This window comes from Atractosteus spatula, chromosome 14, assembly GCF_055471065.1.
Source record: "Atractosteus spatula isolate fAtrSpa1 chromosome 14, fAtrSpa1.hap1, whole genome shotgun sequence".
In the NCBI taxonomy this organism is placed as follows: Eukaryota; Metazoa; Chordata; class Actinopteri; order Semionotiformes; family Lepisosteidae; genus Atractosteus; species Atractosteus spatula.
In genome coordinates, this window is record NC_142719.1 from 31,869,216 (window position 1) to 31,941,304 (window position 72,089).

General features: G+C 40.7%; 3 protein-coding genes and 2 long non-coding RNA genes across 5 annotated transcripts; 2 read left to right on the forward strand and 3 right to left on the reverse strand.

Annotated features, from left to right (window-relative positions):
- Positions 1 to 2,511: 2,511 nt before the first annotated feature.
- Positions 2,512 to 5,168, reverse strand: LOC148821120 (protein Wnt-8-like). The gene is made up of 5 exons (XM_088933426.1): positions 5,133 to 5,168; positions 4,473 to 4,611; positions 4,166 to 4,291; positions 3,578 to 3,720; positions 2,512 to 3,081 (listed from the first exon to the last, which is right to left on the reverse strand). Exons 1-5 carry the CDS (start codon positions 5,145 to 5,147, stop codon positions 2,512 to 2,514), a joined length of 993 nt encoding a protein of 330 aa, XP_088789552.1. The 5' UTR covers positions 5,148 to 5,168.
- A 1,870-nt stretch (positions 5,169 to 7,038) lies between these two features.
- On the reverse strand, positions 7,039 to 9,645 carry LOC148821121 (protein Wnt-8a-like). Its single transcript, XM_088932549.1, has 6 exons — positions 9,575 to 9,645; positions 9,446 to 9,479; positions 9,109 to 9,247; positions 8,450 to 8,575; positions 7,936 to 8,078; positions 7,039 to 7,605 (listed from the first exon to the last, which is right to left on the reverse strand). The coding sequence occupies exons 1-6, from the start codon at positions 9,643 to 9,645 to the stop codon at positions 7,039 to 7,041; spliced, it is 1,080 nt and encodes a 359-aa protein (XP_088788675.1).
- Positions 9,168 to 17,420, forward strand: LOC148821122 (uncharacterized). Its single transcript, XR_016094118.1, has 3 exons — positions 9,168 to 9,241; positions 16,736 to 16,912; positions 17,304 to 17,420. It is a non-coding gene; the product is annotated as an uncharacterized LOC148821122 (long non-coding RNA).
- Positions 17,421 to 17,503: 83 nt separating this feature from the next.
- Positions 17,504 to 20,741, reverse strand: tmsb2 (thymosin beta 2). The gene is made up of 3 exons (XM_088932550.1): positions 20,461 to 20,741; positions 19,454 to 19,559; positions 17,504 to 17,772 (listed from the first exon to the last, which is right to left on the reverse strand). Exons 2-3 carry the CDS (start codon positions 19,551 to 19,553, stop codon positions 17,735 to 17,737), a joined length of 138 nt encoding a protein of 45 aa, XP_088788676.1. The 5' UTR covers positions 19,554 to 19,559; positions 20,461 to 20,741; the 3' UTR covers positions 17,504 to 17,734.
- A 7,734-nt stretch (positions 20,742 to 28,475) lies between these two features.
- LOC148821124 (uncharacterized) lies at positions 28,476 to 31,768 on the forward strand. The gene is made up of 3 exons (XR_016094119.1): positions 28,476 to 28,629; positions 31,231 to 31,463; positions 31,695 to 31,768. It is a non-coding gene; the product is annotated as an uncharacterized LOC148821124 (long non-coding RNA).
- The last annotated feature ends 40,321 nt before the right edge of the window (positions 31,769 to 72,089 follow it).

The following is a 72,089-nucleotide window of genomic DNA, read 5'->3' on the forward strand; positions in this document are numbered from 1 at the left end:
TACATTTTAACACTGAAAACTAAATACAAATGACAGAGGGGGAGAGGTCACACCATTGATCACTCTAGTGCCCATTAAAGAGATCAAAGGTTTTAAATGGTAATTTGGGTGGGTGCCCACAAAGGATTAGAGCAATAAAGCAGACCAGCCCTCTTCTTGTCACACGTCAGTGTTAGGAGGCTGAGTTTCCCCAGGGATGTGTTCTTAATTAACCTCAGCAGTTTGCATAACTGCCTGGAGCCAAGTTACTCCTCAACTTGATACAGTGAATTGAACCCTGTGACTCACATAAACCCCCCTCTAAATAACTGCTAGAGCTGATCAAGCATGTACTGAAGCCAGGATAATAACTTAATAATAGAAACTCCTCATTTATGAATTGCTCACACGCAGTAAATGCAAGCATGGGGCGATTGTCTTGTGCTGCAGACCCAAGCACCGGATGTCCTGAAGACATATCATCTTCAGGTTTATGGTGAAAAGGTTTTAGCTGAAGCAGATGGCTTTGCTTGATCGCTGAACCAGTCGACTGCATTGGATATTGTCAATGTACGACCACAGTAAGGTTTCACTGATGGTATTTGGGAGGAAAACAAGACATTAAGATATCCTCAACAAGTAAACACACCTTTAACAAGAGACAGGAGGTGCGACTGAATTCAGTTTTGAAAGTTTGTGTACTTTCAAGAGATTTTGTGTAAGTCTCTGACATGTGTATACTTACATTTGCATCATCCAGGTGGGGCCTACAAATTACTGTTGGTGGAAGGGAGTCCCTATTACCTGTAAAGTGCTTTCAGTGGAGTGCCTGAATATATACTATTGATGTGTAAAGAATTATTATTATTTTTATTATTATTATTGGAGAGAGACATTCTTTGTGATGGAATGTTTCTGTATACTGCTGCCTAATGATCAATACTATTGTCATTTAAAAAAAATGTTTGAAGCTAGCGATTGTTCTCAAACTGGAATAACAGACTGATTATGAAGGAATAAAGTTAAACGGACAGGTAGTGAACTGGGAACAGATGAATTCAGAGAGAATGAAGGTTGAACTTTAAAAACGTTTACAGGATCGACCTTGACCACAACATATTCATGTCTAGGGAAATGTAGACCTTAATCATTTAAAGTAGGAATTAGGACAATACATCGGGAGGAAGAGAGTTCTGTGCAGACTGTAACCCATTTCAAGGGGTAAAGTGCACTGAGATACAGTTGATACAATGCCAAGAGAGAGAAATAAATATTGCAACAGACGCAGAAATGACAACATTGATGATGATGATAACAGGTGAAGGTTCATTCCCTGCTGAAAAGTCAAGATTATAAAGTATGTTTCGGCTGTGGAGCCGCCTTCGGGCGTGAAGGAGAGACTTCACACATACAAAATGGACCCACAGCCGAAACGTCGGTGTTTCTCTTCTTTTCCGTTCAGCATGGACTGCACCTTTACCTGTTCTTCTGCTCCCTACCCGAACGTCGAGAGGCTCACTCGAAAACGACAGGGAGCAGAGTCCGCGGACAGCTCACTGACCAGGCCAACAGATCGCAGCGCAGCTGTCGACGCGCACAGGAAGGAGCGGCGCTCACAGCGCGTCTCACGCTGGTGACTGCAGCCCGCAGGAAGCCGAGGGGGAGAGAGAGCCGACTGCTGGGGCCGGTTAGTATGTGCCTTCATCACGACAATGTGGAAAAGGCCAACAGGAAGACTTAGACTTTAAATCTCTGCCCTGTCTTTGCAATGCGCATGTGTAGCCTCATTAAAATGCTGTGTTCAGTTTTAGTCAATATGCCAAAGAAGGATAACAGAACACCTGAATTAACCATCCAACTCAATTATTACCACTAACACACCCCAGGAAGGCTCCACAGCCGAAACGCGGTGTCTCTTTTCTTTCCCTGTTCCTTGGCAGTGTACGGATGCTGACGCAGCTCCCGAATGGAATTCAAAATTCCAAAATCTACACAATTGCTATGCAAGCGATGTGTGCGAAATGCATATTCCTGTTTAAAAACAATTGCAAATAAGAAAAACTGAAAAAAAATATTGTGCGAAAAACAAGTCTGACACACATTAATAATTTATTACGTTTATTTAAAATGCTGCAACATTACACACCTGGAATTCAGCCCTTTGTTAAGAAGGCTCGAACTACAAAATTGTTCCAGTAACTAAGAGAATAATTCAAACACACTGGAAGAACTATTTACAAATGCAAAATGGCGTAACAATTATTACCTATGGACGTCTGTATCACAGCGCCTTTTGAGGCCGATAGCCATCTTGTTACACGACATATCAAACGTCCCAAATCTCAGATAAATCATTTTTATATTGTTCAGGATCCTTCAAACTATTCAGATTAACATCTCTGAAAAATGTCCCCCACAAAATGTCCATAGCAAATACGTAAATGTTATAAATAATACATTTAATGTACATTATCATTATTAAATACGTCGTATTCATAAGCTATAAATATAGAGAAGCGTCCGCGGTTTTTTTTATCGCTTGCGGCCGCGGGTCTTTCTCCTGGGCCGCACGCCGAGCTGTCCGTGAGCCGCGTCTCTCCTGGCGCACATGTACTTGGCGACCACCTGCGTGCACTGCTCGCACCGCACGGTGCAGCACCAGTGGAACTTGCAGTTGCAGCTGCTGACGATCTCCGTCCGCTTCTCCTCCACCCTCAGCCCGCACTCGAAGCACAGCCGCCTGCAGCTGCGCTTCTCCCACTGGGAGAGGTTCTTGCCGCTCTGCAGGCACTCCCTGCCCTCCGTGCCGTGCAGCCCGAGGCTGGAGTTCCTCACGCAGTAATCCGGGGAGTCTTCCAGGTAGATGAGCTCCGTCCGGGCGACGGTGCTGAAGGCGTCCGCGATCACCCGCCTGGTTTCGGCGCTGTTCCCGGCGCGCATTCGCCTCTTGTCCAGCTCCAGCTTCTGAGCCTGGTCGTGCTTGACTTTCAGGTAGTTGCCGACGTCTCGGAAGTCGGACAGCTGCAGCCAGCAGGTCTGGACGGTGCAGCTCTCTGACATGCCGTGACACCTGCAGATGCGTTTCATGGTCGCTCTGACGGCCTGTTCCGGGCAAAGAACTACAGTTAGTAAAGGCTCCAGCTCCCCTGTCATCCTGAATCGGATGAAGCGGTCAGAAAATGGTGGATAGATATCGAGCCCTTTTCACCGCTGCAGACATCATCCCAACGACTTTCTTAACTGTTCACAGTAAATCCCGATTTGAGAGAAGCAGCGCTGGAAGGGACTTTGTGCCCTGTACACGGACTAAAGCAGAAATCCCTGTTCCTTGAGCTTCTGCGGAGGACTGGACAACCGCAGTTTGACATGGACAACAGTGCCACAGGGCTTGGAGAGACTCTTTCATTGCGCACATACGGCCCGATCATCCACTTGCACTGATTGATAATGGACTACCTGCTTTAGAAAGGGATTATTCGGTGTGAGTTTGATAGAGTGTGTCACTAATAGCGAAATGTTTTTTTTTTGGGTTGTAAAAGAAAGTTGAGTTTTGATAGAAAAAGAAAGTCCGGCGGGTTGAGAGACGCTCGGGACTCACCAGCCTGCCGGCCTGGTTGTTGTGCAGGTTCACGGCGGCCCTGGAGTCTTGCCCGGTCTCCAGCGCGTCCACGAACTGCTTGGAAATGCGCTCCCCGAACTCCACGTTATCGCTGCATCCTCCCCAGACCCATCCTCTTCCTCCTGGAAAACACAGACCGCGGTCAGCCTCCCGTTATCCACACACGTTGGCGTACCTGGGGGCTCCCAACGAATTTCACTCTATTTCTCAACACTTCTCAAAGGGTACAAATAAACAAGGAAACTATTTTTTGTCAATGAACTTTGGTTTACAAAAGCTAGTTCATTTATAACATCCTTATAGTGACATACTATGTAACATACATAAAATATTGTAGTAGAATAAAACCAGGTTTTATGTCGGGGTGGGCTAGCTACCTTGTGGCGATATTCTCTCAAATGGTATTCTTAGATTGGATAATAGTACACGCTCATCAATAAGGCATAAAAGAGCTCAGGAGAGAAGACGAAAGAGCGCAATTCAGTGAGCACCTGGCATCACATTAAAATGGGTTTTCAAGATGTGTTATTTAATAAATTAAGACTTGCTATACGAAACCGTTCTTACCAAGTTGTCCGTTCATTGAATCGTCACAGCCGCAGTTGTCTAAATCGCCCATGCTGCAGTTCTTGGTCAGGGTGTACATGACACCAGCGGAGCTGATGGCGTGGATGAAGGACGTTTCTCTCGAAGCTTGAAATAAAACGGAAACGACAGTTAATGATCACCTTTCTCTCTCTCACACACACACACACGTGCATACACTGTATATTATTTCACACGACCATATCGAAACGTGTTAATCAGCCGATACTAGACAAAGCACACGCCAATTCCAGCTGCATTAGAAGTTCACGGGTGAACGGGAACGTACCGCTTCTCAGTCCTTTCTGCGTGGACAGCTGGAGCGCGCTCTCGGGACAGTTCCACCGATCCCACGCGAACTGGTACTTGCACTCTTCAATGCCGCTCTGGGCGCCCGCCTGCACGCTGCTGGCGTAAGTGAGGTGAGCCTGCCGGAAGACGAGAAAAAAAGCCGTGTCTTACTGTGGGCTTTCAGATACAACTCTCCCGATACATCAAGATGTTGAATACTTTCATTACAACCTGATTTCCCATTATAGAGAAGCATTTTTTTCCCTCTAATATGGATAGTGTTAGTTGTGTTCCACAAGTGTTGTGGTCGCTATGACAAATTTGCAAAGCAGAAATAATAATAATAAGATAAGCCATATACAGTGTCTTGTATTAGGAATTTGTCTTTTCACAGACCCCAACTTGCTCTCCATGAGACACACAGACAGGGAGAGAAGCTGGGGGTCAGAGCGCAGGGTCAGTCATTTACACTGCACCCCTAGAGCAGTTGGGGTTAAGGGCCTTGCTCAGGGGCCCAACGGAGTAGGATTTTTCTGCTGGCAACCTTCCAGCCACAGGCGCGGATCCTGAGCCACAGAGCCACCACACCGCCCTTTTATTATAGTATTATTAATAATAATAATAATAATAATAAAAATAATAATCATCATCCTCTTACCTTCGGTCCCGTCATAAGAAAGTTATTCACAGACCTATAAAGAAAAAGACATAAGAAGATAATATTAGAGAATTGAACTGAGCATTTCTAAGACCACTTAAGAGGGCCGGTGAGAGATCACCGCACACGGAACACCCACCATGCTCTAGCGAACAGTATGCTGGAGTAAGTGAAGAATGCGATGGAGCTGATGAGCCTGTACGTTCGCATTGCGGAGACTGGTTCTGCGGTGCGCCGTCCTGCCTCTGCCTGGCACGAGTGAAGTGAGCCGCAGTCGGACCCGCAGGTTAATTTATATGATATTTTGAAGGGCCGGGGTCACACATGAAGACCATTGGGCGGGAGGGCGGTGAGCGGAATCAGGGAAACGCCTAAAGCGTACATCAAAGGGCCCTGCCAGCACCTCACAGCTAGCGCTGCGCTTGCGACAATTGGCACATTTCATTCAACAACAGCGCGGTCTAATTTCATTAACCCCTACCGTCCGAACATGCTCTCCAGGTCACGGACGGAGTACGTTCATGCGGGATTTGTTGGTTTTTTTTACATTATTTTTAATTTAAAAAGTGGAAGAGTTTGGACTCCAAGCCCGAAAACACAACATTTAGCACCCTGTTGGGCTTTTGCGGTCAACTCGAAGTGATATTTCCTTCCACGCGTTCTGAGTTTTTTTTTTAAATTACTCCTAATTCCTTATTGCTGAACGCATAACATTAAATAAAGGCCGAACAAGATTCATTTCGGAACGAAAAAGAACGGGAATTCATCGAGGTAGGGCATTTTTGAGAAAAAAAAAACAGATTTGCGGAATACTACTAAAAACTTCAATAAAGCGTTTAACAATAGTTTAAAATAATTTATTTCGTTGATGTCGAGTGTTCTAGTTAAACTTCATCGAAGTTCAGAAAAAAACATAATTCTGGCATGTTGAAAATTGTCGTGGTGGGTATTTATTTAATATTGAGATGCGACTGACTGAGATGGACCTGAACAGAAGAAAATTGTTTGACACTGAATCTAATAGCCAGAAAAAATATGACACACTCAAAAATTTGCACTATGTGCAAGTATATATTTCTCCTGTTAGAGAAATTCCTGCTGCACGTTGCTTTGAGCTTAGCAAGCTCCCCACACTGAAGAAAGTTTCTCTTTAGCCTCAAGGCACTTATTCAATTCCGACATCATCATATGGAGATGTGCAATATTCATAGTATATACATTATTGCAAACCGACTTTAAATCATATTGAAGAAAATAATGAGCATGCGGTTTGGAGCATTAAGAAACTCACAATATCGTATTGAAATATTTACCGATTTCTTTAGAAACGTGTGCCATTATTTAATTTTTATTTTGTAACATGAAACACAACACGCAGCATATAGTTTAAATATTTAATATGGAATTTACATTACAGAAAACAATATAACTGATTCAAATATTAAAGTCTTTCTTTTCTGGGCCAATAACAAACTCATATCTTTAACAACTCACATAGCGACTCAAGGATTACATAACATCCTCAACACGCAGGTGTTTGCGACAGTGTGGCTACCAAGAAAATATCATTTCAACCAATATCGTGTTGAAGTAAGCGTGTAAGAAGACAAATATTTGTGTGCAAATAGAAAAGGCTAACACGATGCGCAATATCACATTGCAATCGCAAAAGTGCGTTGAAAGAAATACTATTTCTGATACAAAAAAAGTGACCACTGTGTTGAAACCCATTCACAATAAATATCCACTTTCACAGAAAGGGGTAAAATGTCCCGTTAACAATGTCACCCACTCTTTAAATCGCGACCTAGTAACTTGCTGTCGCGTCCTTACAGTGTAAAAAAAAACATTTTTAAAAATAATACAAGGCACAGAGTGTATGCTTACACGGGAACTCAAGTCTTATTTAACGCTCATGTTCACGGTTTCTGCGTTTGGCGCTGTGGAAAGGCCTGCGCGTTTTTTCCTTCTTAGCACAGAAGTACTTGGCGACCACCTGCGTGCACTGCTCGCACCGCACGGTGCAGCACCAGTGGAACTTGCAGTTGCAGCTGCTGACGATCTCCGTCCGCTTCTCCTCCACCCTCAGCCCGCACTCGAAGCACAGCCGCCTGCAGCTGCGCTTCTCCCACTGGGAGAGGTTCTTGCCGCTCTGCAGGCACTCCCTGCCCTCCGTGCCGTGCAGCCCGAGGCTGGAGTTCCTCACGCAGTAATCCGGGGAGTCTTCCAGGTAGATGAGCTCCGTCCGGGCGACGGTGCTGAAGGCGTCCGCCGTCACCCGCCTGTTGTCCGCGCTGTTCCCGGCGCGCATTCGCCTCTTGTCCAGCTCCAGCTTCTGAGCCTGGTCGTGCTTGACTTTCAGGTAGTTGCCGACGTCTCGGAAGTCGGACAGCTGCAGCCAGCAGGTCTGGACGCTGCAGCTCCCGGACACGCCGTGACACTTGCAGGTTCTCTTCATGGTCGCTCTCACGGCCTGAAACACAGGGACTGCGTGAGCTTCTTCCGAAAGCGGAGGGCAAGCACGGGGCCTACTAGCGCAGTGCGGCCAAAAGCGAGGTGATGGAGATGTTTTCTTAATGCCGTTGATAATGATTTCAACGGCAAGTGCTCAAAAAACAAACAAACAAACAAACAAACAATATTGTAGGGTAATGGGCAACAGAATTAATTTATATTCCGGCCGTAGGACGTATATATTTTCTAGTACTCGACGTACTTCATCCTGTTGATGTGAGACATCAACAACGATATATTGCTTTCCACGCGTGTCCAAATACTTCGTTTTATGATACAACTGACTCACCAGCCTGCCGGCCTGGTTGTTGTGCAGGTTCACGGCGGCCCTGGAGTCTTGCCCGGTCTCCAGCGCGTCCACGAACTGCTTGGAAATGCGCTCCCCGAACTCCACGTTATCGCTGCATCCTCCCCAGACCCATCCTCTTCCTCCTGGAAAACATCGTTGTTAATCCATAAATCGTCTGTCTCGTTGAAATGTCATTACGCTAGTGGGATATCATTGAAATAAGGTGACTGCGAAGACCACGCTTTTCAAAGAAAACTTTATTACAATAATATATATATATTAAACATCGCGTGTTCCCAATTTTCAATTGGAACGATTCTAAAATAAGTTTAAAAATCAGAATTATTCATTAGGACCGACGATTTGTAACATCTTTTTTTTTTCACCTGCTTGATCTCTCCTGTTAAACACTCCCTATAAATCTTTTACAAGATCCACAAGAGGCGGACAAGCACAATCAGCAGTTGAAGAACGGCAATGCTCTTTCAGCAGTGCGTTTTTTCCCGTCCCTCACCGATATGTCCAATTCTTGAATCGTCACAGCCGCAGTTGTCGAAATCGCCCATGCTGCAGTTTTTGGTGAGAGTGTACATCACCCCGGCGGAGCTGATGGCGTGGACGAAGGACGTTTCTCTGGTGGCTGGAGGGTGAAAGCAAGGAAAGCAACGTTCACAAATGGCACCACAGTGGTGTCCTAGAAGCGTCACGGCACGCAGTCTGCTATTATAAATCATGTAACAGGTGGCAATAGAGTCGTCACAGTATTAACTCTCTGCTTTTAAATAAAAGTGGACATATCGGGACTGGTACATATGCCTGGATCAGGGAAAGCCCCAGAATTGTTCCAATTTACCCCACGATCAGGGGAAGATTTACCTGTTCTGTCACCATTTAATTATTTCAGTATATAATGTTCTATAGTGGAAGTAGAAGTTTATACTATACACTATTTACTATAAACTATATACTATATACCATATACTATATACTATACACTATATATTATATACCATACACTATACACTATATACTATTTACTATATATCATATACTGTATGTTGGTATATAGCTATACTATACGTAATTATACCTGCACTACAGCTCTTTTCTACTAATAGCAATATCAATAACAACAGTGATTGAATGGACCCTTTCACTTGCAGAAGAACGTACCGCTTCTCAGCCCGTTGTGCGTGGACAGCTGCAGCGCGCTCTCGGGACAGTTCCACCGATCCCACGCGAACTGGTACTTGCACTCCTCAATACCGCTCTGGGCGCCCGCCTGCACACTGCCGGTGTAAATGAGGTGAGCCTGAGATCAGGAGAGAAACAGAACAGCGATGGGGTGAGATTATAGCAGAGCTCGCCGTCGTATGCTAGGAAAAACAAGGCACATGGGGAAAAGAGAAATTGTCACTGTAAGAGAAGAGAATCCGTTTTTTTTTCCGTCACAGCTCTTATGCTAATTTGTGTAGCAAATATATCTTAAAAAGAACCAAAGTATGCTTACCTTTGGACCCGTCATCAGGAAGTTGTTGACCGACCTAAAAATAATACAAAAAAATATTGCGTGAATTAGCAACCACATCAGTGACAGCAAAAATATTATTTTCAACGTATGAAACTGAAAGCCTCCTACCAAGCTGTAACTAAAAGTACGTGGCAGTACACTGACAGGACCGCGGACGCGAAGAGATGATGGGGAACCATCGCTGAACAAGCCTCTGTTTCCTTACTTCCTTTATCGCTGCACACTCCTGTTCGAAAATCCTAAAACAGGGGACGAAGCAGCGAAGCCTCTGATATTTATAAGGTGGTGTCTCATTTAGGTGACAAGAAAGTTTCCCTTTTACTGTGACTACAAGGAGGTCATTGGGTGACCTCTTCCATGAACAAGACCCGGGCCAGGAAACGCCTGATAATGCACTTCAAAGCGTTGACACTGTTTTTAAATACCCTACTTTCCATCTCTAAACCTGTTGCAGATTTAACATGCCCGTTATCGTTTTATTTCTTCCTTTTTAGAATTTCAGTTTTTCCCGTTCTCCGTTTCGGGTGACGTTCTCTTCATGAAATTGCCTTAGCCTTAAAAATAATGCTGTAAAAAAAAATGGAACGTCATTAATGGTCAACGAAACTAGTACTTGAGACACAGAAAGGCCATTAAGAGATGTTACACTAAATATTCATTTGATCCTCGTGGATCTACTGCAGGCAAAAACATTTCCCACAAAGTGACGTGCCTAATGAATTTGCATTTCAACATGTCTCTGTTTTAAAACCGTTTTGTGTAGCGGGCAGATGCGTGCATTGTGTTTTGTATTCTGAAGTATTTAAATATGATATATAAATATTTGAAATACGTGTCTTGTCGTATCACGATTTTTTCAATTATGTGCGCTTGTTTATTTGTTTATACTGTATGTTCTACTATAAGAAGAGGTCATAAGGATAGACGTTGAACAAGAGATTACCTTATAAATCACTTTGGCAGACGTTAAAATGCTTACATTTTGGGGATTTCCGATGAATTTTTCCTTTACGGGTTTTGAGGAGAAATTGAAAGATTTTACTTATGTCATTTGTGCCCGACATGATTTCAGTCGACGCTGATTTATTTGAAAACTAAATGTTTTACTTTAAAATCGAATTTAGCTGAGAACTAAATCATAATTAAATTAGAACAGGAATAAGTCATAACGTCTATCCTCCATTTGAATTTGACTGCATTTCTGCCAATGTTGGGCATTGTGTACCAAAAGAGTACACAAGTTTCAGTGTAGGATTTTATTAAATTACGTTCATAATTAAAAAATAAAGCCAATTTGTGAAAAACTTTCAGATTTGTGGGAAAAACAGGGTTTCCCAATTCAGACAGTGAAGCGACTGCTTGGTTTGTATCAGATGAGCTCTCGATTATTCAATACAACAACGGATTAAACGAATGATTTACTGAGATTTTTCGATCAGTTTTCAGCTCTGTACGCAGACCTGCGTAGCGAGTTCTTAGTCTAACTAGAATGGAAACCAGTGAGCATCAGATTCACCGAGTGGTAAAAAAATTAAACTGCGTGTCGCGTTGTCGGCAGTGGTGTTTTGTGGCCAAGAAGTAAAAAGGGGGTTGAAAAAGCAAGAAGTTTCATCTCATTCTGGTTAAGTGTATCATTTGAAATGCGTTTTAAATACAGGTGCACGTAAACTGAGGGAAGGCAAATCAACAAAATGACTCTTGTCCTGAGGGAAACTAAATCGACATTTCCGTTCGTGTAAGAACAGGTACTGCTACTGCGAACTGTATCTCGCCCTTTTTAATTTACTCTGATTAATATTTCCACAAACCCCACAGAAACTGAAACCTATTTTAAGGTTCTGTCTGCATGGGGTCTAAAACGTATTAAGGGTATTAAGCCTTCTACTGCGAGGGAAAGGTTACTGAATGCTAATTTCCCTTAATCAGAGCAGATCAACGCGATGGTAACAGAGAATTTCGAAAAGGTTTTAGGAAAAACACACATATGAACCTTAAAGTAAACGTTCCTCGTGGGCCATTATAAAATAAGCAACCGCCTAGAATAAGAATCGAAAATGTAAATATTCAATGTTAAGCGACTGGATGCAACAAAAAAAAAAACCCAAAACAACGACACGTGTTTCTTGGGTGGTAAAAACAAGCTATTTAACCAATTGGTTTCACGACTTTCAACTCTAACAGACCTATACCTCAAAACTGTCAATGAAAAACGTTGGCTCCCCATTTCTTATTGAAATCAACTTTATTCGTGGCTTCAAACTCGCAAAATAAGATAAAACCGAGACACCTCGTAATGTTTGTCATCCATGATACCTGCGATTATAAGGCAATCAGACTTCAGTTTGTTAATTTCAGCGCCTGGTTTAAATGTTACAAGCCCGCGGAGCTGAGGTACCCTCCTAGCATATCAGAATACAACTCTCTTGCTCCAGTTCCGACAAAGGGAAATGTTAGATGTCTGCGATGCAGGCTAGGAGTCACTTGCTTTTCAAATGATTAATTCTACCCATTAATTAATATTCTCTGAATGTCACAAATGCCAGGTGCTCTATTTTCATGTGGTGTGGATCGTATGCGGTTTGCTTTCTCCGTGCGGCTGATGTTATCTGGAGTTGAGTTTCGCTCTTTTCTCAGTGCAAGGGTGCCACATTGCCATTCGGGGGGTAAGACAAGCTGTGAACAGTTACAATGGGTTGCCTACAGGTGAGGATAATCCTCATTAATTGGATACCGCCAATTAATTAACGCCAAACTTTCACTTCATCTGAAAACTTGGCGCTCAGCAACTAATTGGAGAAAATCAAAGGTATTAGGCGTTTATCAGCGATACATAAGGCAAGCCACCCTCAGGGAAATGGGTGGGGCAGCACCCGAAGGGGCCTGATCAATTGTCTCGCGTGGGCTATCCCTTTATTGGTTAATTATCTGAATACACCAGGCCGCAGTGCGTCACGCCTTTCGGAAAACAACTTGAGTCGCAAAACCCTTTTTTACTAGAAACCAAAATTTCACGTTCAGCTAGAATCAACAGTTTTCATGCTTTGCAAATACAATACACAAGTAAAACAATAATATTGTTAGTTTTCGAATACACTGACGTCGATTTTTACTAATGTTTCGGGATGTAAAATATTCAGTCTATAATATTCAAGTGGTTTTTGTGTACGTGCCAACGTATATTGTTACAAAAAAGTCTTGCAAGCTGATATGTCTTTTCAACCTAGTATTGTGCTCACTTTTTATTTCCGAATTGTCAAGTTGTTGAAACGAAATGTATGTGCTCTTTTAAAGCAGTCCGGTTCATATTTTGCAGAAAGCTTTTGAATTTTAGTGGGAAATCGAATTGTATAGATTTGATCGTGAACACAGGGTTTTCTGCGCGTACACGGGTGACGATTTAATTTTCCCTTTAAATTAAGTTGTGATCACGTTTCCAGGAATCGTAGCTGATAAAGGTATCATGAATATCGCAGAAACACACGGAATCATTTTAAAACGGTGCCTCGGAAGAAGAGAGACTCCATTAATAAATGAGTAGGAAGTCTACACATTTAAACTTTAAACGCTGTAAAAAACATGCGAGTATTTTTTGTAGGTAAAAAGGTATTTGTAGGTGTAACAATTTGTAAACATGCAGTACAGGGAACTTTGATGCTTTATTTTTTCAAGACACACTAGGACCATATTCTTAATCTTAATTAAAACCATTGTTGACACTGAGTTGATATTTGGTGAAAGGCAGTTTCACCTCATGGCTCCGAATAATTAATGGTGAAGCAATTTGCGGTAATAAAGGGAGTTGAATCGTTAACTTTTCTTAAGCGTTTTTAATTAAATGCATTCCAAAATACATAAAGTCGGCGAGACTTTGGTTTCTCGAACGCCCAACTGGAACTGTATTCTGAATTAGAGGCCAGATAAGCGAATGAAAACGATAAAGGGAGTTAAATTTACGCCAGTTTGTAAAATATACTGTACGCCAGACGTCTGTTCCTGGGTGACAGGACTACAGACGCCAGCGCTCCGATCGCTTCATTAAGAGGCCAGCCGGGCGGAGAGTTAAAAGAAACTCCGTGCCTGATTTCCCACTTGACATTAACAAGTGTAAAACTAAGAATACGACGTAAAATCCTGCTTCCACAATGGTTAAGAAAAAAAACCCAACGTAAGCAATACTGACACATCGGTGCTTGATACAGTTTTGCTGGTTAGCTCAATGCAGGTGTGTTGAGTTTAGCACTTAAAATCGGTTGACGGCGAGATAGTTTCTCAGTAATTGAGCGTCTGGTTTCGCGAGGGTGTCACACTAACACGTTCCACACAATCACTGCTTTATTGGCCGGGTGTGTTGTACTACAACATCTAATATTATATTGATTTACACGGTACCAGTGTCCAGACGTCTGATACAGCTAACTCAAAGGGAAAGTTCGAAATGCTGAGAACGGGGTTTGTGAACTATGCAAACATGTTTTTTTTTCAGTTTGTACACTTTTACCTCAGCGAAAACTCAAATCCTTTTAATAATGTTGGCGTGTTATTTAATTGCGATGCAGTATCTACAGACCTCAGTAGACAAAGACAGAAAAACATCAACTGTGTTCAAGCCCTTTAAAATCAACAACCCTGTTTTCTTAACACTATTCTGCGATATGATAACGGCTATGCTTTGGGGGGGGGGAGCGTTTAATATCAGTATTAACAGAATAATAGAGTTTTTTTGTTTCAGAATATAATTCTTTCAGGCTGATTCAATTAAGTATAATTAAGGTTGGGTACAACAATGCAGTGCCTAAGGGATAATATAATCAAGTTTTCATTTAGAAGATTTTAGTTATATTTTAACCTAACAAAGAAATGAAAAAGAAAAAGACGCACTTCTACAGACCTCAGGTCTTTAACAACAGGTTGTCGGCCCTGTGGGCAGGTTATCGGTCGGTTACACTTGCCGAAACTGTACCTGGCTGTTCTTCAACAACCAATCTTCGGCTCAGTCACCCAGTAAAAAAACAACAACAAATGATCCTGTAATCTTCATGTCTTTACGAATTGCCATAGTGACGACCCATTTGTAAGTTCGGTAGACTTCTGGATTCCTATACACATATATATACCCCTTTTATTTTAGTTGATAACATTTACCTTGAAAACAATGACACATGACTCCCTCTAGTGTCAGTACAGCAGCCTGCACATAGAAGCCATCCCATTTAACATGACACTTGTCGTTACGGAAGATTCCAGCCTTCCAAAGAAGACGTCCCTCTTTAGTTTAAAGTACTATATCAGTTTACATGCTTTAAACACATATTCTTGACAGATTATTGCTTTTGAAGTACGGAATTACAGTTCACTTCACAGTGCAGACACACTGTCGTGTAGAGGAACATAACGAAGGAACAAGTAAAGGTTTATTCCATGTTGAAAAGAGACGAAATGAAACACAACTTTTCGTCTGTTGAGCCTTCTTCAAGTAGAGCCTTCACATATGAAGAAGGCTCCATAGCCGAAACGTTTCCTTTCTTCTCTTTTCAACCTGGGATAAACCTTTGCTTGTTATTTGGAGCCTACGCATGCTGATGCAGCTCCCTACTTGAAAACCCTGAAGGATATACATACACAAAAAACAGTACATATATGCACACAGGCAGTGAAAAAAAGAACCCCGGATAAATTTAGTTCCACAAAAATCTGTTGGTTTCAAACTATTTCTTGTTTTGATGGTTTTTAGTTTTTGGAACCACGCGGCACTAATTTGATTAAAGAAGTACGAGTAGGTAGCTGTGTCAGCATCAATCCAATTAATTTGATTGATTTCTTGCCAGAGGTCTCCTACTTTACCAAGACCTAAAATAGGGTGAAAAAGTAGACATGCTGAGTGGATTTTAGAATGCTGATGTTTTCTTTCCTTTAAGCGGTCGTATACAGTCAACGTCGCAAATCCAGGAGCTGACCAGAAATTTAGAAAAGCTGGTCAAAGATCGTGAATCTGACGGTGATGGTCGTTGTTGCTATAGTAACTGGCACGATGTACCCTTTTCTAAAAGTGAATCCGACAATGTCATTTCAGCCTGTTCTTCCCAAATCCACACGTTCATGATAAAAAGCTTAAATCTTTGTTGTCCAATTCACGAGACCAGAATTTACCTCCATTTCAATGACGAAATTATATCTCGGAATTTGAGAATCTTACACTATTATGAATTTCAAATAGCGGAGGACGCTACTTTAACACCAGTCGAAAGCAAAAATTATCAGTTCAAAATCTTTCATGAAACGTTAATTTGAGAACTGAATTAATTCTTCATATTGTAAAGTGATACCCAAAGCTTTACAAACGACAGACCATTAATGCGCCTAGTCCAGTGTTTCTTGAGTTGCTTTGAAAAAATCAGCACCAATTTCTCTAGAATGTTCCTCTCCGCTCCCACCAGACAGAATCAACCGCTCTTAGTGGTATTAAATTCTGCAGCTGTTCCACTGTGACCAGCCACAGTAAAATCAAAGACCATCTGTTTGTGGCTATCCAGGAAAAAAAAGACCAGCTGTCATCTTTTCAGCATAAACTGAAACACAGAAACGGTCCATTTTGACACCACAGTATCTACTTCTGTCCCGCTGGTCAAAACGATCTGTTTAAAAACAACGATAAATCTTTACAGACGTTCTTTGTACTGGGAATATACTTTCCTACATTTTACAAGGCACGATGTAAAAATTGTTGAAAACGAAGAGACCCCTCTAGCATAGTTGCTGCAAAGGTACGTGTTTTGACGTTTAATCGACTAGTTTTTCTTTTTTCCTGTTCTTGAATGGTTCACTTCTTGCGTGATTTATTGTAGGTGCATATGTGCAGGTATTCCTTCAGTTTAGATTCTTATTTTCTTACTAAATAATTGCTCCAGCAGCATCAGCACCTTAAAAAAAAAGTTACGTTATATTTCTCTCCAGTATGTGTGCTACATGAGAAAAAAAATAACACAACCTCTCTTTGGTGATTGTTGAAGCGTTAGTGTAAAAGATGAGTTAATAATCATGCCAGTTGAGAATCTATAGTTCATCAGGAATAACAACACCCAAGGATTAAACGTTCTGAAAGGTTTATGGAGTGTTTTAGTCACAATAAAATTTGGCTGAACCCGCTTGGCAGTGTTTATAGTGATGTGGGTGAGGAAATGGCGTCAGGAGTGATTGTGAATCACCGACAGCTGAGGCTGATTGAACTTGGCTGTGGTCATCCCTCCTGAATTCTCGTTATGACCTCCACAGCAAAAGTACAGAACACTCCACAGACGACAGCAGTTTTGGACACATAAAGGATGCACAGATATACTGTATCCTCCGAAACAGCTACATCCCAGCAACCTCTGCGTAATACACAGCCCAGGGTGAAAGAGGAAGAGCTTTTTGTTCCAGGGATACAGGCCTGAGCTTTCCACTGCGAACGTGAGTAACTGAACCGTGACACTCACACAGAGAAAGGGAGAGAATGTTGTCCCCAAAATGTCCCAGTTGTCCACTGGACAGCCCTGGGGACTCTAATTGGGTGGAGCGGTGGCTCTGTGGCCAAGGGTCTGTGCTGGTGGCTGGAAGGTTGCCAGTTCAAATTCCACAGCCGGCAGAGGAATCCTACTCTGTTGGGCCCCTGAGCAAGGCCCTTAACCCCCAACTGCTCCAGGGGTGCTATACAATGGCTGACCTTGCACTCTGACCCCAAGCTTCTCTCCCTGTCTGTGTGTCTCATGGAGAGCAAGCTGGGGTATGCGAAAAGATTAATTCCTAATGCAAGAAATTGTACATGGCCAATAAAGAGATCTTATCTTATCTTAATTAACAGAGTGCTGTCCCGCTGGGAACTTCAGATAGCAGCAGGGGGGAGGCACACCCGACATTCGAATCTGCAGCCTCCAATATTTGAGCCATGTGACAGCCATGAGGAAAACTGCAATCCGTTCGTCGGAAGTACCAGCAGGTTAACTTGCTTAAGTCTATCAAAGATGTGAGAACGTGATACTGTGTATGAAGAGATCTGGAATACATTTTTTTCACTTTATTAGGAAACAGAAACATAAAAAAAACATGAAATTGTACAGAGAACCCATCTAATCAAACGAGTTTGGATTGGAGCTTCATTTTTAAAAATAAAAAAGTTCTTTGTATGCCATTTTTTCCTCCCGTCGGCAGTCATGCATCTCTCGTTGGTGAGAAGTTGCTTTGTGAAACAAAGGGAAACTGGTGACAGTCGACTCTGAAGCCCCGTCCCCCTGGTCAAAGAGCAGCTTCTCCCTTCCGCTCCTGTTCAATAGCTGAAAGAGAACATTCGTACTCGTCAGCGCACGTCTCCCGGGAAAGCCTTCTTCTGTTATAAGCTCCTTCGTGAAGCTGCAAGCGGAAGAGTCTTTATTTGCTTCTTGGGCGCTAGAAATGTATTCACCCCTAACAGGTGTAATGGTTCAATAGCAATGACCGATAAACATGATTTTCTTTAAAGACTTCTCTTTATCCAAGTGGATTATGAGGCACGAAAGTGACCTTTCTTTGTGCCTACAGGGAAATATGAACCACTGTTAGCACTGTAATGTTGCGATGACCCATTCCTCCTAAGACTAATCGCCCTCACCCATTCAGGATCTGTGGGTCCTGTCCTGGCAAGCAGCAGGCACAAGGCAGGGCACACCCTGGATGGGACGCCAGTCCGTCACAGTGCACCCACAGACACAAGCACAAACACTCACGCCAGGGCCAGTTTTCCCAGAAGCCAATTAACCTCCCCGGTATGTCTTTGGACTGTGGGAGGAAACTGGAGCACCCAGATAACCACTGCACTAATGTGCCACTCCATGTTGTGATTATGGATATCACCAATTCTTATTCCTTTAAAATGTCTGGAAGTATGTGTATCAGTTCCCTAAAAACTTTAGACATTTTTGTGAGAGTCTTTCATTTTTTAATATTAGAAAAATAAAACATTTTACTGACTGAAATACCAATATTTAAATGCAATAGTTAACAAAAGTGAATAATTTTATCAGATGGCCACTATATGAGAATTAGATGGTACTGCTTATCAAAAACATTAGTATATGCTGAGAAACATAAACATAACAGCCTAAATATCATAAGGAAATAGTATGGTTTTAGTCCTTCAAAGTTCATACGGATGGCAGTTCTGACTGCACAACGATTTGGAAACCTTATATAAACAAAACTTCAATCTCAGAATACTTGATTTGAGATCATTCTCATATTCAGCCAATATTTGAATCCTAGGTTCCTTGCATGTACCCTGAAAACACAGAGTGGTAAGCAAGTCCTCCGCCTGAACCGGAAACCAGGTTTTTAAGCCAGGTGCTCATTGTTCTGGAATCAGCTCCCGTTAAGAGCAGTACTACTGGGTGTCTCCCACTGGGAAGAAATGTACAGTATAGTTTGATAAATGCATCATTTTTTTGTTTTGCCTTTTACCAAAACTCTGGTTCGTCCACAATTCAAACCATTTTCCTGTGAATGAAAATGGGTCGCCAACTATACGAAAAAGAGTTTTGTTTATTTAAGAAGAATAAATGTACTTAAACTAAAGGTGAGTGTGGGACCAATGCTATATCTAACGAGATATTTAATAATACAGATGAACTTAACCCAAAGTGGGATAATTCCGTCTCAGAATGTTACTCCTCAGAAAACACAAATCCAGAACATTTTGAGCGCACACATTTCTTGTTGGACCAACTTAACAAAATGCAAACAAAACGTTATGTCAATATCCTGGAAGTAGCTATATCTTCTTTCATAATTAGCATCATTTACAACCGCCCAGTGCGAAACTAAAATGCACTAAATTCCTAGCAGTGCATTTTCGCAGCTAAGCCTCCTGACCTCAGAAGCTTCTGCAGCTCGTCTGGCATCAGTGGTGAAAGACTAATGGGATATTCTCTGAGTAACGCGCACTTGGCAGCCTGCGCCACGTCAAAAGACAAGCCCACTTACTCTCCTTTGTTGGCAAGGGGTTCTTCTCTTTGGTTTCCGTCTTCTTCAGCTTAGATTTGTCGAAACCTTCGATTTCCGTGAGATCTGGCTTGTCAGACATCTTTGCCTTGAAAGGACAGTGGGAGTAAGTCAGCACTGAAGCAAACAAACAAGAAATCCACCTAAAAGAGCACAAGACCTGGAACATCGCCTGTAATGTCACGGAGGTGAGCTGGGAAACCGGGCGGCTTCTAATTTTTCGCTGAGCAAAGGAAGGGAACTAGGTTTTCGTGCACCCCCCAGGAATCCATTTTTTCTTTGTTCAAGAACGGCCCCAGATGTCAAACCACCAACCCGAATGTGCTGCTAAATTAGGGTGTGATTAGTCGTTGTGTGACGGGTTACAGAGACATGACATGCTTCTTATTGTATCAGCCCATAAGAATGGAACAATTCAACGCCTTTATTTACAGACACCCTTTAACAAGGCGGCAGAAGGGAACAGCCACTAATGCAACAGTTGATGTGGCAGAGACTCTGCACACAGAGTGAACGCGCTTCGCCTTCATTGTCTTCTTGGCCTCAGCAGGCGCCCTTCTCTTCTGCCTGGCCAGTTTGTCTAAAGCAAAGCTGAGCCTGCCCTTTGCCGTCAATTACTCCCACTGCCCTGGGATCGAGACGCCCAGAGCCCTTTGTTCTCCGGTGGTGGTCCACTGGGTTTCTGTCACAGGCCTCAGCGGCAAGCGGGCTGAAGCAGATGTTCCCCTCACTGCAGACATTGTCTGACGCTAAAGGGTAGCACGTCTGGTCGGCTCCCCGGTCTCGCCCAGTCTCAGAGCGAAAAACCAGAAGCAGGAGCTGCCTGAAGTCACTTGCCCTACCCACGTCATCTTGCTCCTGCTCTTACCATGAGCTGCGTTAATTCAGGGGACCCTGCCCGGCTCTGACAACGAAACCACGCACAAAGGTGTATTTATGCAACCTACATGCGCACAAAATAAAATCACAAAGCCGGGGAGTGCCCTTACCGTGATACGAGTATCCTTCTGCCAGGAGCTCTTTCCCTCTGCCTGGGTGCCTCTGTCTGCTGCAGCCTGCTCCTAGGGTGTGGACCTGAGAGAGAGAGGGGGAATTATGGATTGCCTCCTCCTCTGGTCTAGTTAATATTTATGACCATAGAGAGTGCAGAGGAGGGGCTTACTTCCCGAAAGCAGATAACCCCAGAAGATGAGCTACTGCAGCCTTCCCAGAAGACAGCAGCTGCAGGCATGATTGCATGTGCAAGTGCAACAGTGTCTCCAGTGGGGGTGGGGAAGAATGCCAGTCCCCACGCTGAGAGTCCCTGCCTATGCCTCCCTCCTGTTTTTAAGACGTGACCGGTCTTTGCCAGTCTCTGCTGATCCAGGCATGAGGAGGATTTTCACGGGTGCATGTTTTCCCCTGACAGCCCTGGCAAGCTCCTTCATCACAGGATTCTGAGAATATATAATGAATAAGCTGTAATGAACAGCCGTGCTTAAAATACCAAGCAGGATCAGCCTCTCTGTGTTTTAAAATGTCATTCAAACTAGGTCTTTTTTAATAGGATGTTGTGGAGGTAAACCCTAAACCCTTATCATAAGCTGCCTTTCTCAAGCTCACTGCCAGCCGTCTTGTTTTTATGAGGCGTGTTCTTACTAAATTTAGAGTGCAGCTGTAATGAAACCCAGAGAATACAGTGCTCCCCCAGGACTAGAGTACAAATCCCAGCTATAAAGGGAGAGCAGAGTTAAGGAAGTTGTTGATACAACTGGCTTTTTGTATAATGTCATATTTAGATGTATTATTCCTGATTGCTGAGCTGACTAATTACTCATTACGCAAGTGTATGAAAAAAGAAAGTTGACAGGACAGCATCATTCACAAGAAGCAAAAAAAAACCAACCACTTTTTAGGAATTTTCTGTTAGTGCTGCCTGGCTTTCTGATGCCAACTACTCTCACACTCCTTATGCAAGCTTCTCAAACATGTCTGCGATCGGAACAGGAGGGTGGTGCAGGAAAGGCAGTGCTCAGGTGAAATGTCTTGACCTGCACAACCACACTGCAGCGGACGTGGGGAATGAGCTTAATGGCACGCACAGCTGTTCCGACAGGGATATAGGGAGTCGCAGGCTGGGATGTCATGACGTCACATCGTCACTCACTGACATTGACATCATCACTGACTCTGCCCGTGATCTCTGCTCATCTAATCGATCAATCAGAATATAGACTCACAGCAAAAGGCCGTGTAAATATATTACTGCTTTTAACAACGGTTTACAATAATGTTTTATTAAACTTACTCTGTAACGAGATGTGATTACATATACACGTTCTTTAATTATAACAGCATAAAACTGTGATCAATGATTCGTGAGCCGACTTATAGCAGTTTGGTTAATTGAATATAGTGAATAAAACTGAATAAAACAATGCTTTTGTCCTGTTAACCTTTTGTGCCACAGAAGTCACTATATTCTAACCCTTAAATATTCTAAACCAAAACTGTCTCATCTTTATTTCAGCACTGACAAATGCCAGATCACAAGCATTTTTTTGCTTTTGAGTTCCCCACTAATGAAAGTGTCCTGTGTGTATATGAATGTTTCCCTTTGTTGGAAACTGCATGCTCTGCAAAGACAGAAGTGTGTATGAACCTGGCCTGAGAATGTATCTCTGCTTCACTGTGCTTCTACAGGGACCCTCACCAAGGTCAACTGGAGCTACAGAGAAGGCTCAACAGCGCCTTCGTATCTCCAGCTGAAAAAATGTGGTCTATCGTCAACTGTCCTCATCACATCTTACAGGTGCGCTACTGAGAGTGTGCTCACGTGTGGGATTACAGTGTGGTCTGGCAGCAGCTCGTTGTCTCCCCCCCTTCCCTCTGGTAAGTGTTATAGGAGCATAAAGGCATGAGCATCCAGATTCAGAGACAGTTTCTTCCCGCAAGCTGTCAGATTACTGAACACGACCCCCACCACTGGCTCACACTGATGTGGTTTTTCTCACACTGCTTGTCTGACTTTTTTTTTTAAAGTTATATGTTATTTAACTTGTTGTTGTTGCTGCTGCTGTTCTGTGTTCTTGTTTTTGGTGATACCTTCAATGTATTTGTATAGGAGCGTATATATGTAAATAAGCACTTCATTGCACTTGTGAACTGAACTGGCAAGCCGATTCAAAATGAATTGTGATACAATGCGTGTATGTTGTGCAATACTTGCACAAAACTAAATAAAGGAGACATTATTCACACAACATATTATAAGCATATATAGTCATATATATATAAAGTTTCATTTAAGAATTCCACAGTCCCACCCTAGCATTACAACCTCAAAAACTCTCATCTGTATATGATGGTAATGGCAACAGAGAATACAAGTGCTCTGTGCTCATATTGGTAAGCCTTGAGCGCCCTCTTGTGTTGACATCTAGTCATTGCAAGAGGTGAAATTGAGGGTTTGTAACTACAGTGGAAATATGTAGTCAACTGAAAACATCGCTTCATGGCAGTCACAGCAACCCAGGCACTGCGCTGGAAGCAGAGGGCACAAGTCAGACCTACAAATCGGACAGGACACTGATCACACACAGGGCACACACTGGGGTACAGTTTAGACACTCCAACTAATCAAGAGGGAAGAAAAATGGAGCCCCCTGAATAAAACCTGGAGAGACCATGTAAACTCCACACCGAAGGTGCTCCAGTCCTGAATTTACAGAATCGAAGAGCTGCAAGGCAGCAACATGAAAAATTGTGCTGCCTTAACCTTAAAACTATACTATCCATATATACTGCTGCCTATGGCAGTATACTGAAATACATTAGTGTGTCTATATTGCCTATAAAACCCTTTGAATCTTGAAATCTGTCTTTTACTGCACGAGCAGTGTATAGCAAAATAACATGAATGAGGTTTGCATGCTCATGCTCATTTTATTAATTTGGTTATTGAAAGCGAAGGTTACCAGAAAGCCTTGTTTTTATATACAGTAATTGAAACTTTGCACTATTGAAACCTACAGATGTACTTTGATTACGAGCTGTTCAATAACAATATTGACTCCCTCACAGTGTACTTCCAGTATCCAACATCATTTCTTTGGAAATTAGGGTTCAGATGGGCACAGTTTGCTGTTATACAAAGCACACACACAAAGCATTAAAAGAGAAAGTTGCCCAGTACTAGTACTGATTTGGAATCTGGTCACTTGGTCACAAAATGCTCGGATTGACATCAGGGAAGATGAAAATAGACTATTGGAATGGTCAGTGCTGGACTGTGCATACACAAAGTGAGAAAACGTTTTTTTTTCATGACTGGGCTAACATTTTAACCACCTTTGAATCACACAAAAAATAACAATACATAATCACCACCCAGCACCCCTCTCTCCTACCCCCTAAAATACCAGTGACTAAGGGTTACATTGTTACACGCAGTACATGCTAATCCGCTCATTACACATTAAGTGTTAATAAAATGTAATTGCTAAAATACAATAAAATCGTCCAATACCTCCTGTAAATACAGCAAATGAAAAATCAGTTTAAGAACCGAAATACCCATGAAAAACATAAAACCTTCAAGTAACAAAGATTACAGACACTATAAAACACTCAATGGGGCAATAATAAAGACACAACCGAGAAATTAATTCTGTTTTCCCGTTAGTAGAATCTCCGATAGTGCCCTAATCTGTAAATGGGCAACAGTTTCTAAAGCCTATTAACACGCTTGAGGTGTCAAATGTAAATCAGTGTTCTGGACGCTGAAGTACGACTTTGGACTGTCTGATTTGGTTGTTGCACCGAACTTTCATGGACGGTGGATGATTTCTGACTTTCGGACACAGCAGACTTCTGTTGGCTGTTAACAAAAATGCTCGGACCCTTTGCCTTCAGAGTTTGACAAGCAGCGGATGTGCTCTTTGGCCGCTAGAGTAGGTGGCAGCGTTTGATAAACGGTTTGGCGGCACCTAGTGGTACTTTGGAGTCATGGCATGTTAGAAACGACAACTTAGTCTTTCAAATCGCTTCACAATTTTGACTTTCACGACAATTATCTTGGAAGAGTCAGCATATCTTAAAATATGTCTCAATTGAGACTTAACTGAATGTTTTTAATTCCTTTTATCAAATGTTTTACACTGACCTCTTCACATTGTCTATTAAAATGCAATAAATACAGTCTCCTTATTCTCAAATGCCTACTCGTATAAAAATAAAACTGTTTTTTTTATCATAAGCCACTCTCTCTACAGTCTACCCATTACCTTTGAAGTACATTACTGGTCAGCTTTAATGCCTTCGTTCTAAACTTTTACTTTTCTTTTTACACAGACACAGACTCCCAGCTCTAGTCTGAAGTTTTTCTTTCCTTTTTTTGCACGTTATCAGCAGTCTGAGTTCAGTCTTACTTCCAAGAAGTGTTTATACAGATATGAAAATCTGCAGGCTATTAATTTTATAAACGATCTCTCTTGACACAGTAAAATATTACCGTAAAGGTATTACAATACCCGTAAAGATAATAATCCAGAAATAACAACGACAAACTATAAGCTATATGTAATTAATTTGACACCAACAAATACTTAATGAGATGAATATAATAGATGATATAATAGATGATAATATAATAAATAACTGTGAGTTATGAACTGCAGAATAACGGGTGATGATTGAATGTCCATTAGGGACTATGTACTATGATTTAACGGTTCATAATTGTTTGAGCAAAAACCTACAATTCTCATCCCACATTCAGTATTTGGCAAAGCCTGAGACAGAGAGGAAAACTCAGCCGCCAGGAACGAGAAATGGTGATCGTAGCAGAGTGAGTCACTGCGTGAGGCAGCGGTGAACACTGAGTCACCAACAGAGATGAGATCGCAGACGTACAGTACTGTACGGGGAGTCAATGATAATGAGGGCTGGCCAATCGCAATGTGTTCATGCTCGCTGGGACTCTGTCACTGTGACTGGGCATTAGCATCGAAGCCTCACGTTACTGGTCGGCTGCGCTCATCACTGCAGAGGCGGTAAGAAAGCAGAGCATGTGAGACCACACAGTACCTGGAGGACAGAGAGCAGAAAAGGAAAGCTGGAGTATATTCATCCTCCCCTGGGTAAATACCAAGTGTTACTCATCGCTGCCTTCAGAGCTGTGTTATTTTTCTTCCAGAGAAATGATTTCAATCCGGAGTGTATGCCTATTATATAGCGGAGGCTTCATAAAAGTCACCGCCGTCCCGGTTTCTAAAAATCAGCTCAGAGTCTTTGGCAAAAGGCTTCATTTGGCAACATACACAAGGTGAAACACCCACTTCAGAGTGACACCAGCATCGCACACGGACAGGGACATTTCTCTGGCAAAATGTCCAGACGAATAAAATAATTACTACAATGTTTTCACCCTAAAAATAAAAATATGGTGTGCTGCATTCATTTACAACATACTAAGAGCTGTAATCTTAATGGAGAATAAAAAATCAGGTGATGAATGTACAGTAAGTGTCCAGATGCTCAAAGCTACTGATGGAAAATTGACAGAAGGCAATAATTGCCCCAAATTAACCCAAATTATGTTTTTGGCATAATTTAATACCATTTTTGCCCCAGGCTGCATTATTTCCTGGCGTCTCGGAACATTGTTTAAGGCTTCATTTAATAATATCTTACAGTGCATAATGAAAGGCACATAGAACTGATTTAAACAACTGTCTATTCAACCCAAAACTCAGATTGGGAATGAGTGCTGTTACAGAAAATGATTTATAACAGCTTTAAAATATATTGCACTTTATTAGTTTGAAAAAATAATTGTCATTTTGAATCCTCTTAAGTCGGAAAAATGAAACTGAGATTCATCCAGGTCTGAGCTTTTTTTTTCCTAGAGGAGCAGAATAATATCCTCCAATGACACACATTTGAAAGGTCATACTTTTTTCCTGGGTGGCATGTAACTCATTTGCGTGGGGTACAGCAGTAAAGTACAGTTGAAATATGACTCTCTCGGATCAGGAAGCAAAAAGAGATTACGCTAATTACTCTGGCATACTTCCATCTACAGCATTGTTATGAATATGAAGTAGACTTTACTGTTTACCGACTCCTTGAAAACAAGTCGTCCCAACACACATCTGATTCCACTTTTTGTACATATATGAAGGCAAAGTTAAAGTTGTTTCTGCTTTATGAAGTGCTACTCATCCTAGGGACCACCTGCTCTTAAAACACACTCTATGTAGGACACAGTCTGTCAGTTTCAGTATGCAATCAGACCTGGGATTTAAGATCTGCAAGGCAGCAGTACTGACTGCCAGTGCAGAACAGAACAGATCATTAACATTAGTCATTAACACTCCTTGTTTAAGTAAAAATCTGCAGGCGTACGTTACCTTCTAATCTACTGTACATTAACGTTGGCTAAAAAGTAGAGTCTGAAAAGTGAGAAGGAGAAGAGTTGGTGACCAGTTCAGCAGATGACTTACACGATGAAGACACACAGTATATGTGTATGTAGGTGATTCTTATCAACATCAAAAAAGCACGACAGTTTCCTGCATTGTCTCCTGGTGCAGTCAAATGCTGAGTCTCTGCTCAACAGAGGTGTATTACTTCATGTATTTGGATATTGGGTCCGAATGGACATTTAAATGTTGCAAAAAATAATTGAAGAAGATACCCCTTCAGTTTTTCGAAATGACAGCTGTGGTGTGTTCATTTCTTCACATTACTGATCTGTGGCCTGTTGGCAGTGCATCTCACAATCTCATTTCATATTCCAAAAAGCTGACAAGACCATGCAGGCTTATGAAATATTTAAATAGAGCAGCTGTTTCAAATGACAGCAAGATTAACATATATCTTGAATGTCTTCATGGATTAGGAAGGTAATATTGAATATTGGATTTATTCATGGAGTTTAGTGAAGCAATGACACAGGTAGTGGAGAGCATACAGTATATGGAAAGCCAAAATGTCCCAGAGCTTTCTTATGAAATTCCTTTCACAAGGAGTAACAGCACCTAATAAGAAAATTAATTAAGGAATGTTTAGAGAGGAGTCAGGCGTAAGAATCGTCACTTGTTGAGGTCCAACCACTTGGTCCCAGGATGAGGAAGATCAGCCCCCGACACAGAGAGAGGAGTTAACCAGAGATGGGGCCTACTGTGTGGTTGACATCTTTTCATGAAGTGACGTCATGGAGGAATAGGAGTTAGCGTAGCACAGGTGAGGGAGACCTCCATTGCTGTCATCTGTCCTGAACTCTTGTTAAAAACTCCATTTCATTTGCTAGTTTCAGTACATTTGCATTTTCCTGTACGTTTTCCTTTCCGAAATCTTTGACAAAAGGAACTGAGTCTATAATAGTAGCTGAGCATCAACCGAAAGGATAAAATCACTCGATTTATGCGTGCATTTTAGAAAAGCAAAGTGCACATATTCTGTATCTTGACTGTTTTGTTAGCATTTTGACTGATTGATCATTCACGACTGATGCCCTCGAGTTACTTTGACTTTGTTTCTTAAGCATCTGAGTCACCTGCTAACTGAGAGAGTTGACAGGGCACAGGTCTCGAGGTGTTGAATTTTCAGCCTGCTATTAATCAAGAAAGAAGTCCAGCTTATCAAGAGAATCACCTTAGTGCTATCAGTATGTTGGAGGCTGGATTTCAAGTCCTTGTACCGTTGCTCGTTGTCTGGGGTCAACAGTTTTTAGTCTGGCAGGATGATACATCTTTCAATGACAGGCCACAATCTGCTAGATGCTGAGTTTTGGCCAAGCTCAAATATGGTGATGTGGGCAACGTCTAAGTACTACAGAAATCTACTTCCAGTGATTGATGGTAGCTGGCTGCACAACACTACAGTTGGCCAAATATGATCAAATATAATGGAAAAGCATTATTTGACTTTAACCCGTGTGTCTTAACGGCGTTAACGGAACAATGGTTTTCTTGCGAGGTGAGAATGTGATACTCTACTCACCAGACTTGAGCCCCGTCGAGCAGCTGTGGGACCTGGGACTGCTCAGAGACCAGTGAACGGGCACATGCTTGTGTCTCGCTCACGGCAGAATCGGTAATCCAGCGCAGATGATCAGCTTGCGACCTCCACTGTAGACTCCCTGGTGATGACAACTGGTGATGAGCATCATGAAGGTTGGTAGCACCTGGTGCCAAAACGATTTGGCTAATTTGCCGGGGTTTCGAATGGAATTAAGGGATGAGCTCGAGCCCTAAGCTTGGCCACACTCGATTCTAGCCTGCTCACTCACGAGTCATCAGGCGGCACCCCCTCTGCCTCCTCACCCTCCTGTGTGCTTTTTTTTAGGACTGGTCAGGGGGCACCGATACTGTTTGAAACAAACAGAAGTTTTTGAAAAGAGTCAAACTGCCATTGCTGCTTTTCGAAGGGAGCTTTTCTCAGAACACAAGACCGGTCGTAACAGACAGAGCAAAACAAGAAGGAACTTGTGTGTTGTATCCGTAGAGTGACGGAATTTCTAATGATTGACTAACGACTGTCCTTTATATCATATGAGCAAAGCTGAAGCATGCCTGATGTGCCTCACATTTCACTATTACTGCCATCCCATGAGGAAGAGTGTATTGGAAGCTTGAGTGACCTTTATTTTAACTTGACACATCAACTATTAACCTTTCTTTGGAAAATGCTAAAACAATAGTAGCATAGGTCAGGATGCCACTGAAAAGGTCACTTGTGGCCTGACCTCTGATGGAGAACAGATTTTACTCTTGCTCTTCGCAAACAACACATATTCTGTAAATACAGTAGATATAGAATATTCTGGAAGTGGATTTGTATAACTTTTTTTGTGAATCTCCATCATTTGGGAGTCTGCATTGTTTAAGAAACAGGTCATTATAATATATAGATCTCTTGCTAAATAATGATTTAAATTTAATCCAGGATGTCATGCATCTTAATATCATAAGAGGGCAATGAAATAAATAAGTTAGCCCTCTTGAAATGGCTTGAAACTTACCGATTTTTGAATTAACTCTAATTTGTGCATAGTTAGTTATAGTAATTTAATATCTTTCAATTTCTTCTCAATCTAAATTGGTATCTTACAATATTTTGTGTGAATCAAAGTAGATACTGTGCATACACACATACCAATGGAGGTTTGTAATATTTGATCCTACTGTATATGAAAAACACAAAAGCTACTGTACTCCACAATATCTGTCGTTGAAACATTTAGCTGTCATGTTACAACATTTTGTTTTAGTTTGTTCCTTATTTACAGCATGCCTTCCCAGTTGTTGATATGCCAAAGTGGATACTTTATTTTTTTTAACAAATATTGTGATGAGTATTTCTAGAGAACATTCAACCATCCTTTTTCGAAATGCTTTATCCACTGCAGAGTCACAGGAGCCTATCCCAGCAAGCAACAGGAACATACACACTGGACAGGATGCCAGTCCATTGCAGGGCACACAGACACAAACACACACACTCACACCAGGACCAGATCTCCCAGAAGCCAATTAACCCATTAGTGTGTCTGCTGAAGGAATCTGGAGCACCTGGACGACACCCACACAAACAAGGGGAGAACATACAAACTCCACACAGCGCTGTGAGGCTGCAATGCTATGATTCAGTCATGGATTTAGGTCAAATCAGTGAACCTTCTCTCACCTTCACAGTATGAGATATTTGTCTCATAGACAAAGTCAGATCCATTCTCTTTGTACTGACAAAGTCATCAAAGGATCTGAATAGTACTGACATGGCCTTTTCTCCATTGAGATATCACCTTCTCAAGAGCGTTTTTTAGTCTGAATCTCAATACAATAGAATGCAATGCAAGACAGATGTCATAAGATTAACAGAGCTTGTTACAAACAGCAGTAGTGACACTTGTTATACCATTAATTCTGCTATTTACACAAAACTGCATCGCAGAACACAAGGTCTTGGTCATCCTGGACTTTTCATGGTTTTTATTCCCATTACCTCTGAAACATAGATGGACAGATCTGGGTTCCGCCTTAAGCAATGACCCTGTGGCAAATGTAACCTTTTAAAAAACAATAGTAAAATTAAATACCTTATTTATTTTACTGTATGGGCGTCTCAAAAAAAAGTATGGTTGAGATCTCTAAATGTGTATGCTTTCGAAGATGGAAAGTTTGCAGTCCATTTCATTCTGCAGCATCATGATGTTATCACAGGTCTTGAAGCTCACGGAATTAATGCACCATTCTTTTTAAACTGTCTTGCTGGAATTCCCAGCCACATATATCTGAGCTGGTGTTGAAGCACATCATTTCACATGGTGAAGTCCATTACCTTTTAAAATTAAAATATGACTTGAAATATACATTATGTCTCAAAAACATTTCCTTTTTAAATTTTGTCTTCTCCCCTAGCAGTTACACAGGAAAGGATACTTTTACTGAACTGTTAAGAAGATAAAAATGCCATTTCATGGCAATAGCTCATACTTCATGGCAAATGATGAGGAAAGAACTGAAGAAGACTAAATGTGTGAGAAAATGCCTTTAAATGATGTAGAGCCAATATTGTGTTAACGCCTGGACATTTAGTTGAATTTGACTGATAATGTTCTATGGAGGAGTAGGTTTGTGCCTCGTACTCAGAAATGGAGAGTCAGGGTTCAAATCCTGGTGGAGCACTGCTCTTAAACTCTTGACAAAATGCCCAGGAGCATGAATGGGTACAAATGTAAGTTCTTCCTTCCATTTTGTGACTGCTTCATCCAGGTCAGGGTCACAAGGAGCTGGAGCTTATCCCAGCAAGCAATGGGAGCAAGGCAGGATACACCCTGGACAGGACGCCAGTCTCTCGCCGAGCCACACAGACGCGCAGACACTCTCACCAGAAGCCAATTAACCTCCCAGCATGTCTTCGGACTGTGGGAGGAAACTGGAGCACCAGGAGGACACCCATGCAAACACAAGGAAGACATGCAAACTCCACACAGACAGCACCCCAGGTCTGTAACTGAACCTAGGGCCCCAGCGCTGTGAGACAGCAAGGCTAACTACTGTGCTACTCTGTCACCATGCCAGCCTAAGCGCAAGACATTTTAGATAAACATGCCAGTCAAACAAATTAATTCTTAAATTGGTACTTATTTATTTAGTAATATTGTATTATTCTTAAGCATTATAGAAGTTTTTATTATGGATCTAATTATGTGCATTATGTCGTCTTTTCCGGACAGATTTGATTACTTTCCCACAGTTCCCTACCACTTTTGAACACGAGGGGGCAATCTAAGCCTTCATTCAGAGAGAAGATCCTGCTCGCGTCCCGTTTACTCTGTGGACTCTGTCGGGCTTCTTCCTTGCGTCACATAGAAAACTGCCGTCTTCTTTTCGGATTCTTGCTAAGGTTTGTTTTTGGTTTTCTTCCCAAAACTGAATTAATGCAAAGGATATTCGTAAAGGCATGACACCATTTCGAATACACGATAAAACAAACAAATGCAAAATGTTTGCGTTTTCTGCAGGATTGTTAAGCTTTTAAGGGGATCTCTGTTTTCTACAACTTCACTGCTGAATGCGACTCGTCAAAGAATGTGTGGCTAAAATATTCTGTTGTATTTAAGAAACAATTAAAAACAAATCCAATGTGAAGAAAAGTCCTCAATGTAGCACATTTTAAATCCTCTGAAGGGCATTTTCCCCAGTGAAAAAGGTCACTGCTCACAGTATTTTCTGAAATTAAAATTGACATTGCAAGACATATCTCGCTTTCTTCTACAAGAAGAAAACTTGCTAAAGGGAAGAACAGAAAGAAATTGAACGGCAGCATCTCTAGTTATTATTTTAGCACGTAATACAGTCCTTCTAAACTTTAGATTTAAACTTTAATCTAAAGAATCTGAGGTATTACAGAGTGTACTTCACAGAAGTGGCCTGGATTGAATCTGCTGCACTACTCTGCTAAGTGGATCACACTGACGGTACTTCATCCTAATACAATTACGTACAAATGGTTTTAAAAATGTTGTTTGATGAAGAATGTCAGTCTAACAGCAGTACGCGTTGTAGTATTACAGTACTGTATGTGTTAAAGAGAAGCACATTGGTGTTAAAGACTTCTTGTGGCAAAAAAAAAATTCGATTGTCATATTGCTATCACTTGTAGCAAACAACACAATGTTCACTCCTGACTAAAAGCATGTTTAAAACACTAATACTGTGTCATATCCCAATGTTGGAAGGAGCCTTTGCTTTATACTGTACTTGCAGTGCAGTGTGCTTGTAGGCTCTTTTCACATACTGTATTAATGCAGCACATCTCAATCAGTGCATAGACAAATATAGACGCTGGGACCAAGTTACACTTTCAGATATTAACAAGACGCATTTAAAAATAAAAAGCAATAGGCAGCCTGCCGGTTTCGGTGAAGAAGCACATCCTGAACAGGGAAAAAGGGAGAAACAGGGTTTTTTTCCATGTCACTCAGTATGACAGATCGAAACCCAGAGTAAAAGCTTTGTTCATAGTTGTTTGGCAGGGCATGGCAGTGGAATAAAGGGAGACTTGAGTTAGCGGGGAAGAAGACTGTGAGATCACTCAATAAATTATGAAAGACATTGACAATTGCCGGAGGAGACAGGGTGTGATTTACACAAGCCTAGCTGATGGTGTGTGGAAGGTGTTTAATGGGACAGAGCTTTCAAGAAATCCGGTGCTGATGACCTCATGTAGTCGTGGCATCACAAGAGCAAATCCAGCGTAGGTAAGCAAATTGTAACAACATTACAATCTTAAGTTTTCTCCACCCTAACACAAAGTGAGCAATTATTAATTTGACAAAACTTTCTTCACGCGCTCGGTCATTTCATTCCCACAGTGAACCGAAAATGGTTAATATTGGATATACAGAAGGCTACATTGAATTATTGCCATTCGAAAGAGTAATATATAATTAGAAATAATGACTCATGATTTAATTTGTTTAAGGCAATGAACATTTCTGGATTGCTTTTTCAGTATAATTCAGTATAATTTTGGGGACTCAATCATTTCAGAAGCACTTTTTCCTAGAGATTCTAGTTAGCTTGGCAAGAAAATTAAAACAGTATGCAGAATACTTTTCTTAGGAAATATAAAAAGTGAGTAAATTAAATGCTTTATTTTTGAGTCCTTTTAATTGTATACCTTACAGAGGAAGTCTGTGCAGCATAAACAGTATATTTTCCAATTAAGCTTGCTTAGACATAGTGTGTACTGTACATTTCTAAAGGAAAAAGGGATCAAAGTAAGTACAGTATATGGTCAAGAATGAAATGAGCTTCTAAATTTTTGCCTCCCAAAAAAGTAAAAAAAAATATTTCAGAATACAGATGAAGTCTTTGAAAAAGAGTTCCTCTGTCTTTACTAAAATATTACTTTCCTGCATGCTGGGAAAGAGATGAATTTATTGATCGCACCAGAACACGGGTTCTCTCATGTGTCCTTTGTTGACTAAAAACAACCAGGCTGAAGGAAAATTTGTCAGGAAAAAAATGCATGTGAAATCATTTCTAAGTTTTTTTTAAAACAACAACAACAACAACAACAACACACAATGTATTTGTAGTCCTAAGGGACTACTCAGAAGCACATCACCGGACCAAACCTTTTTCTTCCTTAAGGCTAGCTTCAGTTGACATCTAACAGCTGAAACTACTGTTGCGTAGAGCAGAGAAGCAGAATGTTTCTCACATCAATAAGCAGCTCAACCTCTGTCCTCTGTGGATCGCTGGCTCCCACTGACCGTGTATCTGCTCTTGCACTCTATGTACCCTGTGCTAATCAGTTAAATACACATTGCGTTTTGCCTAGCTTAATTGAATGGTTTATTCTTAGTGATTATATCCTTTGTCTTAGTCACGAATGAATTGTCACCAAAAACCCCACCTCACTGAGGATCACCAAGGAGAGTGATGCATAAACTACAGGGCTTGTGTTGATTTGACAGACAGCAGCAACTGATTTATATATTTGGGGCCTCAAAAAACCTTTAAAATGTAAAAGTCGGGGCACTTATGGCAGTGGCTATGATGTTTAAATCTCTGTGTGCAGCACTAGAGCAAAGAATGTGGAGCAGGCAAAGGCACTAGCTAGCTTTTTAGTGTTCAGTCATCATCAAGACATGACCACAGTATGTAATGAATTCATCCCTATTCTTCATGAGGGTCTATACAACCAAATCTGTGCAAGGGAAAAGGGGATGTTTTATTTTGCCTGCAACATCAATAATCATAATATAATTAATACAGTAATAAAGCTTTTCATATATAAAATTGCACCAAAAGACAAAATAAATCACAAAGTTTTCTAGCGCAACACAACTGTAGATAAGGGTCCACAAATGAAGTACTTTTTTTGTTTACTTATTTTTGACACAGAGGTATTATGTACTGTAACTGTCTTATTGTAAAAATATATATATCTCAAGTATTCTTATACTTCTGTCATTGTTCACTTACCTAATGATGCAAAGCTTGAAATCACTTGAGTATCACTGGAACCCAATGGTGTTAAAAAACTAAATCAAGGAAATCAACACAATATTTGTCATTCCTTATGGTTAGTATAATAGTGTAATATCTGTTGGAGGGTCAAACAAATGTCTCTAAATAGATATAATAAGAAATCAAATCTGACACTTTCATTATGATACCACAAAGGTCATGAGGTGTCTCTAACCACAGGGCCTGCTTCAGAATAAGAGAACATTAGGAGCACGTTAAGCTCTGTTCCTTCCTTTGAGGGGTGACACAGCAGTCGGGGAGAATCTCCACAGCAGCTGAGATCTAAAAAGATCTCCATCCCTCCCTTTGAAGATGAGGCTAGATCTTTAAATTTCAAATAAATGATAATGAGTTCCAAAAATCCCTCTCCTCCAAAAAACCCTTAATAATCTCAACTGCCTGGGCTGGGGGAGGTCTCCTTTAGCTCAGCCGGCGAGTTCCCTGTTGCGTGACACTGGAGTCTCGGGTTCGCGCCCAGGCAGTGAGGGACGAACTGGCAGGGCAGGAGTGGCAAGGGCGGAGACCCCAAGAACCGTTACATCATGCGGGGAATTTCTTTGAATTTTTGTGACCTGCCATTTGGAATCATCTGCACAGCCCCCGCAGAAGAAGCTGACAGATTTGTTTACCAATTGCAATGTTCTGAAAAACGGAATAGCAATATACCAAGAAGCTGACAACTTGTATACCAATATACCAACTGAATTCGGTCTCGGGGAAATTCGTGTTTCGTTAGTGACCAAGAGGAAAAAACACAGCTTGAGCAGAATGTCTAATGGGGCTGTTGATGGGTAACAGGCGTGCCAAAAGACTTTTTAACTGCCAGCAGCTTTGTGCTTGGACCACACTCAATTAACTGCAGTCTCACCCCGTGTTTATCTTTTGTTTATAAAGCGAAGAGAGACAACAGCAGGCCATAGGAGTTTACTGTACAGTGTTAGTGTGCAGATTACAGTACAGAACAGAAGATGGCAGGGAGTGAATTATTATGCTATTAGCATATTAAGAGATACCGCATGCGCTACAGGCTGCAGCAGACTTATCCAGTGCCTGCTTTTTACAACAGCTCGGCCACCAAGAAATAAACTGGAAATCACAGGTCCTGCGGGGCGGTTCTACAAGCTCGTTGCCATCTCCCACTGGAACCAGTTCGGCTGCTCCCCGACTGCTGTGTCAGCCCTCAAAGGAAGGTACAGAGCTTAACGTTCTCCTCGTGTTCTCTTATTCTGAAGCAGGCCCCGTGTTTAGAGACGTCCTGCGAGTGTAGGAATTTATTTCTCATCCTGTCAATTTAGAGATTTCGGACGTCTTCTTCGGGGGAAGGTAAGGCCGAACGCGCCCCTGCTTAATATTGTGTGACCGCGTCGATTATTTCCCCAGACGAGCGTCATGTTTTTTCCCTGTCGAACGCGAGTTAGCATTCAAGGAGCCCATGCTGACCTGCTCCGCCAGGGCTATGCCCTTTCAGCAGCGAATCAGTCTATTCCCGCCTTAATTAATACTGAGTGGGAAGACCCCTATGCCTACAAAAGCAAGTGCAAGGATCGCCCTTGACTGCTCTCACCCAGCCCAGGAGAAGCACAAAGCATTTTTAAGAGCACGGGGCTCGGTGCTTCACAGGCAGCCTGAGAGGAAGGCAGCACACAGTCCTGTGGAAGATAGCTATTCAGGAAAGGTTTGTTGGCATGGCAACGGTGTTAAAATGTACATCACAGGAAAAGATGAGAATTGTCGGAAAGTGCAATGCCGCTGTCTACAGGACCTCGTCAGGAAGCCAGGGGGGCTGACTGGTGGAGCCATTTTACAGGAGCAGGCCAGAATGTGACATGTGCCAAAAAGAGCAGAATTAATGTTCTGTGTGTTGGGCCTCCACCAGAGTAGGGCTGTGTGGTATTTCAGTCCGGCGTTTTTTCCTGTTGTCTTGTGTGACTGCTCCAAAGAGATTCGTCTCCTACTTCAGGATTATCCAGCCTGAATGAGAGAACTGATACTAGTATTTAGATAAGGAAAAAAAGACAGATTTCAGCTTTCTCATTGCAGCTGTACCCCCAAAGTTGTTATCTCTGTCGCCACTTTCTGGAGTTCCATAATTTTCTCATTTTTATCTTCACACACTGACAAACGGGGGTTACCTGTGAGGAGTCTGAATAAAGGGTTTTGTATCAGTTCCTCGGCAGTTCATACTCTCCTGCCACGTTTCTTACAAATCTGCACAGAGACAGAAACCCATTGATAAGTGCAATAACGATATTGATAAAAAGCAACCTACCAGTATTGTCAAGCAGGAAGCTTGGACAAAGAAATGTGTCGATTTCTGCTTTATCAGCCGAACACACTAAAAGACTTTGTGAAACCAAGTGAATCCGTTTTTCTTTGAAGTCTGGTTTTTGGAATATTATACAGTTTAAAATCTTGTGCGGCTGGCATATTAGAATGTATTTTTAATGCAGCAAATGAGTCTCATGTGAATTGACAAATAGAAGGGAACTCACAAAATGTCAGTGAATGGCGGCTCATGACTGCTATTTCATTTCCACATGTATTAACTTTGTAACTTTGCACATATGTCTCCACGGATTAGGAATGTATCAATGTAGTTGCCCTTTTATTGGAAAGAATTCAACAAAGAACAGCAAAATCTTTCACCACTTTGGGTCAATTGACATTATGCTTAAGACATTGCTACATTTATTAATAATGTAATATTACACTTACATAATACATCAGAGGAACATATAATGGGGTGCATCCCAGCAGGGCGTGATAGGATTAATGGACATGTCAGGGTTAAATGGACTTGATTGTTTATTGGTACAATGTGGGATAAGTAAGTTTGTGGACATACCTGAATATCTCCATTTGGCAATATGTTCATGAGCTTGGAAAGCCCTACATGAACGATATGCCTATTAACATCTACAGTACATGTATGCATATATGCCAGCTAAATGTATTTGGATAGTAGATTCTGAGGATAGAGGATAAAGCATAAAGCTCTGTGCAAAAAAACTAATGACTAACATAGTATTAAACACTACAATAAAGTGTGGTTGTGGTTAAACTGCATATCAAGCCTCTCCTGTGTGCTCTTTGAGTTTCAGTTTTAAGATTTTAAGTTTTACGTTCTCGTCCTCCTGATGAGACGTAAAACCTGACTCTCTGTGGTCATTAAAAATCCCAGGGCATGTTTCAAAAAAAGAAGGGGAGTTACCCTAGGGTCCTGGTCAAATTTCCCCCTGTCATGGCCTCCTAATAATCCCCATCTCCGAGCTGGCTTCATCACTCTGTTCTCCCCACTGAGAGCTGGTGTGTGGGGAGTGTTCTGGTACACTCTGGCTGCTGTCACATCATCCAAGTGGGGCTGCACATTGATGGTAGTGGAGGTGCTTTATCTAAAAGCTGGAACAACAGCAGCAAAAAAAGTCTCTATATCCTTTTGTACAGATACTGTATAATGTGCCTTTCTCTGAGCTGAGACTTGAGTGTTTTTAGAGGACTAGAATAGATGAAGAAGCCACATTGTTACTCTTTGCTCACTCCTCTCTGTGTTTGAATTAAAATCGCTCCTGTATCCTTCATCTGTCCTCGTGGTTTGGATTTTGTTTTTCAGTAGCTTTAGATTTGATGGACAACTTTCTTAGATGCTTAAGCAGCACATTAAAAAATCTCTTTCTCCCTTCGTAAGTAACATTATTCATTCAATTCATAGGGGCAATGCTCATATGAGGACAGAGGAGTACGAAGGGATCATCGTTCTAAGCTTGTATCAGAATGGTATAGCTTAAGGGTACAAAAATGATGGACAGTTCTGTGCAACTAGTTTCTCCATGTTTCTTTTCAGCCTTGACAGAAAATCATGAATTTAGAGCTGACAACATGCTTAGAAAAAGTGTGTTTTTCCTGCTTTGTAGGGTGTTACATAAACTTTGAATTTTATGTGTGGGTGGGTTATGTAAGTGACTTAAAATACCAGTGATATACTCTCAGCAGAACCAGCTCACACAGTTCCATCATCCACAATGCTCGAGTTTGTTCTGTTGATTATTATTCATGGGATGATTTTTCTGCATGCATATTAAAAATAATTGCAAGATCTTAAGATTCTCGATTAGAGAAGTATTTTTCACAGCGTGCATGCAAACACTCATTATCTGCCAGCCAAAGTCTGCTGCATTTTGGGGGAGAAGTCTTCATGTTTCACACCTACACAGTAAAAAAAAATAAATATTTTTTTATTTTTACTCCATGGTTTCATCTCTGCTTTCACACGTTTCGAACCACCAATTAGTTTTTAACCCATTTATGTACCGGTTTGGGAATCTGGGGTTTAAACTGTCTCGCCAAAACCTGTTTGAACTGATTTTCAGTAAAGAAGTACTACATGTTCTGAGATTTATTCATCAAGAAAACTGCTTATTTTGTGCTATGAATTTGCACAAGAACAGATGAATGTAGCTGTTATTTTTGGGAGGGGCAGATATGGTTTCCACATACATCGTGTTTATTCAGGTTGGTCAGTTCTTGCATGTGTCACAATGTTTTGCTATTATTTCATTTATGCTGAGAGCAGCTTTCAGCAAATTCACCATATACAGTCTATAGCCATATATATAGCCCTGCAACTCACAACTGGCAGCCCTCTGAAGCTCAGCAGGTGTGATCCTGCTCAGTACCTGGATGGGAGACCTCCTGGAAAAGCTAAGATTGCTGCTGGAAGTGGTGTTAGTGGGACCAGTAGGGGGCGCTCACCCTGCAGTCCGTGTGGGTCCTAATGCCCCAGTATAGTGACGGGGAAACTATACTATAAGAAGATGCTGTCCTTCGGATGAGACGTAAAACTGTCTTGATTTTCTGTAGTCCTTAAAAGTCCTAGGGTGTTTCTTGGAAAAAAGTAGGGGTGTTACCCTGGTGTCCGAGACAAATTTCCCTCTGGCCTTTATCAGTCATGGCCTCCTAATAATCCCCATCTATGAACTGGCTACATAACTGTCCGGAAAAGTGCTATATAAGTAGAAGGAATTATTAATTATTATTATATATTCAATTGCAAATTTCCCAAATGAATTTCCCAAGTTTTGGTCTTCTTAGTTTGGTTGAATTCAGGGTTCATTCACAGACAAAATCTCAAGGTACTATTTTAACTGACAGTGACTTTAATCCTTCTTATGGTCCCATATAACCAGAAAGAAGATAATTAAAAAGATCAACAGCATTTTGAATAGAATAGAATTCAAAAAGAAGATATGGGTACATTTCAGATTTAAGGAAAAAGTTACAGTACATGACAAAAATGTGCTGTTTGATGAGTATGAAAGTGATACTTGTTCAAATTAACTGCAAAAAGTCATTACAAACACATCCTCCTCAGGGAATTGTGGTTTTGTGAAGTAATGCTGCCTTTGGTTAATCAAGAGAACAACACATTGGGAACATAATTCCTTAATTACAGTACATTAAATTGCCATCATGAATAGTCAATTCATAGCCACTGTGCTTTAGTTAAAACTGACAGATTTAAGATTACATTATTTAGCCACGTTCTGCATATTCATGGATTGAAATGAACACTAATAGCAATCTTTGGTTTGCTGGTGAAGTTTGCAGTGCTCGGGTTCATCTAATTTGTGAGGCGTTCAGTACGAATTCAGCAGGGAAGAAAAGCGCACTGTGTGTGCTGACCCAAAATAATTGCGTGATCAGCTTAGCAAGATTTTCAATTAGTGGAAAGAAAAACTGAACACCAGCGTCTTCTTAATTAGATGCATCGCTCAGTTCTTACATGGACGCACAGCTAAATATGAAGTGTAAATAAGATTGAAAATTAAAACCTGTTAAATGTCATAAGTGCACTGCCTCAAAGCACACTATTGTCACAGATTCTGGCAGGTAACACATATTGTACCGCAGGCCCTATACTCAATATGTAGTCCCAGAAAAAAGAGACTTATATCAATCTACATAAGAACAATTACAAATGAGAGGCTTTCGGCTTATCTAGCCTGATTAGTATTTCATAACCGAGTGATCCAACAAAGCCCTGGCTCTGTTTTCAGCACCTTGGCCAAGTGACGTGCTCCACACTCACGCAGGGAGTCGCAGTGCAGTCCGGTGAAGGTTTGACGTGATTTCAATTTGTGATGAAAATGGCCATTTCCAAAGAACGCTGGGACACGCCACAAGATGCATCCTGCACAGCGTCCTGAATTTCAGTGGTGTTGCAGAGTCCGAGCCCTGCTATGGTCACTCTATGTTACTACCATCAATGGGGGTTTGTGAGTGACCATTCCATGGCTCTGTGGCTATTCCTGTTGCTGTTATCCAGCCTGGGAGCCATCCCTGCTTGAGGTGTCGCCTACAACAGCAGGTGTCTGTTTAAAACACACTCAAGCCAGGTCAGAGGTAATGACCCCAGGCCGGGGTCAGATTCTTACACTCACACAGCCCTTTGGGTAAAGAACCCTCAGTTCTACTTTATCTGTCCGCACCTCAGTATATTGGCCAGTCTGCGAGGAGATGGTGAATCAGCACATGGAAAAACATTTTGTGAAACCATGAACCAAAGTCAACTGTGAGAATGAGTTTTAAAGACTTTCTTAAAAATGGATTACTCTTGCCTTTGAAGATGGCAGTGGAAAGAGCAATAAGCAGATGGATCAGATCTCTAGGGGACAAACGTGTCCTCATTAATCTGAGGGATAAAACCCATTCGAATGTCTTTTTTTTTCTGTGCGAGTCTCACCCATGTTTTCTAGAAGGGAACAAGGATACAATACCATGCACAAAGAGTAACAATTAAAAAAGGGATCACCACATGCAAAATGAAGATCAGCAGAAGATTGTCAGAGGACCCATAACAGAATGAGCCCTAAAACAGGTCCTTGATAAATACCTGGAATATGTGAACTTTGAGAAAGCCTACATCTCTTGACCACATGGCCCTAGATAATCCTACAGTTCACTATATCGCGTGATGATACAGAACATTATCAAAACAGCATGAATATACAGGGAACCCAGGTTCACTCAATTAGAGTTTTTTTAGGGAAGAGAAACTTATTGTCTGTTTACGCGTCTCTGGATTCACTCACTGTCTTCAGATCCAATAATCAATAATCTAGCCGAGAGAGACAAAACCCCCCCAGCACCATTATAGAAAGACAGTGCGAACTTCAACAAAAAAAAGCAGAATCCCTTCCTGTTTGTGAAAGAATATATTCATATAAGGAACAAGTAATAGGTTTATTCCATGCTGGAAAAAAAGGAAGAAAGAGAACACAACGTTTCGGCCGTGGAGCCTTCTTCAGGTGTGAAGAAGGCTCCACGGCCGAAACGTTGTGTTCTCTTTCTTCCTTTTTTTTCAGCATGGAATAAACCTATTACTTGTTCCTTTGCAGCCTACGCATGCTGACGCAGCTACCCGCCTGAACTACTAGACAATGACTATAGCCATATACAATTTCCTGCATTAGGAATTTGTCTTTTTCTCATACCCCAGCTTGCTCTCCATGAGGCACACATATACTGTATAAGGCGATGGATTGGGAGGTACAGGCAGTCCATTGTGTCCTTACCCCTCTGCTGCCCCCAGTTTCTATATAAGTCTAAAATGTACACTTTTAACTATATAACATAGACTTTTGTTAGCCTTTTTTATTGCTTCCTGAAGTGGTGTAAAGGAGAGTAATATAATGAGGCAACATAAATACAGTAAGATGTCAAAGGAGGCTGCGCTCAGGCCAGTATAATTGCATTGCACATGTTCATGGCCTTGCCTATCGCCAGGGCTTTGTAGAGGGCAGTCATCAGAGTTCTGTTGGCTCGTCTACTCAGAAGGCTTGACATAAGCAAAGATAAGTGTTACCGGTAATGGTAAGCCATGACAAAGTAGAAGAAATAAGCAGCCAAAGTGTGATCTTATTAATCACACGCAGGAGAGCCACTCTTAATTAATACCTTCAAGTCAGAAGTGTCCTTCTGTAGTGATCCGGCCAAGAGGTCTGCTGGGAACGCGTGGTGGTGCGGACAGATTAGCACCGATTTCAGAGCCTGCTGGGGTTTCCGCTCATTTTCAGTGACCATGTTATAGATTTCGGTCAGGTCCCGCAGGGAAACATCATCAGCCGGCTATATCATTCTGCACCTTTTACTTTTGACCGGCCATTAGACCCAGCCCCTGCGCTGTTCATCACATGGATCACGTTAGAGAGCTCCTGGCCAGAGACAAAATCGTAATGTGGGTTTACTCACTATCTCTGGCGCTCACAAACATCCGCAGGCTTCCAGCGGCAGTAGCAGGCTTGAAGAAACTGATCTCCCCTCCCTCAAGGTCGGAATCTCAAGTTATATGTTTTCCCAGCTTTACACATCAAAGCGATTATGCCTTTTCCCTTTTCCTGACTGGAATTTCAAAACAGTGGTGATAACACACAAAGGACTGCAGTATAAAAACTGTACAGATAATAAAGTTATTTGGTCTCATAGATCCTGAGCAAGGTGTTTAAAGAGATAATGTGCTCCAGGTTTGTTTGTTTACTGCCTGAGCTCGTTTTCCATGGAAAGAAAAAAAAACTGCAGTTCTGCAGCTTTCTCTACTGCTCCCTGTCAGTGGGGGAGGGGGAGAAAAAGTAACTGAAATCAGTTCTTTTTTATCATTGCGTGCTGATTCCAGATAGGAAGGCAAGAAAATCAGGCAGGGGATATTGTGATATGAGACAGTTAAATGCTTTGTTTCATGTTTCATGCTGTAAAAAGTTTAACTTGGCTGTACCTTTTTCTGGTTATAATTTCATATGGATATAAATGTGGTGGTCAAGATGCAGGCATTTTGTGCAGTAGTATCTACATGAGTATATGTGCTACGCGTTTGTACATATGTAATGCACGTGTATGTGCAGTAGCATATTTATGTGTGTGTAATGCTAACTGAGCACTATACAGTGGGTGAAGAGGGGATATTGCTTCACCAATTTTATTACGGAGGCAGCACTGTACAAGCCCAGAATGGAATTCAACCCAGACTTCAACATTAACATCCCTGTTCCTGTGAGCCCTGTGAACAGTGTTATGGGCTCTTTATTGACAAAGTAGTCAAAACCTCAGTTTAATGTCTCATACAAAGGATGTACATTGCAGTGTTTCTCGTCACCACCAGCTGGTCTATAAAACACCACTTACAGCTGCAACCTGGGTCTTCCATCCCACAATTTGACTGCGTCCGTGCTTCTGAGACTTGACAAGATTGGGCTAAAAGGTGATAAAAAGTAACTGCATGGTGCTGTCGTTCCTTATATGCAATTTGATGACAGCTATCATTTGGGTCAATAAATATTTTTTCAAGGTCTTATTTGTTCTTCGGTCTGGTGTCCATCTGGTGTCCTTAGCTGAGAGTCTATTGTGATATCCTCTGTGCTTGCATACAGCTGGGTGGAATGTAATACAGGATACTAAACTAACATTTTGATTAGTTTTTTTCTGGATTCACTCTGCCATCTCAGGCAGCTCCATGCAACCATCCTGAACAACCCAGAACAGTGTCAGACAAACACACAACACCAAAAGACCAGTCCTTTCACTCTGTTTCTACTGCTTGTCTGTCAGTGTCTAACTATATACATAAATATAGACTGTAATGTAAGTGTGTCATGGTCAACAACTTTACATAAAAATGCAGATGTGATTAATAGTTTTGCTAAAACTGTAAATATGTTAAGCCAAATCAATCTTCTGGGGGTAAGTAATGGTATTATGAATCTCATAACATAACATAACATATCCTGCTACAATATTTTAATCAAATCAAGGAAAACCATTACAATTAAAAAAATAATGGTTTTCAATATATCTCAATGTAGTCATTTTCTAAGATTGGAAGCTGACTATGTCTCAGTAAAACTAATACACAGACCGATTTCGCAAACGCATCTTCAAAGATTTCTTCTGGCACAGAAACCGAGGAGCTGTGATTGTAAAAGATGGCTTGTCTCTGAAGTAGTAAACAATGTTGTGGATCAGTCACTTATCAAGTGTGAGTGTATGAAATGGCTAAACAAGGACAATATGCCTAAGCCTTGTGGTTTTTGTTTCCTGAAATGAGGGTTAAAACACAGTGGCTCGGAAACTGATCCCATGCAGTCAAAGAGGAACACTGGGTGACAGTCTCATCCTAATTACAAAGCCGACGGGGAAGGCAATTAATGGGGGAAATCTGTACACATCTCTCTTAGTTTATGCTAATTAGAACACACTAGGGGGTGAAAGGGTGGCGGTTGTGGTTAATTACTGCCTTGTAGTTGAGATACATCATCTTCATAAATGCCAAGAGAAATCCTTGGTATTTTCTAAGACATTAATTTTCCTGTTGGCTTCCATTCAAGTGTGGTAGATTTGTGTAATTGTGATAAATTGAGCATTAATAACGTTCGCAAAGCATTATCTGACAAGAAGTGCAATCTATGGTGTGCATTTTAGTAGGGAATTAAAAAAAAAAGTAACTTAGAGAAAGCAGGAAAACATAAAATGGTGGAGCTGCGTCGGTACGACATGGCGCTGTAGGTACATCTCCCCACCTGTTTCTGGTGAACGTTACACAGGAGGTAAAAGGCAGCATTAGTGCAGTACAAGCTGCTAAGAGTCAATTAACTTCAAACTGTCGTGGGAAAGTGAAGTGAACAGTGTGAGCTTCAGACTTTTAAGGGATATAAACAGTATCGGATTCATCAGGCATCCTGGCATTATCTAATAAAACATGTGAAAGGAGAAACTTTAATTTAATAAGAACTGTTTTGTTATTACTTGAAGACATGTCGCTTTCCACTGGGAGTTGTCACTGCTTTGTCTTATTAAGACTGACACCGTTTCCTTGCATCTGTCATTCCTGCACGGTTTATTTGAGATAGTTTATTAGGTGTAATGATGAGAACGAAGCAACCTTAGCCTTTTCCCCACTTACACATCTTTACAAGAACAGTTTGGTCGATTCTGAAGTATTTGTTGTACGGAGACAGACAGAACTAAAAGCTAATAATTGAAGAGCACATGTCAGTGACTCGTTATCCTGGTGTTAAATGTTTGTAAGACAGCAAGTAGCAGTAAAGCTGGTGTACTGGGTGTTTATTTCTGAATATTTGAAATATAGATGCGGGATGTTAGGGTAGGGTTTAGTGGTTAATATTGCTGGCCTGCAGTGCTGGAGTCTTGGGTTCATTTTCTGACCTGGGGTGCTATCTGTGTGGATTTTGCATCCAAACTTTTGCATCAGGAGAATGATCCTGAACAAAAGAGCTGTTTAGAGTTTTAGGACCTTCAAAAGACCAGAGACAGCACAGAGTACAGAGACTGTAGAACAGCAGGACTCAGAGAAGGTGCAGGACACCAGTACCTCCTTAAGACTAGGACCTTCAGTAACTGTCGGGACTCTGAACTTTGGCCTGTGCTTTGCAAACTGTTTGTGAAGGTTATTTAGTCAATTTTGCTCTAGTTTTTTTTCTGTCTGCTAAGCAGAAACCACCTCTAGTCTTCTGCAAGTTGAATGAAGTGTCAACATGGCACAACTATTTCCAGTTTTTTATCCTCATGAAACATTCTTCTGATGAAAATCAGGAGCATTTTAAATGAGCTAATTCCTTTTTAGGAAGGATTACATGAAAGGATTGCTTAGCAACGACCGATTGTAATTTAAAACACCTCTGGAATGCATGCCTGATAAAAAACATATTCACGTCACTCTTGGTTGGAGCATTCTCAAATAGATGAGAAGCCACTCCAGCATAACATAATTAAGTTATTGTAGTTTGTTCTTTATGTAATTGATCCCCTGGTAACAATTTATGTACCAACATCTCATGGAACGCCTTCCCATGATGCAATGTATGTCTTCTAACACAGGTGCATTGCCATTTAGAGTCTGATGTGCGACAGGAGAAATTGCCAGTTCTTCCTTTAATAAATTCCAAACAGATGCTTGGGAGCGTATCAACCAAAGCCCTTTGGATTTTTTATTTTAATTATTGTTCACTTTCTACAGTAAATTCTAAATATTTGACAACTGGTTATCAAAGGCAAAGAGCCATGGACTGTTTCAGAATCCTTCTGATAAAAGCACACAAAAATACCAGAGCAGAGCACATTCAGGAAGATGTTGAAAAACGCTTTTAATCTTTCCATTTAACAAGACCACCTTTATTCTGCTTTGCGAAGTAGAATTTTGTGTTATTTTGATAATATTTCACAGAATTGGAAATGGTTTAGCAGGACGAAAGCACGCACGGTTATCAGTGCTGAAATAATTTGGGGTGATGGTGGTCGTGATGGCATTTCTGACTCTGATTTTCAGAACGTGCAAGCTGTCGGAAATAAAGACTCTGCTCCCAATGAAAACCCCAAATAAGGAATGGTTTTTTGCCTCTAATGGCTGCTGTCTTCTGTGCGATGTTCAGTGTTAGTGAAAGACAACATTTCCATTTACCGTGTTATCTGCTGAGAAAGGTTCTGAAAATCTAGTTGTCAGTAAATGTACCGGAGAGGGACCCAGGCTACGGGTGAAGCATTAGTGCCCTCAGTTTTGTACAGACTTGACCACACTGTTCAAAATAAAATATAATATCTGTGTCAAACCAGGTTTTTCAGTTAAACACAACATGAGTAAAATAGCCAGGAGGCATAAAATGAAAATTTAATGGAACCACAGTGGAAATTGTCCAGGAATTGTGAAGTGAACTTCCAGGTGATGTTGTGGATATCGAATCAATGGGAATAACGTTCAGTGATGTGCTTGTGTAGTTAAGATAACAATAACATGGGCAAGACTGCAATATATTCTTCATCATGGCTTTTCTTATATTGTTGCTTTTCAAAGGGATATATACAAGAAAGAAAGGAGAAACGCTAAATAAACTAGTTTAATAACGGCTCTCTTAGAAATTTTGTTTTTTTATGTGAGAAACTGAGTGGGTTGTAAACACCCTTCTTTCAGATTCATTATTAAGATGGATTGTAGCTCAAAAGAATGTCCACAACAACAACAAAAAGCTCAGAAGGTTATCGTTGATCTTTTTCCAGAATAACAGTTGATGACGCTAAAAGCATTTTCCCCCCTGAAACACCAGGATTCTAGAAACATCTGTTAAAGGATTTATAACATACAGTATAATGAAACTTTCTCTTATACTCTTTTACTTGATATCGTAAAATAGCTGAAAAGACACTGCTTTTAAAGACAGTGTAGATAGAAATGCATATAACAGAACATAAAACATAATAGAAATATAACAGAACATAAAAAGATAGGATACTTAGGCCAATTGTCAGAAATATACAGTACATATTACTTAGTGATATCGAACCATTAACCTTTTAAAAAGGAAATGTTATGCTTAAAATAACTCAAAATTAGTTGAAATATATACCGTCACGTAAAAGCTTTGCTCATCTCCTGGAAATCTAAACAAAACACAAAATATTTTTGTCTTCGAGTCAGCAGTTATTCTTCTGTTTTCCAAACATGTTTCTTGAATCAAGAGAGACTTTTAAAACTTTTAAAAAGATTGCAGCAGTAGTCTGAGGCTGACCTGTCACAGTTTCAAAGAAAGAACAGTTTTACAATGTAATTGAAGTCGTTTACATTTTTTTTTTACAATCTAACATTTCTACGTAGCGTGGTTGAGCTCTTGGAGGGATGTTGATTGACCTCTACAGTGTGAAGGCAGGCAGCTGATGTCGCAGCGTGTGATATTTTCAGCAGCCTCAACAAAATACCGAATAGTGAATTTCTAAACACTATGCCAAAATAGGGAGAAACATTTTCGTTTTGTCAAAGGTATCGATGATGCAAAATACAAACTTAACACCGAACGACAAGAACTGTGCTATTTCCACAACCTCTTACCTTTACTAGCAGTGTGACAGTGTATTTGAACAACCAGACTTCTACAACATGCACAACTCACCTTTTTTCCAAGCTAGTTTAATTGTGCTGCCATCACTTTTAGCTGGCAACTGATGGCCTATGACGTAGTTAGTGTGGGACAGGTGTTTGTATTTATATTTTTATGCATGTGTAAAGCGGGATTGGGGATTGGTGCTGGGGGGGCTGGCTGGCCCGGGGCCCCCCAAAGTGCAGGACCCTGGGTGGCCGCCCCCTTCGCCCCCCCCTTTGAGATGCTCCCGAAGGCAGGACACACCCTGACCTGGACATCAGCCCATCACAGGAGAGACACACAAACTCACACCCGGGTCCGTTTTCTCAGAAGCCGATTAACCTACAAGAATGTCTTTGGACTGTGGGAGGGAACTGAAGCACCTAGAGGAAACTCACACAAACACGGGGAGAACATTCAAACTCCACACAGACAGCACCCCAAGTCTGAACCCCGAGTCCCAGCGCTGCGAGGCAGCAGTGCTCACCAGTGTGCCACTGTGCCCTGTGGCTGCTGGAAGTCTCACATTTTAAACATTCCTTGAAAGCAAGAGAAAATCCGCAGGTTACAACATAGAATCTCGGTTAGGAACCCAGAATAGTATTGTTTCCAATAATGTCACAGGTTTAATTTTATTTCTATTTTTATTTCTAATAAAGTCACGGGTTTATTGTATAATTCTGAATTCAACACGTGTCGTTTTAATTAACAGGAAACAAAATGAATCCATCTAAAGTATTAGCTTCTGAATTACAGGAACATCTCAGGCTTCACAAGCCTGACTGGAAAAAAGGATAAGTGATAGTTTCCCCAATTAATTGTTGACTTGTTTTCATTTTCTTCCAGGGCTCTCTAGAACAGGTATATCAGAGAACAAAAGCATATAATTATGTGCATATAGGCAGATAAACACTTGAACTTTACCCTCATAGTTTAATATAGTCCTGAACTCTCTGTGAAACATTTTGTTCTTTACAGTTAAAGCTAATAACAAATTGAGGCGTTTAAGAAGCTGACATAGAGCTAGTGCTTAAGATTAATGCTTCAGTAGTACTTTTTCTCCCACTAGTACACATTTAATAAATGGATTAGTCATAAACACACTATGTGCAAGCCTTTGTTCTTAATCCTGTTAAGAATGAGACTGTATAGGTTCATACAGATAAGCTACCAGCTCAGCAAATAGTATTTGTGTGAGAATAACTTTTCTTCCGGAAAACATCTGTTTTCCTCAAATATACAACAGTCATATACAATTTTCGGCAGCACCTGTGGGTGGCTCACGACTCTCCCTGCCCTGCTTGTTTATTGGAGAATAAACTGATGCATTCAGAAAAGTTTACTTCAAAAAACTTTAAGCACAGAATCTTTAGAATTTCATTTCATTAAAGGCTGTTTATGTTATTCTGCATTTGTAATCTTATAAATATTCACTTTCCTCTTTTTGCTATCTCAGTTATTTAAGCCTTCAGCGTTTGCATCCATAATTGATAGACAAACCAAAAAATAACATACAGTATAAGGGGTCACTCATATCTGTAGTTAACATAATCACTAGCGGGTGATTGTCTACACAGATACATTCCATTCTTTTCTTGAGATTTACACCAATGTCTAAAAAGTTTTAAGAGACCGGAAACAGGCAGTTGACTTATTAAGAGAAAGAATCTGAATAACTGTGTGCCTGGCACATTCTGAGGACAGGGAAAAGGATACGTGATAGCTTCTTATAGTTTATTTTTTGCATTTATTTCCAGGTCTCTCTAGAACAGGTGCATCAGAGCACTTGTTAAACATTCAGTCTGAAGATTTAAACAAACCTGACAATCATTTTCATAACTGTATGAGGTATAGTTACAAAACTGGATATAACAGTAGGAAGTAATGAAACTTGTGACATGTCCCATTTTTCTGTAAAATAAGCACATGCTTTGGGAATCAGTTTTATATCAATGTTAATTTTGTTCAGCCAGCCTCAAGTAATCTTGCAGAGCATATGCATAAGTTGAACAGTTTTTTCTCCCTTTCTAAGGTTATCCCATTGCAATTCAGAAGATGTAGAGTTAGGTGTTTGGTGAGACCAGATTATCAGTTCACAAACCTGCTGTTCATCGGGGCTTTAATTAATTTAGGGTGAGTCTAAATGTGTGTTCATGCATATTGCTAATAGTGAAGAGTTTCTTTAACACGAGTCCGTGTCCGTGTGCATGAAAAATTCAAGGATTTATTTATCGTATATTTTCAGCACTTGAAAAACAGTATAACACCATATTAATACTAAGAGAAACGGCAAAGCATCGTGAAGTGTTACAAACCAATTGATGTGATAAATGAGGCGTGGATAGGGTAAAGTGTGCACAGAGAAATGAATGTTGTTTTCTAAAAGGAATTTACTACTTAAGCTAGTCTTTTATGGCATTAGTCTGTAATGTCTCACTGTGAAGCGTGCAGGGTTTTAGATTTGTTGAAATAGCCTGGTGATACCGACAGAGCTACTGTTTGAAAAGTCATTGTTTTGTGAACTCAACACTGCATCTTACACAGGGATAAGATGCCTGCTTTATTGTCCTTGAGAAAACCCCCCCACGCCTCTGAGGAAATCTCTGTGGTTAATGGAATATGACATGTAAACCCTCTCGTCTCCCAAATGCGACAGCACCACTTAGGAAGGGCAGTTTTGTGTGCCTATAATTGTGATTTGATACTGAGAGCAGTGACAACTATAAAGCATGATGGAATTGTGGGTTAAAAACGTTGTTTTTTTAGTGAAGAATCGTTGTCCTTCGTGAAGGTTGAACAGGGGTTTGCTGGCCATGTTTTCAGCCTGACAGCGTGGCAATCAGCAGTCAGGAAAAAATAAAAAGGGATCAAAGGTTTGCCTAGACTTTACTTCTACAGCGGTGATACAAATTGCCCATGATAAAAATATTCCAGAAAGGCAATCAGTAAGATTTGATTCTTTTTTTCCCCCCTCTGTTTTGCATTCAGCTGGTGGTTTCCACTTCAAATCATGCTGTCAAAGAGGTGTTCCTAGGGAGAAGGCTTGAGACAGTAGTCAAAAGAATGCCTCTTCAGCTGATTGCAAAGTGCTCTTTCCTTGTACGAACCAAATAAAACACATCATTACAATCTGCACTCTCCTCGCTTCTCCATCTACACAGTATATACACTACTGTGTACTGTATATGCACGGTACGCATTTGTGTATAAATCCAGGTACAGGGAGAAAAGGAAATGCAAATTGCAAGCTTCTGTCACGAGTGTCCGTAGTCCCCTAAGTTTTTGCAACACGAGATAGACACCATTGGAAATGTTAAAAACAGTAACATGCCCCTTGCCTTAAGTCTTCCAATCGATAGCAGCTCTCCGAGATCCTCTGGGGCTCACTGCCCCAACGTTGCTTTAGACCATGTGACAACGTGAGGATGCAAACAGTAACAACTTGTAGTTATATACTGTACTGTATGCAGGTGTCTTCACTTTGGCTTTTGTTTTTCCCACACAACTTAAAAAAATCCATATATATTTAATCCCCTACCATATTCAGTACCCCCATCTAAAGGCTCCTCTCATTGTGTATTTTCATTGTGTATATCTTGTGTATTTTTTTTGCTTGTTGTCATTCTGTCAAGCACTTTGAGAAGCCACCCTTAAGGCAATATATAAAATCAAGTTTATTATTATAATCTATAAACTATATTATAAACTTAGGACACTCATTGCTAGCCTGGTGTTGAATGTACATTTAATTATTATACCTTTGTATAGAATTATCCCTGGAAGACATTAAAGAGCAATTGAATCTCACAGCAGACTCTGTATATATAATATCACCAGACCTCTCCATTAAACTAATTCCTCATAAATTTCAGACGATCCGTGTACTTTTAATTTTAATTGGCAGTGTATCCATCCATTTTCGAACCACTTCATCCAGTTCCAGGGACACAGGATACATCCTGGATGGGATGCCAGTCCATCTCAGGGCAGACACAGACTCAGCAGGGCAAAGTTTTCCCAGAAACCAACCAGTATGCCTTTGGACTGCAGGAGAGAACTGGAGCCTCCAGAGGAATCCCATGTGAGCAAGCGGAGAACATGCAAACTCCTCACAGACAGCACCCCAGGAATTCAACCTGGGGTCCAGCGCCGCGAGGCAGCGATGCTAACCACTGCACCGCCCGCGGCCCGCGAGGGCTGTATTTTCCTTCCTATTCCTTCAGAACACATGTGCGTACAACGTACAATAAGTACAAATTAAAGTGTTCACTTCTTAAAGAAGCTCTGTGTTAAAACAAAAGAAAAGTTCTGCCTCCTGTCTACAAGCTCGCCCTTTGTGCCTGAAGTTCAAAAAAGTTCAGATGCCGTGAGGATTGATGAAATGTTTTCTCCAACAAAGTTATTCCCAATTTGGTAAAGCCTTTTTTAAAAAGGCATATACAATATTTCTCCTCATCAGTAAAAAAAAAAAAATTGCTTGGGAGTTGGCATAATAGCCTGTGGAGTCTGTGGAGTACAGATTGGTTGGAGCATTAGGAGCAAGTGTACTTCTAATGGCTGTGGTACATTTATCTTGTCCTGCGGCCCTTTGAGACCAATTATTAAAGCCAGTGGAGCCTGACAGAATGATTTTATGCATCACATGAAGAATGAGCAGAAGGTTTGGGAAATGATTTGCTGAAATGACACACAGCTGGCTTTAACAAATGTACAGCGTCTTATTCCATTTATATGTGGGGATTTAGAAGGAACAGAAACCCCCTGAGATTTTTTTTTTCTCCACTTAAGAATTACTTATTCTCATACATATCTCATTCCTCTCTCTTTACGGATTTGTCCCCCCAAAAAAGTAGTAATGGGAAGACCCAAACCCAAACATGGTGCCAAAGGAAATGAATTTCAACTTCAACAAGAGCAAAAGACTTTGGCCGCTTCAGAGCAGTATACTTGCATGATATGTCGGAGGGTTTCTCGTTTCGGCGCACAGTGCAGACGATTGTCAGACTCTGCGCCGCCTTCTGACAAGGTGATTATTCTCATCAATCTTCTTTGTTAGTAAAAAAAAAACCCAACTCATTCTCATTGAGCTGCAAAAAGAAAATATCAGCGTTAATGTTATGAGGGCTCCAGAAAACTTTCTTGCTTTGTAAGTTCCGAAAGACACTAAAAATGTGCAGCTCTTGTCCTCCTGCTTGATTGCAGGAGAGGTTATAGAGATTTCTTCTCCCAGTAGTCAAGCTGCCTGATGAATTAAGCATTGTTTTAGTTGTAACCTCATGAGTTATTGATTTAATTGACATACATTGTCGCCATGTTTACATTTTTAGGTGTACTGTGAAACCTCCTGGGCTGTGGTAACCCAGGAATAGTCTGACTGATTGAAACTCATAGGTACATACTGCAAGGAAAGGACTGCAACTGTAAGAACTTGCTCAGGATAGAATTTCTGATATCGAGTCATCCTTGTTATCTGGATTTTAATGGGAAAAGCATGATGTGATTCATGCTGTTGTTCTGGATTATGCCCCTCCACTCCTCTGCCATTTCTCCAGCCTGGTGTAAATCAATTGTTCAAGTGCCTTACACACTGGATAAGTTAGGCCATTTGCAAAGTTTGCAAGCGTGAAACAAAAATTCTCCGTCATCTCATAAATTTGTGTTAATGACACAATGAATCATTTTATCAGGCCAGAGCCTTTTCTCGTACAGAAGAAGAATAACTGGCGACAAAAAGACGTTTCCACAATAGATAATTATGTTACGATCACCCAGTTTTGGCTCTGTTTAGATGAATTTTGTTTTTGATAAAAGTATTTTCTTCTAAGTGAAATTTCTATATAAAAAATCTTAGAGCTCTGTTAAGGACAAATTGTAAGGAGGACATGTTCAAAGCACAAATATATCCATCCATTACCCACGGCTGTTTCATCCTAAACTCAGCCTGAGAAAGTGGACAAGGCTACCCCTGACTGGGACACCAGTCCAACGTAGGATACTGTCTTTGCAGGTGAGAAGAAAGTGAGGTAAAGTTGTAGTACATCAGAACACAGCGGGAAAACTCCTTGCATAAGGGAAAAGTTTCAAAAATAGTACAGATCCCCATATTATTCAAGTGGGTGGCCTGGTGGTGCAGTGTTTAAGATAAGATCTCTTTATTGGCCATATACAATTTCTTGTGTTAGGAATTTGTCTTTGCGCATACCCCAGCTTGCTCTCCATGAGACACACAGGGAGGGAGAGAAGCTGGGGGGTCAGAGCGCAGGGTCAGTCATTTATACAGCACCCCTGGAGCAGTTGGGGTTAAGGGCCTTGCTCAGGGGCCCAACATAGTAGGATTCCTGTGCAGGCCGCGGGATACGAACCGGAAACCTTCCAGCCACAGGCGCAGATCCTGAGCCACAGAGCCAGCGCTCTGCCTCGCGGCACTGAGGCCCTGGATTCAGTTCCGGACCTGGGGTGCTGTCTGTGTGGACGTTGTAATTTCTTCCTCATGTTCGCATGGGTTTCCTCCAGCTGCTCCTCTTTCCTCCCAGAGTCTGAAGACGTACTGCTGAACCGTTAATTGGCTTTTGGGAAAAAGTGTCCCTGGTGTGAGAGCATATGTCTGTGTGTGTGTGCCCTGTGATGGACTGGCGTCCCGCCCAGGGTGTACCCTGCCTTGTGCCCACTGCTTGCTCTCCCGCGATCCTGAAATAAATAATTAAAACATTGTGTTAATGTGCCTTATAAGAAACTAATACAGGTCTCTTCTACTTTATATGATCCCAGTGACCATACTCTATAGTTCCTTAACTCCTCCTCTGCTTCAAGGAGGTGAGAGTTTAAATGGTGTACATATGGGCAATTCTGATTTATTCCTTATGTGAATTATGACAGGGTGATATTGGTAGGATTGGTATTTTTTTTATGAGGTTACACCTTATAATTTCCAGATCATAATGCAGGAGCAATGCACCAGTTTATTCCCTTGAACTGAAAGATATTCATACAGCTTAAAACTAGGAACCATCTTACACAATTATACTGTATATGCAGCAGCCACTGGCAGTATCGAAACAGTTCTTCTCAAACCGTCTGGAAAGATACAAGGTTTTATTTATCTCCAGAATATTGGTTTCCCTAGAGGATTAATGTTGTATGCTCCTTGTAAATAAACCTGTTCCAATATGCCAGGCCTTTAAGAAGAAATATCATAAGAGAATCTCCTGTCAGTGAAGTATGACTGCATTTTTAAATGTCAGCATAATGTCACATACACAGCTCACTTTTGTACATATGAAACAATATTAATGCAATCTATTATACTGTATGTTTTATACTGTGTGTAACATAGTATATACTTTACTTTTAACAAGAAAACAAATAATTAGGAGGTTCTAATTTACTCTAGTAATCCGTGTCAAAATGGCAAAAGCGTCTGGTTGAGAATAGCAGAAGCATGCTTATTTTAATTTCTACATAGTGATTATATATACCACGAAAGAGCCGTAACAGTCTTATCCACAAGGTACTGGTTGTGATTTGGGCTTCTGGGCCATATTGAAACTCACAGAGTTCAGCAAATGCTGTTTGACTGTCCAGGATGGGCTATCTGTATTCAAACGGTCATTTGTCTCAGGCGGGCAGACATCCTGTTATAGATGGAGTTGCAGTGCACACCAAAGATTGGGAAAGATCACTCATATGTCACCGCCTAGCCTACTGAATACAAAGCCCATTACAGTAAGGGCAATGCCTGGGTCTCTGCACAGATCCTTAGGGAAAAACAAACCTCTATGCTACAACACCTGGACTGCTGATTTTCTTCACAGAATTGTCCAAAAGCTGCTTAGCACAAGCCAGGGGGCAGCTCAAAAAATGAGGTACTCACTCCTATTTTGCCACACATGCGGTACATGGTTCCATAACTCGCAGGCTTTTCTCTTGGTGTACACCACCCACATAGTCACACAGGAATGACTCACACCCACAAAGACGCACAACTAAACATGCCTTTTCCACCCACCAAACTGATATTTGCTAAGGTAAATGAAGTAGTTTTCCTTTTGAGATAAATAATAAACAGATGTTCTAGCAATTGTCTTTAATACTCCCTGCATACCTGGTTAACCACATACAGTGTTTTTAATGTGAATGTGCTGCAGTGCTTACGAAGACAGCACTGCCTGTTAATACTGTGTTTAATGTGGGCAAGTGAAATATACTAATCAACTGTGAGCATGTTTTTATTAATGATGAGCCAATTCCCCTTTTAAATCCTCCCAGTGTTCTTTTTGCCAGTTCCTCACAATAATAGAAAGAAACTGGTTAGGGGGCACGGCCAAGAATGCTGTTTCCTTTTTGGCTTTTGCCATTTTTTTGGCTGCTGTGTAAGTACGGTATCAGCCTTTTCTTAGGTTATGTTTTTCATTTGTCTTCTTAGGGTGCAGTGCTGTTGCCATGGTAATGCTATTATCAGCAAGTGCAAAAACCCGACCACAGAGATAATGCAAGCCAGCACAGTCTTGGGGGACAGAGGGAAATACACACACAAAAAAAGTACTGATTGTGTGCACAGATGTTTCTAAATGGCCCGTTCATAATGCATTTCAATTTGCCAAAGTACAACATGAGAAATATTTTTGAAAAAATCTTCCGGGAATTTAATGGCTGACTTTGTAGCTCTCCTTCTGATTTTACTTGCTTAGATGCATAGCGAGAAAAAACTGCAAGAGAGATCAGTGCTCGACTGAAAGGTCTGTTCGCGAGCTGGATTATGTTTTGTATGTTAGATCTTTGTTAGGAGGTTGTAGAAAAGACTTCATGGCTTAGGGTACCTACTGGGAGAATACAGGAAGTGGTTTTTAATTGTTTAATTAAAATTTCTCAGGTACTGCACTGCACTGGATGACACAGTGGAAGAACAGAACCATCAGGGCAAAAGGAATCATCAAAGTCAGCAATCATCAAAATGATCGAAGAACGCATTCAGTAAGAAAGCATCTTTGTAATCAATTAACATTTTCTCATCCCTTCCAGCAGATCAACATAACTAATGTTAGAGATGTGAGCAGACCATTCAGTCTGTACAGTATAGCATGCTTGATTGCTAGCAACCAATGAATCCAAAGATCTCAACCAGACACTCCTATAAAGAAGCCAGTTTAACAGCTTTAACAATATAGCTGGGAAACTTGTTCCACTTGTAATATGGTGACCAAAATTGTACACCATATTCTAAACGAGGTCATACTATTGCACGGCACGATTTTGACATACCTTAACATCAGCATGTCATTTTAGGAAGAGATCCTTAGATTTAAATTCTGTGCTTTTAGCAATTTATCTTGATGTTGTCTTTTCTCTTATTTATCCGTTGAAGGGAAGATGTAGGTGTTATGTTGACATAAACAACGACTGAAGTCATTTGCAAAAACAATTTCTTGTCTTATATTTATAGTTTTTCCTACTTGCGCATAACACTTGGCACTTGTCTGTATAGAATGTTGTCTGCCAGACGTTTGCCTGTCTTAAATGTTTATTTTTTGTTTTTAATTTACCCACTCCCTACCCAATATTTCTTTCTCATCCTTTTACCTCCTGGTCACTCTTGCTTGCATTTTGCAAGTGTGGTGTTGACGTTCCTCACACTTACAAGTTTATCATCTCTATAATATGCTACTGAGTGTCTTTCCTTACCTCCTCTATCACATTTGGTGCCAGACCTGTACTTCCCGGCTGTTCATCAGAACCCCACAGTGCAGTGCTGAATTATTTCTGTGTCATAGAAATCCAGGGGCCTTGGTGTCTTGTACCTGCACAGGAATGCTACTGTACTGTATAATACACCAGAAACACAACACACACACACACACACACACACACAAAATACTGACAGCTTTTCCCATGAGTCCCAACACTCCCTGAGCAAGTGCTGTATACAAGCTCATTAAGGAAATAATTGCAGCACCACAATTTGGACACAGTGATTTCATCACTCTCAGTTTTTAGATCTTATCATATATCTTATCAGGGAAATCTGAGACAATAAGGAGGGTCCAAACTAGGGGAGGGGATTCATGTTTTGCATTAATTTAAATGTATATGAAGTAAGACTATAATAATCCGGCTGTGTTGTTTGCCCTTTGCATGAAACAATACGTTAAGGGTCGTGTAAGGACATGAGTTGTTTACCATTTATGCTGTAAAAACAAGAAATTGTGTCCAAACCCCAGATCAATTAAAGGGATGCCAAAAAATGTATCATCAATGATGACTGGGGTCCGAGCTGGGAAAAAGTGGCGTAGTTTGAGCATTGTTTGGTTCTTGTTTTTCATGTGAAGGGAAACTGAGGTTCTCTTCTGATTTAGGTTTCGTCTAGTTCCTTGGACCTGCTTGTACTGCGGGTTTCTGAAAGGCAGTGTTGTCTAGGAAGATGCATTTGCCAGAACTCAAAGTCTCATTTTGAATAATCGGCTTTAAATGCTCTAAAGGATCTGCATGTACTCTTCAGCATTTATTGTATCCTTGATAAAGGGTAGGCGACAAAATCCTTGGGTTGAGATGCATTCTTAAATGAGCTGAAAAAACAAAATTGCAGGTAGCAGAGTACTTGTAACTACAAAAGGTGGTTTACACAGCTGTGTTAATATTTTTATTAGTTCCTTCCAGTTTTGACTTTTACTTCAAAAAACACACATTGCTGTCAATCTTCAGGTGCGATGGCCACAGCAAACATTTAAAACAGACAACATGATACTGCCTTTACAATATGAACAATGTTCAACTGGTTTTCACCCAGTGATTATTGTTATAGTTTAAAGATGAAAAATTATAAGGCGAACACCTTTTTTTAGAAACATTGCTCTGAGAAAAAAAAGATAAAGAACAGAAGCTCTTTGATTCCAAGGTCATACAAACTTGTTTCGTAAGTCAGCATGTGAACCATTACCTGTGCTTAGTTAATGCCAAGAAGTATAACACTCAGATTTCCAAAGTTTCACAGAGAATTTCGGCAACTGGTAAGTGCAAAGGAGACAAGGACGTCTTGCCTTTGGCCAACAGGGATGTTTTCAAAAGCCAGTACTATGTGCATGTGGAATGTGAAGTTATTCTACTCTCCTTAACTTCTGCCTGTTCAAAAGTTAAGTACTTTTCCTTCAATCAATTACACATATCTGGGTCTTGCCAGTACAGTATGCATCCATGTAAAAAGAAAACAGAAAATCTAAGACAGCATGTTTCCACTAGAGGGAACAGATAGCTCACTGGATCCTCACTCACCTCAAACAAATCATTAAGGCTTTTTGTTGCTCAGACCTTTGGGAACAGAGCTCTGGAAGTATTTTCTGTATTGCACGTGAACCACATCACACACAGCACAATTACACGACAAGTGTAAATTGTTTTGAAAATGAAATGGTTCAGGGCAGGTTTTCTGTTCAAGAACCCAACAAAAAAGATCTGGGTACGATAAAAAACAATTTAAAAATCAGATGTGTGTAGGTGAGGTCATCTTATGAGGGATTTTTTTTGAATAAACTGAATTGCATTCATGGGTGCCTATAGTCATACAAGTGCAGATACGCAAGCGAGTGATTAGTGATTTCCGTATCGCACAGTTAATGGGTTTTGTAGTCTTTGATAAATCACTGTGACAGCATCCTAAATAGCTGATTTCTGTAAATCACAAAGAATATATAAGTGTGTAAGCTTGCAGGCCACTATGATGAGGCATCAAACTTTTCAGAGCTTAAAAAAATAATCAGCTCCCTCTAATTAGGCAGGGGGTTTGGCTAATATAGCAAACTTTAGAGCATGGAAGGTTTGAGGAAAGGCTGCAGTTGAAAGCCATGGTGACAGAAGGAATCCAGCTTCCTGACAGAAGTAATGTGGCAGCAAATATTTTTTGTTCTGGACTCTCGTTGCTCGAGGTGCAGCGCTGTGCTGGTCCTGTGCTTCTTGGCGGAAGTCCGGGCCTCAGCCGGGGCATGTGGGATATCTAGGTCAGCCTTCGTCAAGAAACAGGTTTGACACCACTACAGTGGCATCTGCAGATCCCACAGCCTTCCCAGCTGTCAGGAAAGCCCAGTGTGGACGCGGGGGGAGGGGAGGGGCTTCCTATAGTGGGGGGAGATCCTGTTCATGCAACAGCATCTCACAGGAGTGTGGTCCCAGCTCGGTCTTCGAAGCCTTTTAAAGTTCTCTGCATTGCAAGCATGGCAAACTAAAAGCGTCATTCGGTATTGTAAACAATCACCAGCTGAAACATGAAAGAAGAGATACCATGTTTTAGCTTTCCTAGTGATCCATTTTCTGATTAAACAAGCAAGTTTTATTTCATAATACAATTCCCTGTTTGATTATTTTGTGCAGAGCAGAAAGCAATACACTACATTGTAACATATATGTACAGTATCTATGAGGTATATATACTGTCTATACATATGAGGTACTAATGATGGCACAAATATTAATTTAATTGACAAAATGGCAAAATTACAGGTATTATTGAAATATTAACCTGAACATGATCTAATAAGTAGAAATCAGTGCCCTCATGGTTTCATGTAACATTTAATTCTGTTCAGAATTTAGAAGTGGAGTCCGTTAGAATTAGTGATCAAATCACATTAAGGAAAGAAGATATGTGTATTCTTCCATCTTTACATGAAAGATATGCAAACATTGTCTAGTGTTTCAAGGAACACTTGCATCTATTTTTTGTTGCAGATGATATAATACAATAATAATAATAATAATAATAATAATAATAATAATTGCTTACACTTATACAGCACTTTTCTGGACACTCCACTCAAAGCACTTTACAGGTAATGGGGATCCCCTCCACCACCACCAGTGTGCAGCCCCACCTGGATGATGCAACAGCAGCCATAGTGAACCAGTACACTCACCACACACCAGCTATCAGTAGGGAGGTGAACATAGTGATGATACCACTTCATAGATTGGCATTATTTGGAGGCCATGATTGGTAAAGGCCAGGCGAAATTTGGCCAGGACATTGTGGTAACACCCCTACTCTTTTTGAGAAACGCCCTGGGATTTTTAATGAGCACAAAGAGTCAGGACCTTAGTTTTACTTCTCATCCGAAGGACGGTGCCTTTTTACAGTATAGTGTCCCCGTCACTATATTGGAGCATTAGGACCCTCACAGACCGCAGAGTGAGGGCCATCTACTCACCCGACTATCAGCACTTCCAGCAGCAACCCTAGATTTCCCAGGAGTCTCCCATCCAGGTTCTGGCCAGGCTCACACCTGCTGAGCTTCAGTGGGCTGCCAGTTGCAAGTTGCAGTGTGATATGACTGTATATATATATGTTCTTCTGAAAACACTGTATTAAAAATCAGTAGCTTGTGAAACAAATTTTAAAAACCTTGCAGAAACTGGGAGATACTGAGGAGATGATATGAGAAGGTGAGAAATGTTATATGTGAGAAAATGCCATTGGGCCCTTTTTATCTCAGTTTATCCAGATACAAACATCCCATAAACACACTAATTATAGGCTACTGCTGAGTCAACTTCAGAAAAGTTTAGAGCATTGAGTCCTGATTCCTACACTTGTTCCTTAAGAACTGTAAGTGGACGTGAGTCTCCTGGCATTACTTCCAGCAGTCCCCCATACATCTAGGTAAGCTGTATACAGTATATAAGGATCAAATGGGGTAAACTACTTGATCTTACTCAGGTGCAAAAGCAGATCCACAGAACCCAGAGCCCACTAGTAATAGGACCAGAGATTTATCCACTGCACTATGCTGTCCACATATATTTACAGTAATGAATATTATAATAATGTAACGAGTCCTATAATTCTGCTTCACTTATATAAAGTCAAGACTTACAGTCAAAGACAGCTGTTTAATTGTATGTTCTCCCCATGTTTGTATGGATTTCCTCCGGGCGCTCCAGTTTCCTCCCACAGTCCAACCACATGCTGTTACAGTAGGTTAATTGGCTTCTGGGGAAATTGGCCCTGTTGTGATGGTTTCTGCTTGTGTCTGTGTTTGTCGACCCTGCAGTGAACTGGGTCCAGTGTTTATCCTGTCTTGCACCTGTTGCTTGCCAAGATAGGCTCTGGCCTCCCCCTGCACTGACCCTGAACTGTATGAAGCAGTTAGAAAATATGTAGTATATATTTACAGTATAAACACGAATCAAGGGCAGTCAAGGGTGCTGTGTCACAGCTCTTGGGATCTGGGTTTGATTCTGGAGTGGGATGCCTTCTCCTTGGGCTTTATAGATTCTACCCATTGGTTTTATTCAAATACTCCAGTTTTTGTACACTCTACTGTAAGTAAAATGGTGTCTCCGAATTGTCCTTTTGTTCTTTTTGTCCCTGCAATGGACTGGTATTCTCTCCGGAGTGCAAATCCACCTTCCACCCTTGGCATCAAGGATAGTCTCTAGTCAGAGCGAAGATCCAGCTGTCTCCCTGTGTTTCCAGGATAGGCTCTGGGCTGTCACGACCCATATTGGGAATAAGTTGCTTTCTGATATCATACGGAGGAATAAATAGAGGAGGATGGATGGCAGGACTAAGGAGATTAAAAATGCACAGTCTTCAACTTTTAAACTTTTAAAAAAAGGTTTCATTATCTATGAAGACAGCGTAACTGAACTCATCCCTCTGGAGCGACATCTATTTTTGCTTCAGCCCACCAGAACATAAAACCAAACAAACCATGTATTGCACGAGACAGTTACACATGCACCTGCATAATTGAATTTTATAATAAAGGGTTGACAGTTTAGAGCTGCTTGAAATAGCAATCACTACAGCATTACAATCACTTGAGGAAGTATTCGATCTATTGCAGTCTTTTCTCATCTACGATCAAATGCCTAATTTTTTAATACAAGACATAGGTCATTTCCTTTTCCTGATCTCTCAGAGACTGTGCCGTATACAAAAACGTTGATGCTGAAAAATACCACACATATCCTTTTAACCATGTATAAGGCATTTTCCTTGATCCTGTGCTACAGCTGTACCATTGATAGCAGGTTCTGCTTATCTTTATTTTAAAATGAGCCCCCAGACAGGCTGCCCTCTAAGGATCCCTTCATTCATGATGGATATTGAAGCACATACTCCCTTTGTGCTCCCACAGGCTGCTTTTTAAGGTTATCTGTGTCATCCAAATGTGATAACGCAAACTTAGATATGAGTCTTGTATTTGATAACTCCGTGCCTTTTTCCAATTATAAAAATTCACATTGATGAAAAAGTACTGACTGAGGTCAAATACCAGCGACAATGCCTGCTCCGTTGCCTTGAATAATTTGATTGTGCCAGGAAAGTGTTTCTTTAAGTCTGACAGCTAACTAATCAAATTAAAATGAGAACGTCTTGCAGTGTTACGTACATTGGTCTGATTTGATTTTCAGTTGAATTCACTTTCATTTGAACTTAAGCAAAGTTAAACATCTAAGGAAGTTGTCTAGCAAATGTTGTTTGTCTTTCTAGCAGCTTAATGACTCAAAGGCCTGCTCATGAGTCTTAAGTTTTTCCAGTAACTCAGCATGCACAGTTTGACTTGACTGTTTGTATCATATTAACCCAAGCCTTTTTGTAAAGAAACATTTGCTGTTTTCAAATTAGTTTGACGTAATGTCTGTTTATATCTTCAGATCAATTTGTACCAGTTAAACAATGTTCAATTATTTCATATGACCCATATGTGTCTAATGTTCCTGAGAGTGGTGGTATCATTCAGAATAACACATTAATTCAAGATGTTGGGACAGGAAAAACACGAAAAACTAAACAAAGTGCTGCAATACAGGATTGTTTTATTTCTCACTGTCTTTTATTCTTATTTTTAATTGCACAGATTAAGAGAGATCAGCAGCACACACTCTGTTTGGCCATTGGAAAAAAAGGGGTCAGTTAAGCCTACTGTGACCCTCCCAGTAAAATTATAGTCTCGACAAGATCAGATCATGAATAAAACACTGAACTCTTCATTACTTTAGTAACCAGACATGCACTGGAATGTCCTCATTGTAATAGATGTGTCATTTAGGAGCCTTCATGCTTTCTATGTGTCACATATCATCATAGTCTAAGGTATAAACCTCATTTTAAAAACCTTTCTAAATACACCTGGACACACTTATTTCACCTACTAAACCATTCATGTTTTGCACATTTTTAATGGGAATTGATTTCGGCACCTCTTGAATTTCAAGTCTTTATCACAGACTCCCAGGAAAATAGCCTTAGAATCATACCGCTATTAGTCTCCTAGCAACACAACCCAATGAACATTTTGTTATCAGTCTCATATCAGTATGAAGCCTAAATTTCACTTGTCAGTGCTGGTTTTCATCTGTGTTGACATACTGGCAAAAAAGCTGTGTTTGCCTGTCTGTTTACATATGGTTATGGTTCTAGGTTACAAATGAAGGACAGAAAGTTAATTATTGAAAGACCTCCAGTGCAATAAGAAGAAACAAGCAATACTTCTGTGAACAATTATTATTACAATTTTCCTGTGATAAGCTCAGTATCAGAAAATAGACAGCATTCTTCATTCATTTTACACTCCAGAATATGTTTGGACAGAATATTTAAAAATGATAGAAACTTTTTGGAAGATGAAAAATGCTGTATCATTTTTTAAAGGTATTCGTCACTGCTAAACGCACTGTTTACAGTGAAGAGTTTCTTCGAAGTGCATTCTTTTATGTTATCATTAAAGTGTGGTAGAGCCTAATACATGTATATTTCACAATGGAAACTTGAATGATAACAGAACACTCTGGAGATGCAGTTAGAAGCAAAGTAAGAAGGTACCCCCTTCATTAATGAAAACATTGGTTAGTCTTCAAAAGCAAACCAATTTGATCTATACTAATTGGCAAGGCAAGATCAAAAGACAGGAGAACAAATTAACAAAATCCATACTGAAAGAAAATAATTCAAAGCAAGCAACCTGAATGATTAGAGGGCAATGAATATGGGCTCCTAATGTCTTAGTTAAAAGGAATATTTAAATAATAACCAATAATTAAGAAAAATAGAATAATTAGCAATCAAAAGATAGAACAGAAATATAATAATGATTGTATAATAAGAATATATTATAATAAGCCATATAAAAAGCATGAAATTGAGTAGGTTCTGATACAAGATATTAAAGTAGCAAATGTGCTGTGAGAACCACACTCAATACAAACTGAAAAAAATAAAACCATCAGTTTTCTAGTGTTGTGTGTTGTAGCCAAATGTGTTGGCTCAACAGATACTTAGCCTAATGGGTGTTTTTTTTTTCAGAGAATAAGGAATTTAGATCGATAGTCGTGGCTGAACATTTCTGAACATTACTCACTCATCAGTTCTCAAAACACCTTACTTCTGGCCCTTTTCTTTACAGAAAGGTGCTTACTTCTCATCTTTTTCTGGACTTTTCTGCATGTTCAGTCTCCTCGCCACCTAAGGATGTCCACTTTTGTATGAGTGGGTAATTAGAAATAATGAAACTATCGTCATATTTCTGAAAGTGTACCTTTAACAGAGTTTCGAACTGCTCTCGGTTTAATATCTTTTTCTTTAATGAGTGTAAAAACCCAATATATATGTAAGCATAAAACTCAATTTATTGAATATACCATGGGGTTGAAACTCCCTCTCCATTCATGTTTAATTCATGGGAAATAGCTCACAAATAAATTGAGACTTTATTAAACTACAGTATGTTATGGCAGACATCAAATAAACCCCAAACTTTACTGGCAGGAGAAGTAATATGCAAGAAAAATCAGCACTGGGACGCTGAAGGGACCAACCAAATGAGTGCATTAGGAAAAGCTCTTAAGCCTCAACCAAGAACAGAAGGAAAGTGTCCACATACCTAAACAAGGGAGAGGCCGGATCAAAGAGAGGAGGTCTACACTGCCTTTTGACGTTTGTGTCCATAAAAAAATTCACAGGAAACAATAATAGGTTCAATCCTGTTCCACAACCCCAATTTGAGACAATGTTGGAAAATGATTAACACTTAATGAGCTGATGGAGCCGTGGCACAAACACAGAATAACAAAGCAGCGGGAAGCGATGGAATTCCAATATGCAACTTTTAAGCCTGGTTCATGGTGAACTAAGGCTCTCCTCCGACAGATCTGGCAAGAGGAGCTCACCTCAAATGACTGTGACAAGAAGCAAGGAAGGTAGGTAGGCCAGATGGGCAGAATGACGTCCTTTCATCGGCAACTGTTCATGAAGATCCAACTGTCCTGGACAGAATCATCGCAGGAATTCTGCCAAACCATCATATTCATCTGGATGGTGGACTTCTCCCAGAACCCCATTGTGGGTTCAGACCCTCAAGAGCCACAACCATCATGCTTTATATAGCCTGTCAAACACAGGGGAAATCCTGGGAAAAACTCCATCTTCTCTGGGAGATGCTTCTGAAGTATGAATCATGAACTCATCCAAATCCTTTGTCTACTTCATGATGACATGCCTGCTGTAATCCTCACTGATGCTTTGAAGCTGTACTCCAATGACTAATGTCACAGTGACTTCCGTCAGGGGACTCCAGTATGCAGTCAGTGGTGTAGAAAGTGGCTGAACAGAACCTGACTTTGACTTGATCTTTAACATCTTTACGGAGTCAGATAAGGAGATGGGACGTACAGTTAACATTCAGAATTCACGAGTCCCAAATGCACACTTGCAAAATGCCGCAGCTCCCCTGGTTTGGATTTCCGAGGAGACGCTGAAGAAATGTACTGCACTAGCCATGCCTTGGGATTTTTCTTTTGCAGGAGGCTGATATTGAAGATAGACAGATACTTTATTGATCCTGTGAGGGAAATTGCAGTGCAACAGCAGCTTAACACAGTCAACACAGCACAGTGTAACAAAATGATACAGTAATACAACAATACAATACATACAATACAGTCAGTGAGAAGTGCACTAAGAAGAGTTGCTCACAGTCCAGAACATACAAAGAACAAACCAGAACAGTACACAAAAAGTGGTATCACACATTATAAATATAAATATATCGCACAAGTCCCTGGCATATATTGTACAAAAAACAGTTGTAAACGGGAAAAGGCAGATGTAAGCAGAGAGTTTACTGTTTAGTCCAAAAACAGGTCAGTGTCAATGTTGCCCCTGCCCAGACACAAAGTGGATGAGTTGTACAGTCTTCAAGTGGGTTTTTAAGAGTTACTCTATAAAATGATTGTTAAAATTGCACAATTGAATGTGATATGTAAAATAAACACAGCCTGCAGAAGTCTTAAATTAAATCAAAGAATTTATTGGGATTTTGTTAACAAAAAGATTGAATATTCAGTTAGATCTTGATGCTTAAACGCATATTTCATTCGGCACTGTGACTTGGGCACACTGCAGTTTTCACAACATCAGGAACATCTACAGTATTTGAGTGCAGGGCTTCTGAGTGACGATGTGATGTTTCAGATATAATTGGGGGCAGCTTTGTAAAGCTATTGGCAGCTTGGTTTTGTTGGAAGGAGCGAGTGGTTAGACCCTTTTCTCAGCAAACCATACGACTGTGGTGAATCAAGCTGGAGATTACTTTATTGCAATAATGAAAGGAGGACAGACGAAGTTAACAGAGTTAACCTCGTCTCTCACTCTCTTTCCTAAGAGCAGCAACAGGCTTTTGTCTTGAAGATGAGCAACATTTTCATACAAAAACATACATTTATAATTGGTCAGTAGCAGCTTCTTACCATATAAAATGTAAACAAGGTCAGAACCTTAGGCAGATAGGTCACCCTTTGGCAATTAACCAAGTCCCTAATCAGCTCAGACCCTATTCCTTTCATGTTGCTCAATCGCCTGTAGGATACATGAGTTGCACTTCCACTCAAGAGACCTAGAAGAGACCTCAGCCAGCAGGAGTGTCAAAAACGGTAAAACAGTTCTTGAGGATCTAATTGTTAACTCCTAACAGGCACAGGTTCTTTCAGAGCAAACCTAGTACCTGTCGACTCTTCCTAATCACATTTGCACATTTGATAAAATCAAATCCATCAGGGGCAGTTCTTTTTCGGTGAGAAATAAAATGAATTCAATTTATTAAAACTAAAACGTAAATGCTATGTTCTTTTTGATGTGCGACAAGACAACAATAACCGCAAAAAAGCAAAAGAGCAATTTTGCAAGGGTGCACAGTTCTGTCAGCTTCTTATTGTTTTGCAATTTAAACGTTTTCTTATGCGAAATTATTTTCTGTGATGCAACATGACATTCACTTGATCTTCTGCAGCAGGACGCAGAGAAAGCAGGAAGGGATATGTCTTCATTTAGGAAAAAAACTGAGCCAGGTTTCATAGATCAAAGAGATGAACAAAACCATTTTTCCCAGAAATAAAAAGACAGAGCGCACAGAAGCTGCAAAGCAGAGATTGCACTCAGTGTCACATTAGAAATATTGAGCCATTTCATTGAATTGCTATTCCAGCTGGTCTCTCTTTTTTACAATTTCTGCCTTCTGTCATTTTACAACTTTAAAAGCCAATAACGTGTCTCTTTTGTTGGCCATGCTTTAACCCTTTTCTTTGTCTGCTCAAACAGGCACGGAGACATATTCACCGTAGGGTGTCATTACCTTGTGTGGGAAAAATCAGATTCCTTATTTTCCCATCTTTCGGTCTGTGAGCTGCCAGTTGTACAAGTCTGCATTTCTTTTTCTGTCTAAATTCTACTGCCTTGAATGAATGCCTTAAAAGATTGCTATCCTCTCACTGTTTGTTACTCTCTATATGCAGTTGTGCTTAGGATTAAATGGCATGGTGGCACAGTGGTTAACACAACTTCACAGCTCTTGGGTTTGGGCCCTGGGTTCGACTCCTGGGGTGCTATCTGTATGGAGTTTGTACGGTGTTTCTGTGTGTTTCCTCGAGGTGCTCTGGTTTCCTCCTACAAGCCAAAGACATATGGTACATTAATTGGCTTCTGGGAAGATTGTCTGTGGTGTGTTGTGTTGTGAGTGTGTGTGTCTGTCCAAGGGCTTCCGGCCTTGTGTCTGTTGCTTGACCAGACTCTGGCTCCCCCAGACTGGATAAAGTGTCTAGAAAATAGATGGATGGATATCCTTCTATCCTGACCAAATTCAATAATTATTATTTGTATTATGAAACAAATCCTGGTAGCTTGGTTAGTTTTACACCCCCATGCTTCAGTGATACAGAACAACCTTAATTAAGATGGAGTGGAGATGAAATCAGAATTCATTTTTTATAGTCTTTATTCCCTTGGCTGAGAGACCAACAATCTGGCCCAGATGATGAGGATGTCAGAACTCCCCCCACCTTCCTTGTGAGGGAGGGGTCAAGCAGCTGTTGCCCAGGCAAGGATGAGAGGAGGGGATGTGAGAACGACACGTACATCTAAATAAACTAAATATGTTTAGTCAGCAGACGTGGATAAGTTTTGACCTCCTAATTTATTTTATTCAATTAAATTTAGTGTTGAATAACAAAGCTTTTCTTTAAAGCACAGAAAGCACGCACTAGTACGATTGTGATACCAGCAAGATTTATTGTTCGAAACTGTATAAGTTTTATAAGGCCTGGTTAATTTAAAATACTCTATCTTATGCTGAGCACAGAAATTTGTTTTTTTGGGGACAAAGTTACCATGTAGGTACAGACAGGATCAATTCGCACAGTGTGAAACTTCAATTTCACTGGATAGAAATCTTGTGAATCATGTTAAGCAAGACACAAGCAGCGGCTATAAATATCATGATTAATGGCTGGAGCCCTGCTCAGTTTGCTAATCCGGCTACAGGACTGGAGTACAAAAAAGATACAGGAATGGAATGGAGAAATATGCACAAATTATAATGGGTCAGGAATTAAGTGAATTTAAGTTAATTTTACTACATAATAATAAGAGAAGATTATTAATGTAATATTTAAAAAGGTATATACAGTATAAAATATATAAAGGCTTATATATATATATTAACACATTTTACTTTTCACAAAGAATTAGTTCTTAGTTTTAATGTTTTGTCACCATTTTAATATCCAAGAGGTGGGTTTAATGACCACTGTTATTATCAGCATTGGTGCCTTGCAGCTCGGGGGTCCTGGGCTCAGCTCTGGACCTGGGGTGCCATCTGTGTGTGTGGAGTTTGTATGTTCTCAAGGTGTTTGTGTGGGTGTCCTCAGGGTGCTCCTATTTCCTCCCACAGTCTAAAGACATCCTGGTAGGTTAATTCGCTTTTGGGAAACCTGTCCCTGGTGTGAGTGTGTGCGCGTCTGTGTGTCTGCCCTGCAACAGACTGGCGTCCTGTCCAGGGTGTATCCTGCCCTGCACCCCTTTCTTGCTGGGTTAGGCATTAGAAAATGGATGGATGGAGCACTCTTACCCTTCCACCTCCTGAATTCTACGTTGTCCTTTAATTTTAGCGAACAGCTGAAAATTACAGGGTGCCAGAGCAATGAAGTGGAAAAGCAGTAAGCTACAGCCCAGTAAAACAAGATAATTACCTACAAAAATTTAAAAAAGGTTGCAAACAAAAGGAGGCCAGTTAGCCCATTAAGCCCTTTTGCCAGTGAGCATCTGACTGAAGGATCTCACCAAACAGTTGCCTGAAGGACACCAGGGTGTCAGCTGCAACAGCATTGCTGTGTTGCCTGTTCCATACTCCCACCACACTTCACGTAAACAAGCACCTCCTGTTCTTGATTTCATATGAACGTCCACATAGTTTCGAACTCTGTCCTCTCATTCATGATTTCACAAACTCATTCATGTTTCACAAGTGATCAAGTCCTGGAATGACGTGTTTATTTGTATTCTGGTATGTATGTTAGAGCTTCCCCTGCCTATAAACCAAGATAGCAGGGTGCCAATATTCCCCATCTAAGGAAGCCTTCACTATAGCTGTACAGCAGAATACAATAAAAAAACAGTTCTAAATGAGTTCCAATTGACAATGAACTGCACAAAGTTATGTAAAATACAACACACAGATGTACATCCTGATGAAAACAAGTTTACATTACCTCATGATATTGAGAATTATGAAACCACTTTGGAACAATAATATTTTATATGTATTACCTCCTTTAAACCTAATTTGCATGCTTGTTTGATTCATTTGCCCACTTGTAATGAAGAAACAGCTCATTCCTGGACAATCCAGAGTCTGTCTCAAA

Bases quoted from the DNA above. Each gene is read 5' to 3' on its own strand.
- LOC148821120 (XM_088933426.1), bottom strand. The intron at 4,292-4,472 runs GTACGTTCCCGT...TTTTATTTCAAG, and splicing joins GCAGAAAGGACTGAGAAGCG to CTTCGAGAGAAACGTCCTTC. The intron at 3,721-4,165 runs GTAAGAACGGTT...TGTGTTTTCCAG, and splicing joins TTCAATGAACGGACAACTTG to GAGGAAGAGGATGGGTCTGG.
- LOC148821121 (XM_088932549.1), bottom strand. From the start codon at position 9,645: ATGGTTCCCCATCATCTCTTCGCGTCCGCGGTCCTGTCAGTGTACTGC. The intron at 9,480-9,574 runs GTAGGAGGCTTT...TATTATTTTTAG, and splicing joins GTACTTTTAGTTACAGCTTG to GTCGGTCAACAACTTCCTGA. The intron at 8,079-8,449 runs GTGAGGGACGGG...GATGTTTTCCAG, and splicing joins TTCAAGAATTGGACATATCG to GAGGAAGAGGATGGGTCTGG.
- tmsb2 (XM_088932550.1), bottom strand. From the start codon at position 19,553: ATGTCTGACAAGCCAGATCTCACGGAAATCGAAGGTTTCGACAAATCT. The intron at 17,773-19,453 runs GTAAGTGGGCTT...GTTCTCTTTCAG, and splicing joins CCCCTTGCCAACAAAGGAGA to CTATTGAACAGGAGCGGAAG.